Source organism: Arachis stenosperma, chromosome 9 (assembly GCF_014773155.1).
Source record: "Arachis stenosperma cultivar V10309 chromosome 9, arast.V10309.gnm1.PFL2, whole genome shotgun sequence".
In the NCBI taxonomy this organism is placed as follows: domain Eukaryota; kingdom Viridiplantae; phylum Streptophyta; class Magnoliopsida; order Fabales; family Fabaceae; genus Arachis; species Arachis stenosperma.
The window spans coordinates 24,148,287-24,220,375 of NC_080385.1; the positions used below are offsets into that span (position 1 = coordinate 24,148,287).

At 33.7% G+C, this 72,089-nt stretch overlaps 2 protein-coding genes across 2 annotated transcripts; one reads left to right on the forward strand and one right to left on the reverse strand.

Annotated features, from left to right (window-relative positions):
• The first annotated feature begins 19,658 nt into the window (after positions 1-19,658).
• On the forward strand, positions 19,659-26,184 carry LOC130950667 (gibberellin 2-beta-dioxygenase 2). Its single transcript, XM_057879224.1, has 3 exons — positions 19,659-20,175; positions 23,623-23,992; positions 25,559-26,184. The coding sequence occupies exons 1-3, from the start codon at positions 19,796-19,798 to the stop codon at positions 25,835-25,837; spliced, it is 1,029 nt and encodes a 342-aa protein (XP_057735207.1). The 5' UTR covers positions 19,659-19,795; the 3' UTR covers positions 25,838-26,184.
• Positions 26,185-29,475: 3,291 nt separating this feature from the next.
• LOC130951979 (probable pectinesterase 53) lies at positions 29,476-38,340 on the reverse strand. The gene is made up of 5 exons (XM_057880739.1): positions 38,028-38,340; positions 35,717-35,906; positions 30,380-30,583; positions 30,050-30,285; positions 29,476-29,758 (listed from the first exon to the last, which is right to left on the reverse strand). The coding sequence occupies exons 1-5, from the start codon at positions 38,294-38,296 to the stop codon at positions 29,608-29,610; spliced, it is 1,050 nt and encodes a 349-aa protein (XP_057736722.1). The 5' UTR covers positions 38,297-38,340; the 3' UTR covers positions 29,476-29,607.
• Positions 38,341-72,089: the final 33,749 nt, after the last annotated feature.

Below are 72,089 nucleotides of genomic sequence, written 5' to 3' on the forward strand. Positions count from 1 at the left end.
AAGTGAACGGAAGAGAAAAAAATAATGGAGAGAATCCCTTTTTTAATTTTGAGGAAGAAGAGAAAAAATTGAAAACAGAGAATGGAGAGATCCCCTTTTTTAATTTTGAATTTGAATTCAAAATTAAAAAACTAAAATTTCAGGGAAGTATGTAAATGTGAAGCAAGCTTAAAAATAGGAAAGAAAAACTTGATAAGGTCATGAAATGTAAAGTATGATGAAAATAGTTTAATATAGGAGTGGTATGGTAATAAGGGTCATGATAAGTGAAAAATAAAATTGATATTTTGATAGAAACTTAGAGTGAATATAAAGGATGACACGTTAAAATTTCACTACAAGAATAGCCTTCTTTTCAATGTATGTTATAGGCAGGGACGGATCCAAGAATCTAAAAGTGGAGGGGCCAAAAATTAAAATATTGTATAATCAAATATAATGCTATATATTAAATAATAGATATAATTATAATTAACTTTTTTAATTAAAAAAATTAATAAATACTTATCAAATAAAAGAATTATCTCAGTTTTTATAATTTTTTTATAATTTTTTATGGTTTTACATCTAATAAAATATAAAATTATATATTTTTAAATATTTTGTTAATTAATTTACTTTATTAAATATTTATGTGATAGTAAGTTATTTTTATGTTTTATATCATTAAAAATATGTTTAATTACTCTGTTAATTCCTATAGTTTTGCAAAATTTTTAATTAGGTCCATGTATTTTTTTCTCTTTAATTGAGTCCTGGAACCAATTTTTTTATTTGGGTCCCTACACTTTTTTTTTTCTTTTATTTAGGTTCCTACACCAATTTTTTTTAGTTAGATCCCTATAAAATTAAGCCAATTACTGTCAAGAGGGACCTAATTGAAAAAAAATTGGTACAAGGACCCAATTAAAAGAAAAAAGGTATAGGGACTTAATTAAAAATTTCGCAAAACTATAGGGTTCAATATAGTAATTAAACCTAAAAAATATAACATACAATAATATAAGTTAATTGCACTAACAATTTTGTTACGTGAATTTAAAATATATTAAAATATTTTTATATAATAATAGGGGTAAAAATTAATTAAAAAATAATAAAAAAAACAACTAAATAAGATTAGAAAAAAATAATATTATCATAATAATATTAAAATATTTTTTATATAATTATAAATGTTAAAATTAATCTTAAAAGAATGTAAAAAAATTTTAAATTAAATAAAAAATACAAATAATATAAATATATGTAAAAAAATTTAAATTCTAATACATAAAGAATAATAATTTTTTTTATTATTACTACACTATTAAATTTTACTCTATATAATACATCTATTATAATAATATATGAATTTTTAAAATTTGTTAGGAGAGCCAAAGTCACTACTTACCCCTCTTGAGTCCGTCCCTGGTTATAGGATTGCAACAAAGACCATTACCAATAATGGATAATTAATTCTCCAGGAGATGAACTCATAATAGAAAATGGACTAGTGGCTTCTGAGATTTTTCTTTTCATGAGAGAGGTTAAAAAGGTGAAATAAATAAAGGTTATGTGGTCATGAAACTTGATATGACAACGACATACGACAAAATAGAACGATAATAATCTGTTTCTAATTGTTGTTTGACTGTTTCTAATTGTTGTTTGAGATCTATAGGATCCTCAAAACATTATTATTAGATTTACTTTAATTTTGAGATGCATAAGCACAATTTCGCTCTCAATCCTACATTATTCCTACTAAATGGGTATCATCCAAACTTTTCAAGCCAACAATAGAGGAATAATTGCATAAACTAATAATTGCACCATTGTTATTGTTGTTATTTTTGCTGCTACTGTTGATACTACTTTTGTTGATGCTGTGACTGTCATCGTCATCTTTAACATGGTATATAATTTTTTTTTTTGAGTTTTTTCATAATATTTTTTAGTTTAATAAATTAAAGATTAATCTGTTGTAAATATAAATTCGATTTAAAAATTTGTTATTGGCGAATGAATTACATTATACATAAGACGAAATTAGAATTTTTAACAATTATTTAAACGGACTAATTATTTTATCACTAGAACGATCCATGTTAGTAAAAAATATAATAAAATAGACAAATTCTAACTAAAAAATATGAATTCTAACATGTTATTTATTGTAATGAAAAATTTAAAGATCGATCTTTACTATTAATCTTATAATGTCTTAACCTTTACTTTTACAAAATTTAGCCTTTCAAAATTTAACCAAACCAGTATTTTAGTTTTTTCTTTTTAAATTGAAGTATCTAATTTATAATATAATCAACAACCTTAATTCTAAAAAAATCTCTGTTTTGTCTTTTGGTAATGAAAAATTTAAAGATCGATCTTTACTATTAATCTTATAATGTCTTAACCTTTACTTTTACAAAATTTAGCCTTTCAAAATTTAACCAAACCAGTATTTTAGTTTTTTCTTTTTAAATTGAAGTATCTAATTTATAATATAATCAACAACCTTAATTCTAAAAAAATCTCTGTTTTTGTCTTTTTGAAATTAACTAAAATGGTATTCTATTTTTTTAAATAAATTCAAATTTATAATTAATAATACAATCAAACAATATTAAGTACTTTTATAATGACATATATATATTTTGTCTTTTCAAAAGTAATCATAAAATATTGTTTTAGTATTTTAAAAATTAATTATATGGATATTATAGTCCTCTTCAAAAATATTCACTGTTTTATTTTTAATACATTCAAACAATCTTAAATTAATCCTTTGAGAATCTTTTACCATTTTCAAAAGTAATGCTAAGAATGTATTTTTTGCGTTTTATAATTTAGCTATAAGAGTATTTTAGTCTTTTAAAATCTATTATGTATCTCTAATTTTATAATTAAAATGTGCCACGTGTTACTTTTTATTGTAATTAGAATCAAATTTTTTTTTTTAAAATTAAAGAATTCTCCTCTCTTCCTTACTAATTTTACAACCAAAATGTACCACATGTTACTTTTTCATTATAATTGAAATTAAATATTTTCCTCCAAAATTAAACAACTATTTCCTCATCCTTACTAATTTTACAACCAAAATATGCCACATGTCACTCCCTCAATGCAATTGAAATCAAATCTTTCCCTCCAAAATTACATAGTTCTCGTCTTCTCCCTCTTCCTTTTTCTATTTCTCTCATTCCTTCAACCACTCTATCTATTTATATATCATTATCAATATCAATGACTAATTACTAATTTGACAATCAAAATATGTAACATGACATTCTTTAATTATATTAAAATTGAAATATACCTATATATATTATGTATCATATATTACTATCTAATTCAATAATCATATGTGTCACATGATACTCTCTTATTAAATTGAGAGAAAATATTTTTTTAAATTAATAAACTCTCTTCCTAAATTCTCTCATCTACCTCTCTCCATTTTTCTATTTTTCTGTACTATTTTTATTCTATATATAATTTATATTTTATATTAGTAATTTGACAAATCAAAATATGTCATCCGATAATTTTTTGCAATCAAAATAAATTTTTTTCTTCCAAAATTAACAAATTGTCACTCTCACTCACATTCTTCATCTTTATATTTCTCTCTCTTTTCTTTTATTCTCTATTTTTTTTATCTTTCTGTTTTACAGAAAATAAAATTAATAAAATAATATCATTCAAATAAAAATTATTATTATTATTATTATTATTATTATTATTATTATTATTATTATTATTATTATTATTATATGTAACAGCCCAGACCACCCGCTAGAACGATATTGTTCTCTTTGGCACACAATGTCTCACGGTTTTGCCTTTGACGATAGGCATGATAGCCGAACGGAAAAATCAAGTTGTAACCCTATGAATTCGACTTTCCAAGGTAGGGGTGCTTTTATTAAAACTTATTTTTATTCTTAAGAGTTGTTATAAATTGATATTTAGGCAAGTAAATACTTGGTAATTATGGAGTCTTATGATGAGTTGAACTGAACTACCTTGAATGAATGTGATTGCTTACTTGTCTATGGCTAATTCTGAATATTGAGTTGATATTGAGATAGTGAATGAAAGATTAATTTGAAAATCTGATTCGAATGTTTATCAAGTATAATTTGAGAATTGGAAAATGATTTGATGTTAGAATTAGTTTCACTTCAAAAAACGATTTGAGATTTGTGAATGACTTGGGTTTAAAAATGTTGGAAAATGTTTGAGAAAATGTTAGTTGACTTTGTTGGAAATGAATTAGAATCTGGAAAGGATTATAATATTGGAAATGAGCTTGATTTGTAGAAAAATGAATTTAATTTGAAAATGGTTTGAGATATTGAAATTGTTCTGATTTTGAAATTGAGTTGAAAGGAGTTTGAGAAATGGTTTTGTTGGGATCCAGAAAGGGTGGCAGAGTCCGAGTTTTAGAGGAGATGCTGACAAAATTTTATAAAATTGGAAGTTTCATTTGAAACAATTATTTAAAAAGATTTATTTTTAAACATTATATGTTTTAAGATTGGTTTATAAAGTGTAACAGCCCAGACGACCCGCTAGCACGATATTGTCCGTTTTGGCACACAAGACCTCACGGTTTTTCCTTTGACGATAGGGATGATAGCCAAAGCCCCCACACTCACTTATCAAAACGGGTCATGCTAGGGAGAGATATCCACATCCTTATAAGGCATGCTTCGTTTCCCTCCCCAACCGATGTGGGACCTTACATCAACCCCCCTAAGGGAGCCCAGCGCCCTCGCTGGCACATCGATCCAGCTTCCGACTCTGATACCATCTGTAACAGCCCAGACCACCTACTAGCACGATATTGTCCGTTTTGGCACACAAGGCCTCACGGTTTTGTCTTTGACGATAGGGATGATAGCCAAAACCCCCCACACTCACTCGTTGTAAAGCCCGCATCGGTTGGAGAGGGAAACGAAGCATGCCTTATAAGGGTGTGGATACCTCTTCCTAGCATGACGCGTTTTGACGAGTGAGTGTTGGGGGTTTTGGCCATCATCCCTATCGTCAAAGGCAAAACCGTGAGGTCTTGTGTGTCAAAGATTTGTTTTTAAACATTATATGTTTTAAGATTGGTTTATAAAGTGTAACAGCCCAGACGACCCGCTAGCACGATATTGTCCGTTTTGGCACACAAGACCTCACGATTTTGCCTTTGACGATAGGATGAAAGTCGAAGCCCCCCACACTCACTCGTCAAAATGCGTCATGTTAGGGAGAGGTATCCACACCCTTATAAGACATGCTTTGTTCCCCTCCCCAACTGATGTGGGACCTTACAATATACAGAATTTTTTAGTTTTTTATTTAGTTTAAAATTTTTACCGCTTATCTTTTTAATCTATATTTTCATTTATCTTCTTTCAAATATTTATTATATATAATTTAGAGACATTACAACAATATAGACTATTTTTTAGGATTATTATGTGTCAAAAAAATAAATTTTGACACTATTTTATCTATGAAAATATGTTAATAAAAGTTTTGTCAAAAATAGTATTTTTAACATATAAGTAATTGTAAAAAAAGTTTAAATCTTATTTTGATAAATATTAGCCGTAAAAAATAATTTGTTAGAAAAAATTTGAGAATATATTTTTTGTAATATTTATTAACTGCCAAAAATACTATTTATTTTGACACTTATTGACCATAAAAAATTTTCAACAAAAATTTTTAACAAAGAATGAGATGAGATCTTGAAACTGAAGAATAAACTGAGATTTTGAAAATGAGAAATGAGTAGTATGATCCCAAACTGAGAGCAGTGTGATGCCAAAATTAACGGAGCTCAACGAAGAAAAAGAATAAAAGAGTAAGTTGAAAACAAATGAGTGTGTGTGATGCCAAAATTAACGGAGCTCAACGAAGAAAAGAAATAAAAGAGTAAGTTGAAAACAAATGGTGTCAAAATTGAGGGAGTAATTTCTACAATCAAATTATTCAAAAAAAATATAGAGAATTTGACATTTGTGATATTTGTCAAAAGATATTTTTTACACTTAAATATGGCTGTTAAAAAAAATCATGTTAAAAAGCTCTCTTTCTTGTAGTGAGAGAATAAATTATTTTTATATACATAAAGAGAAAAATATTATTTTTAAATAAAAATTATAAAAATTAATTATTTCTATTTGTGTAACAGACTTAACATCTAATTAAATGTAAAATTATACATGTTAAATTATTTTAAATTTTAGATAACAAATGTTAAAATTAATTATTAATAAAAAATTAGATTTTTTCATATAAAAATAATAACTAAAAATTTTATTATTTGATTTTTTATCCATAGATACCTTGGTCTTTTTAGTTAGAGACTTTTGTTAAGTTACGACTTTTATTGTAAAAATAGTTTGATTTTATAAATCTTTTGTGCCATACATAATCTATACTCTCGGAACAAAATGGACCATAATTTTAAAAAAATTATATTCTCATAATATTATTACAGATAAAAATACTAGTTAATACTAAAAATAAACTTTAATCACTTAAAATGAATTCTATTTGGTATGGTAATCTTTTTAAAATCAAACTCAAATGTTGATGCTTAAAATAATTAAAAATTTTAAACTAAAAAATATTTTAATCTTTTTAAAATTTAATTTAAAAGGTTGTTTTTGTCAAAATATTTAAAAAATAATTAAATATTTTATAAAATTAATAAAAGTATATTTTAGTATTTTTATAACTAATCAAAAAAGTATTTAAATATAAAATAATATATCATATATTTTTAAAAATAAAAATATGAAAATAAATTGCTTGCATGTTATGCCATTTCCTCATCAAGCCGCTTTTCTATCATATTGATACATATTTATTTTTTATTGTATCCGAATAAACACCTAATTAATTTTGTCGGTGAAGTTATATAAAATAAAATCTCTGTATAAATCATTGTTGATTGGGAACACAAGTCTGAATGGAACCAACCAATATAATGGACTACGAACATGGTCCAAACTCCAAACCTGACAGGCCACCACCTCCTCCAAATAAAATTTAAAATTAATTAATTTTAGTTTTTTTAATAGTTAATTCACTAGTTTTATTAAATAACTTTTGAAAGTTTAAATTCTAACATGTATATGGAATAATTTATTAATTAATAATAAAATTTTAAATAAAATTTAAGTCTATAATAAACTAATTTTTGACCTGTTGAATAAAGAGATTCCCTTCACCCGACCTTGGCCAACATAACTAGGGCAAGTAGGCAACAACCGCTGTGTGTCTCAACTCTCATATGTATCATTGTTTGTTGGGAGCATAAATAATTTATTATCGTTCTATTTAATTTATCTCTAAGTTTTTAAAATAAAATGGAAAAGAAAAACTGAGAGTACAATCAAGTGTGGCTTTGACATGTTTCAACAGAAATAGCCTGAGGGAAAAAGGAAAATCCGACAACGTGTGCTGCAAATTCCAGAAATAGCAGAATCTTAGATCTTAGTACCCAACATCATCCATGCACAATTTGACGCGTTACCATCGTTATTGCTGTATTCTGCCAATGCTATGTATATACTCCCAAAAAATATTAGATAAACAAATATTTTATTGTATGTAATTAATTTTTTATCCTTCTTAAAATTTAAATTGACACTTTTTATTTTTGATATTAGATTGATAATCACATTTTTTAAATTATAGATAATTGTTGTTTTAATCTCAGATGTGACGTTATTTAATTTAGAATAAAATTGAATCGTTTAATTTGTAAGAGATATAAAATTTAGATGATTCAATTTTTAGATTATAAAAATCAAACTTTTTAATTTTTTAAATTAAATTGTTTGATTTCTGTTTGAAAAAAATTTAAAAATTTGAAGTACAGAAATTAAGCTATTTAATTGTTTAATTTGTGTATCTTTTATAATTTTAAAAAATATAAAAAATTATAATATTTAAATATATTACTCATCTCATTTTTATTAACAAAAAAAATTAACCTCAAATTAATTGTGCTTCAGATTAAGCATTCACGTTCCAGTAAAATAAGAATAGTAATAAAATAAAAATTAAAAATAAAGATAGTAAAACTTTTATGGTAATTCACATAGTTAAATTAAATTATCTCCATTATTATATGAATGTCTCAAAACAAAAAATGTTACATATATGTCTCTATTAATATATTTATATAAATCGAATTAGATAATTTGAATTATACTTTCTAATAGTAAATCGAAATAACCTAATTCAAATTAGCTAATATAGTAGTAAATCGAAACATTGAATTATTATGGATTCATGTAAATCAAAATAAGGAGTTTCAATTTACTATGGAAAGCACATGGTTTAGTAAACCCATAATAAATTGATACAGCCTTGTTTGAGTTATTCAATGGTTTTTCTATATAGTAATTCGAATTAGGTAAATTTAAATTATACTACTAAATTGATACACCTTGATTTGATTTACTAATATTCGTGCTTCAATGCAAATCTATACAACCTCATTCAATTTACATATAAACTCTTATATATAGAATTCGAATTCACTTAATTCGAATTATATTTCACCACACTATACCCCACTAAAACAAAAAAAAAATCCAAAGAAAATAAGGTAACTTATACTAAAATATTGATACTGAAAAAATAGAAGACGACCCAAATTAAATATATCGGTTGAACGGAGTCATCCACATTGCTGGTAGTGTGCATGAAGAAGTTAGTAAATAATTTTTTTTTTAAGAAAGAAAAAATTGTTAGTGATGTTAAGTTTCTTAGAACTTGATTATCAGAATTATTAGAATCTTTAAACTTCAAAAAGTAGTTAGAGTATTAATTTAAGGATAGTAGTGTGTTAGCAAATTGAAATCACAAATGCATGTTGGATGAACGGTAACTAAGGATGTTGAACTGCAGTTTCGAAGGGTTTAAAAAGAGTTTGTAAGTTTTTGTTGTTAGAAATTTAACGAAATTAGAAATTTTGTTTGAGTTTCATTTAATTTAATTTAAATTAATTTAGATTTCAAATGTTGGATTAACTAGGTAGTAGAATATTAGAAAAAATTTAGATCGATTTAATTTATTTAAAAAATTTAATTATCAAATGTTAGATTAGGTGGCACTATAACGTTAGAATTTAATTAATTTTGGTTAAAGTATTTTTAATTAAAATTATTCGTTACAGGTGAATTTTTAAAAAGTGTTATGGTTATAAAAAAATTATTTCATTGTCTTGCAGCCCCATCAATGTATCACGAGCATGAGGAGATAGCATGGTATGCTGTTAGACGATAGGATCATGTCGTACCTGCAGATGGCTGGCCTGACCCATCTCGCAAGGCTCATCAACCACTAGTTTAGGTTGGATAAACCACTAGTGAGTGCATTGTTGAGAGATGGCGTCTGAAGACGCATACATTTCACCTGCCATTCAGGGAGTGCACGATTACGCTACAGGATGTGGCGTACCAACTTGGGCTCCCGAAGACGGATAGTATGTCAGGGGATGTCTCGCAGAGTTCGAGCGGTACATCGACGACGGTCGTCCAGCATGGGTTTGGTTCGAGAAGTTATTGGGTATGATGCAGCCAGTGGACTGCATCGACAAGTTCACTGTGAAGTGAACTTGGATGTAGAAGACATTCGGTGACCTTCCCGAGGGCACAGACAAGGAGACAATCAGGAGGTACACGAGAGCGTACATCATGATGCTTTTGTCGACGCAGCTCTTCGGTTACAAGTTTGGTACATGCATGCATATCAGGTGGCTACCGTACATAGCGAGGTTGGAGAACATGGGCAGATATAGCTAGGGATCTACCATTCTGTCGTGGTTATACCAGTGCCTCTGCCGTGTGGCCAACAAGCACGTGGTTAGGCTGACCAGTTCACTACAGCTTCTCTAGTCATGAATCTTCTGGCGATTTCTGGGTTTTAGACCTGATGGATTTGATGCCTTTCACTAACCCTTGGCGACGATGTACTAAATATTATTATTTTCTTTATGTGTTGCTATTTTTACAGTTTATGGTAGTTGTTGATAAAATTTCTTGGGTCGCAGGTAGTCTGGTTATCAATCAACATCAAGCGAGAAGGGACCGTGAGTTGCACACTGCAGACTGAGGATAGATTTACTTCGAGTTGGGGATGTGAGTTTCAAACATTTCAATCTTTTTGTTGTTCTGCTCTTTTGTTTCATTACCAGTGACGAACTCTTGTTTTGGGACCTATTTCTCTTTAAAGTTTGTGTGGATGCCATACAACTCACCTGATGTCATACAGGTAGTGCATCCCGAGATACTAGAGTCATGACATACAGCGATATGGAGGTCCATAACGGTATTGATCTACTTTGCTGTCATAGAGTGGCATCAGGTGGATCAGGTGCTAGCACAGTTTGGTAGAGTACAGCATTGGCCGTTCGCCGAACTCAACATCAACTTCCTGATGTCGAAGTATGGCAGAGGTAGTGATCGATGGTTTCCGTCCACCTTACAGCACTAGCATACTCATCGGACTAACAGGGCACAACACGTGTTACGATTTGATGTTGTTCCAGATCCAAGACCGTTGTATGCGTACTTAGAGTGATGGCATCAATATGGTAGGCAATTCTCATCGCCTGAGCTATTCCTCAGAGACCCCAGAGCAGACGTAATTCTGACTAAGGCATTGCAGAGAGGTCTAAGACATGCGCTGCACATGGATCAGGTGCCGGAAGGCCTCGATACACGGTAGAAATGTCCATAATAGTCGATGGAATTAAGTTGATGAGTTATCAACTTTCCCACCATCTTGCACTGAACTCGTCCTCAGTACTGCAATACTATCTGGCATCATGATCTGCACACCAAGTACCCATCGCGGCAACTTATTATATGACTTCTCTCAATTTCCGTATATCTGTGCCACGACCTTCTGCTTAGCCAACCATACCCTCCTGTAAGTCGGTCTAAACCTCAAATGCTATAAGTATTCACGCTTAATATGCCTTCTCCTTATCTTGAAACTACTGGACGACTTGGAACTCAGCCAACGCTTCTATATCCTGTAGATTTTTGGTCCCAAATCCGGATGGTACTCTCTATAAAGGCATCTATATCATGGCATCCAAGTTTAAAGTTGAAAAGTAAGAGGGGTACTGTTGAGTATCTTAACTAAATGCTCCACCACCTCTAGTTGGAATACTCCTCGCGATGTCGTCATCACTATCATCAGCAATTGTGGCGAGCTCTACATCATCATCATTGTCATCTCGCAGTACATCCTCCACACCATCTAGTGCTCCAACCCCAGGACCATAACAGGAGTACCGGTCATGGCAATAACAAGATCACTAAAGGGTCGATTATCACTTACTTCTCCATCACAATTGCGGTTGAGATCAGCTGCGAAGAACGGAGATGCAACCAAAATGATCTCAGGTGCAATCACAGACATAAATAATGAGGCATCAAGAGGTCTCAAACTGGAGGCGGCTGGGTTTGTCGCCGAATGAGGATTCCGGTTCAAACCTCCTAAACCACCGACCATATCTACAAGATTGGCCAATAGTTCAGGGGTCCTCACCTCGGGAAACTGGCAATGACAATGGAACAGAACTTGTAAATCTATGTCACTGTCTATGATAAACAAATCATACTTCACACCGTTGTGCAACACCGAAATTGAAATTCTATAGAATAACTTCTCAACCCGTTTCAGGCCATTCAGCCCAAATTTTTTTATTATAATGTTCTGAAACTCACTAAAACTCGTTGATGGTTTAAAAAAAAAAAAACACTCAGCGAATTCTTACTAGTAAATTTTAACCCAGATCGTGTTTTTTTTTTAATCGACCATCTATAGTGCACTAAAACTAAGAAACTATCATCACTAGCCATTATGAACCTCATTATAATGAGAAAAAGACGTTCAGCTCCTTTTTATACATGTTACTATTCTAGTAAATCGAATTAGTTAAGGTCAATTAATTCATATAGTTGATTTAAGTACATACATCACAAAATTCATTCATAATCTGTGGTACTCTATAGTGATTTTTGTACTTCAGTTCTTATGCATAATCTTCTTTAAGCTACAACAGTTTACTTTTACAGTGTACACACGTAATAATTTGTGACAGAGTATGGCGATTTACATGAAAATTTTAAAATTTCTGTAACTTATAACGGTTTACATAAATTAAAGTTAGAACTGAAATATAAACTATTTGAGAAAATTACATCTATGTAAATTTAAACTCTAATTGTTTTAATTGTATAAATTGCCCCGAATAAAAATGTATAGAATAATAATGGATGATTGTTGATTAATTTCTGGTATGTAAAGTTTTATTATTCTATTATAAAAATTGTAATTATTATATTATAATTTATTATATTGTTAAAAAAATTTAATTATTTTAGAAATTATTTACTTTTGTTGAGAAATCATTAAAATACATATAAATATATATAAATACTGTGGTTAATTTGCTAGATTATTGTATTTTTAATTTGTATTAATAAATCATTTTTTTATGTATGAACCACTTCCCAATTACTTAATTAAGCTTGGAAATAATAAGATCTATTATCTATTTAAGTGAACGGCAAAAGTATATTACTGCATCTCTTTTTTATTTTCTTTTTCAAGGGTATGTAGTATGCTACAATAATACATGTTTGAGGAATAAAGATTATAGTTTGCGATAAAAAAGAACTTTGAATTTGTAATAAATATACAAGTTCAAAAGTGTTTGATTTATGATGAAATATTTTCTAAAAGTTTAACATGTTAAATAGAGGTACACTCAATAGCTTTTGTTTTTAGGCTTGAAAATATCATGCATGGATTTATTTTGTCTTATGATAAATTTTGTCTGTAACTATTTTTTGCTAAATATTTAAATTATTAGATAAAGCCAGATGAATAATTATATATCTATATATCATGATTGTCACATACATTTTTAAATAATAAAAATATTATATATGTACAAAAAATTAAGAATAAAATATTGTTTTTGTTTCTAATATTTAAGTAGGTTTATATATATATATATATATATATATATATATATATATATATATATATATATATATATATATATATATAAATTATATTTTTTTGTTTCTAATATACTGAATTTTTTAAGTTTAATTCAATTAAATTTTATTTTTAATTTTTTAATAAATTTTAATCTTTTCTTCAATAATTTTAATTTTTTGACAAATAATTACTTAATTTATTTTTTAGTTTTGCTCTTAATAAAAAATAAATCACTTAGAAAAAAAATAATGTGATTAAGAGTAAAATTAAAAAATAATTGAATAATTATCTACCATAAAAATTTAATATTATTAGAGGATAAAATTAAAATTTATTTTAAAATTAAAAAAAATAGTTTAACTAAACTAAACATTAAAAAATTTCGATACATTAGATATAAAAGGTACAATATATACTTTATTATATATGTATCATGTTCTTTTTTTTCTTTTCCGCAAGTTTATGTACTAGTTATTCTATATACATTTAATGATGAGTAAAAATCTTTAAGAATAAAATTATAAAAAGTAAATTTATTCAAAATGAAATTAATGTGATTAAGTGCAATTTACTTATATGTGATTAAAAAATAATTGAATAACTATGTACAGTAAAAAAATTGATATTATTGAAAGATAAAATTAAAATTTATTTCTATGTATTGTTTTTATCTTCAACATTTTCGTCCTATTTAAGTCTCTAATGTTTTAAAATCATTTTAATTTTGTCCTCCAGTCAATTCTATTAACAGATCCCTAACGACCAACATTGAACTAATTTTATAATGTTAAGGACTTAAATAAGATGATTTAAATGTTAGGGATAATTTTAAAACTTATCCTAAATATTAAAGACAAAATTAATACTTTACTCAAAAATTAATTACTGAATAAATTATTATATTTATATACATGTATAGATATTATATATTTTAAACATTTTTAATATATATTCTATACTTCAATTTATATTATATACGGCTATGTACCTAATTTTTTATGTGCATACTACATGGTTGTTTAAATAAATTGTCTTATCATGCAAATATTAATTATTAATAGTCTATATTTTAACAAGTATTATTAATAGTCTACATTTTAGCAAGTATTTGAAATAAATTATCTTATCGTGCAAATTGTTTTTTGTAAAATATATTTTTATTCGGTATAAATAAAGATGGATTATTTAACTTGAATCTCTTTCAAACTTGTATTTTTTCGATTTTACTTTCCTCTTTTATAATTATTCCATATTTTGTATAAAAAGAATATAAAATTTGTGTATCATTTATTATTTGGCTGTGAGTTTATGTGATAAGTATGTGATGTTTTTGATTGATGTGTACTGATAGAACTTGGACTATTCTAGAAACTATTAAAAAGTTTTTTGAGAATTTAATTTGAGTGTCTGATCATAATTTTGAGCAGAAAAATGATTGATAGTGTTCTTTGTGATTATTTAAAACATCTGATTGAAATAAAATAGCAGTTAGCAGAATATTCCAAAATTCAGAGATATGTGTTGATAATATTAAGAATAGATCATTTTTGAATTATACAGAATAATATAATGTTGATTCATTTATTGATAACAATATCAGAAATAACAACGAATTATACTTTTTTTTTTTGGTTTTATATTGTGTTTTTAGTCCTTTCGTATTCTATTTAATTGTGTTGAGTTTTCTTTGTTAAAAAAAAATTACTCCATATTTAGTATTGTTAGTTTGTTAAGACACGATTCTCAAATTGGGTCTAAAAATAACAATACTAAATAGTAAACAAGATGAGTCAAATCCCTTGTTATTTATTAGAACAAAAAACAATTCACCCAGATATACAATTTTACCATAATTCTAACCTCTTGGTAGTTAAAATCTCTTATTGATACATCTCATCATTATTTCATCTTATCTTTGTTAATTAAAAATTTATTTTCTCAATCACGAGAGTTAACACAGTTAAAATCCAGATTAGCAGCTCCTCAAAATAAGTTCCAAGCAACACAAAAATATTGATGCAATGTAAATTGAAAAATAAATTATATTTTTTTAAAAAACAAATATAAATATCTTTATTATTGAAAAGTTAAATTGGACTAAAATATCTACAAGAGAAAAAAATACAACACAACAAAGGGAAAAACAAATACATGATAGTGGACATAAAACTCCAAATGCCTAAAAGATTCCAACAATATAAAAATAGAAGACACCGCATCATAAACAATGAGAGAAAAGAAAAAGTGTTTAGATTTAATCTTAAATTGTGAATTTTTCACAGCGACTTATTATGATTCAGAAAATATCTATTACTAAAGCAAAAAAGAAATTCAATATTTTAAAGATTATAATAAACACATTCATTTTCTAAAGAAGTTGTTGTAAGAAGCAAAATTTAAATTGACGATGGGATTAATTAGTTTGATGCTATCTATCAAACTTAAGTATATACGTCCAAGTACGTAACTTGAGGATACATTCTTTCCTTTTTTTTCCCTCACACGTAATCTAGACACTTTGAATTGCTAATATATCAAAATCAAATTGATTTAAGTTTTTCAATCATATTAAGAATACATAAACAAATTTAATTATGTTAGATATATATTAAAATTAATAATTAAAATCAATGATTAATATAAAATACGTAATTGATTTAATGCACACATAGTATTTTAATTTTACAAAACATTAATAATTAAATAATTATTTTTATTAAATATATGTTAAAACACAAAATATATTTATTTATATAATTAATAGTTAATTTTTAGTATGTATATAATATTTTTGTAAATTTTTTATATATATCTAATAATATTAAAATTGATATAAAAACAAAAAATAAAAAAATTTTAACTCATAAAAAATCCAGTGTAAAAAATAAATTCTTTAATTATAATAAGAATTTTATTAATAATTAAAAAAAAAAAGAAGGAAGAGCTGTAAAGTTCCAGGTCAGTGGCTGAGTCAAACTTTGGAGCAGTCAACATATACGCGTAAATGCATCGTTGCATAGAAGAAAGTCCAAGCAAAGAGCACTTTTAGACCACACGGTACAGAAAAAGCGTGGATTGCCACGTCGTCGTCGTAATAATAATAATAATTCAACTCTAATTTTTAATAATGTTCTCATATGATTTTTTGGTATTGTATATTAATATATTAGATTTTTGTCTTAGTTTTACCAGAATATGGAACCGAAGGTAAATAGAAAATTGCTGAAATGATTTTTGATATTAAAAAAATTTGGAAAAAGAAAAATTTTCTGTAAAATTTAGAATTTTATCTTTTAAAAATAAATAATAAAAATCAGTGGGTGCAATTTTTTTTAAAGAAAATTAAAGAATAAAAATTACTGCGTACGATTTCTGCACTCTACCATACACACGCCACGGGATGAAAAAATTTGATGGCAGTAATTTCTAACACCCGCATTTGAATAATTTACAGCATTATATTATATTTTTATAATACACGTATTCATGCATCAAATTAAAATAATTTGTGAATATTAAGATATCAATATTTTTAATATTAAAAAAGAAATAATTAATATTGTTACAAATTTCAAATAAAATAAAAATATTAGCTCTTAAAATTTCTTTAATATTAACAATAACAAAGAAGGATAAAAAAAAGTGTCCGTCCACATGCCAACTATTTTGATCCATTAATCAGGTGTATTGGTTAGAATTTTATAAACGGAAAATAAAAATATTATCAGGAGATCTAGTAATACTGCTCCTAAAATTTTTATGAATTTATTAATTTAGTCAAATTCTTAACGATAAAATTTAACAAAGTAAAAAAAAAAAAAATTATACATGTCCAGGTAAGGTGACAAACAACAGCTACCAGATGGCTCCCAAGTGGCCAAGTCCCTAACTTTTCTTTCGCCTACCTAATGTGGCCACTTCCTACCTTAAAAGTTAAAATCTTACTTTAATTTTAATTTTTTAGATGTAATAGTTTTATGTAGAAGTAGAGTACCAGCCAATTAATCGTTAATGATATAAATAAAACCCCGCTATTTACTTCAATTCATCTTCGTATTTGATTCACTCTTTTATAATCTTGAATTGTTATCTATGAAATATAAATATTCTGATATACATATTAAATGTAACATAAAAAATTTATTTTTTTTAAGACACAAAAATATGGTGTATATATATAAAATAAAAAAAATTATTAAATATTTTATTGTCTTTTTTATTTATATAAAATATTTAAAATAATTTTTTATTTTAATAAATAATAATATATATTATTTTAAAATTCATTTTAAAAATATAAAAATAAGATTGAATATATCGATACGTAATGATATTTACATACGTTTAAAGGTGTTTGAAAAAATATTTTTTATTTTTATTAAAAAATAATTAAACTTAGAAAATACGTATGTTAGACAAATATTATTGAATGAATATTGTATCTACAATCAATTCTGTTAGGTAACGAATTAGAGTACTAGTCAATTTGGACAATTTTTCAAAATCATTAAAAAAAATTAAATTATAAATTTTGAAAATAGGATTTTAAATAATTAGGATTATCACCGCCAAATTAAAATTAGCAAAACTTAATCCCTTCCTTAATGTGAAATCCCATCTCATTCTTTCTCATCACGTCATTGGTACCCCGTCTTCAACCATTTGTTGCACTACTGTTGCAACTTCTCTATGCGCTAAGCGGAGACGGCCTGCATTGAACAAAAGAAACATCCCGAATTTAAGAAAAAGAAACATCTAAAATTTAACAAAAAAAAATCTCAAATTTAACAATAGAAACATTCTAAGTTTTATAAAAGAAACATCGTAAATGTAACAAAAAATTCCAAATTTAATAAAAGAAACGTCCAAGTTAAATAGAAAAAACATCTCAGAGTTAGTTTAATAAAAGAAACATCCAAATTTTAACAAAAGAAACATCCCACATCTACTTTTTCAGGGCATCTGTTTACAATCGGTGGCAAGAGAGTTTTTTGGAGAGTCCAGTCGCGTCACAAAACATACCGCACGCCATGCTACACATGCGGTGATGATGTCCATCTGTAGGGAGAACGTCGGTGCGAAAAAGCACCTACGCTGGCAACTTAGGGTGAACGAGACTCACAGACGAAGTTCGACGCAAAGAAACCAACCGCGTTGCAGAAGACGCTGCATGTAGATCGTGCATTGTGACGAAGAGGATCACTAGTATCGTGCATATATCAGATGTGATGAAGAACGCGGCAAGGTCAACACCGTTTGCGGAGTCAGTGCAACGTCGTAAGTAGAACACTGTCAGTTAGAGTGGGAGGAGAAGACGAGGTGTGCGATTTTTTTTACAGTGAATAATAGTGAAAAATCAAATTAAAATTAAATTTGAGTGATGTTGTAGAATTTTTTTCATGTTATTAAACTTTTTTGTTACGACTCACGTTGTAATTGATAGAATTAACTAGTATTTTAATTAGCGAAAGAATGGATAAAAGTACACATAAATTTTTATACTGTAGATAGACATATACTTTAATTTTTTAATGAGTCATCTGTACACATTAATATTAAGTTTTGTTGTCATTTTTACTCTTTTGTTGCCGGGGTAGTAGTTGCCAGATGACTTTGTGCATTGTATGACGTGACCCTTTTGATAATACAATAGAAACTAAATAATAAATTATTGAATTTATTAAATTTAAATTATTGAATTTATTAAATTTAAATAAAAAAATTTATAAGTGACTTAGAATCTTTATCTTCTTCCTTTCTTCTCCAAAAAATGAATGTGGATCAAGGACTGCAAGTTAAAAATAGCTGCTAGGATTTTGTTTAAAGTAAAATTTGGAAAAATAAAAAAGAGAATGGAGATTTTAAGTCACTTGTAAAATTTTTTATTTAAATTTAATAAATTCAATCATTTATCATTTAGTTTTTACTGTGTCGTTAAAATGGTCACGTCACACAATGCACAAAGTCATTATTATTATCAAAAAAATTACTCAAACAACAAAAAGATAAAAAATGACCATAAAAATTAATATTAGTGTGTATAGATGACTTATTAAAAAATTAAAATATAAATCTGCCAACTGTATAAAAATTTATGTGTATTTTTATCCATTCTTTTTTAATTAGCTTTCCAAATTTTTTTATTTACAATATATTTTATAAGCGAACATGATATTTGAGCGAGACATGGTGATTCATAAGTTGTTATTAGTTAGTTACTACATGGTACATTATGATATTACATTAATTTTCCTTCTTTGGAGGAGGAATTTTCAATATCCATTTTTTCAGATTCCTTTTCTTCTATCAAGTCATCATTTACCAAAGATTTTGAATCCCTTCTTTTTAACTCTTTTCGAAATTGATTTTCCTTTTTTAGCCTTTTCACCTATCCTTGGACTGTCTTGTCTACAGAGTCCAAAGTCCAGGCGCCCCCGTCTTAAACAATCACAACAATTACTCAATTTGCAATAATTAATAATGATATAACCAAATTAAGAAATTAATGTTATATATTATTCAGTGACCATATACATACCCCACATCTTGGTCTTTCACATAATAATTTAACTAACTAGAATATTAAAAAAAAAAGAAAAAACAGAAATTCAATCATAACCACCCTCTTTCCTCTCTCCCATCCCATATATGTCATGTATAAATAGATCATATATGATACCACCTTTCTCCAACCAAGAGCTACATAAATTTATATACATACTCTGCAATTTACACATACATTTATTTATTTATTGAGCTCTCAATGGTGGTGGCTTCTTCGATGATGATAAGGACGAAGAAAACAAAGGCGGTTGGGATTCCAACAATTGACCTCTCAATGGAGAAGGCAGAGTTGTCAAAGCAAGTGGTGAAGGCTTGTGAGGAATATGGATTCTTCAAAGTGGTGAATCATAGTGTGGGTAAAGAGGTCATTTCGACATTGGAAGAGCAAGGGGCTGAGTTTTTCGCCAAAACCGCCGCTGAAAAACACCGTGCCGGCCCTGCCACCCCCTTTGGCTACGGCTGCAGAAATATTGGTCCTAATGGCGACATGGGTGACCTTGAGTACCTTCTTCTCCACACAAATCCTCTCACCATCTCTGACAGATCCAAAACCATTTCCACTGACCCTATCAAATTCAGGTACTAAACCAATTCATCTAATTAACCAATATATTAACAATTCTTCTATTTATTATTATTATTATTATTATTATTTTTTGAGTTTGGAAGGAGGGACCTAATAAGTAATATCCTTCTTATATGCATAATAAGATAGGGTGTTTCAGTTTTATTTGTTGTGTCTCTTTCTTTAATTTAATACCCATTAAATATCTTTGTGTTCCTCGGTGTCAATATATTTTGTGTCTCTATAACCGTAACCGAACCAAACCTTAACAACTTCAACGTGTAAAAATTTCCAACTAAGTAACTGAACCTTCTAAGTTCTAATTTTAAAAAATTTAAACTGAGAAAAAAATATATAAAATATTTATATTTAAATTAGATTATTATATTAAAGTATTTTGAAGACTTTGGTAAATTTACTAAAATTGTAAAATAAGAGATAAAAATAATGAATGAATGCATTGAAATGAGAAAAGAAAGAGAGGGGAAGCAGGGACCAAGGCGTTATCTGTCTATGTTTCTTGAGTGCCAAGCAGGATGTGGTGGGGACTTTTGCTGAGTCCTTTGTGACTCTGACGACTTTGGCATTATTTTGATTTATTACTAATTGCGGTAACATTCCAATGAGGTGTCATGAAAAAAGGAAATAATTGATTCTGGCTTAGTGAAAGTAGTTGTACCCCTTGTTCAATTTATGTATAGTAATTTTGGTTTAGTATTATTGGTGCTTTGTATCCTAGACAGGGACATCATTCCTTTATTCTAGAAATTCGAAATTAATATTTCTACTACATTTTACAATTTCTTTCATATTCAATAACATTTCACACTCATAAACAAACTGAAATAAGGGCATATTCCAACGTTCAATCATCTGGATTGCTAAAAATTTCTTCTTTTCATTTTCCTTGTTCATTGTCTTTTCTAAAATACATCGTATAATTTATTTATAAAGTCAAATATGCAATTATTCATTTTATGTGAATTTCTATAAAAAAAATTCTTTTATAAAAAATATCATTAACTTATCGTCAGTGAATAGAATAATACACATTAGTCTTCATAATACATATTATAATTTTAAACTGACCAAATCCTTTCTAATAATGATCAGTGCATGTATGTAGTTGTTTTCATGTGGTTGATTCGGCTATTTGATAATGACATAGACTTTTAAATTATTATTTGGAGACTATTCTTAACTATTGATTAGGCCTTCACTTCAATGACAGTTTCTATATTCATCATCATCATCCTCAACATTTTTCCTTTCATTAATTAATACCTATATAGGTACTCTATCTACCATTGATTAATATATTGCATTTATCTAATTATGGTGCCTCATTTTAAGCATTTTCTATCATTTGAAAATGAATTTAAGAGTTGAAAAGGCATATAACAACACGTGCACTAACAGAACAAGGGCTACACCAAACGACCATGATTGATTTGTAGGTCTCAACATTTTCAATACAATGGACACAGTTCTAAACTTCATTATAGTTGCTGCATATTATATGCAACAAACAACCATAATGAAATTTCAATCATTGAAGATTATTCTTTACTTTTGAAGTGCATTGGCATTCTTAGATATATTTTAGTCCTTAAATTTTGACAATGTTCAATTTAATTAGCACTACTATTATTGATACTATATTTTATAATCTAATTTGGTTTTTTTTTTCAAAGTTAAAAGTGAGACTCAAATCCGCAACCTCTAAATGAGTACGTAGAAACTATGCTATTTGAGTTATAACTAGTTAGTCTCTTTACGATCTTAGAAGAAAATCCATTAAATTAAATAACAAAGTGTAATTCTGAACTTTTTTTAAACATTGGAGTGTTACTTGTTACTTAATAATTTGGTAGGCCCAGCATACACAACATAATGCATTTGCTGTTATATCATTAGCTCTTAAAATAACTAATTTTCTTGAAGAAATAATTCATAATTCATATGGATAACTTTTTATTTAATTTGAAATTTCACAATGATGGCTATTAGAACGAGATTTCTTATCTGTAGGAAGAAATGGAGCCAAAGGTTAAAGATGTTTGGCCAAAAATGGTGACAAGTACACGAACCTTGTGAATCATTGGGAGGAAAGTCCAAAATCAATTATCAACCTTTAGGTTATTAATTATTTTGTGGCAACTAACATTTTAACTGATTTTTATCACGTTGCTCTGTAATTTCTTACAGAACCGTCAGGACTACTTGTCCTAATAAGTCCTAACATATATTCGTACTAATTCAGTGACAATATCATCATTTAGGTTGAAGAAATTAAAATACACCAAATACTATTGGGATGTTAAAGTCAGCAAAAAATCAATAACTTACACAGATATTCTTTTATTTTTTTGAACAAAAAAAAATCATAAAGTTGTGAAATGTGTTAAATCATATGACCCTCCATGTGTCTTTGCCTGCTAATTTTTGGAAACGTAAGAAAAATAAAATGCTTGTCTAACCGAAAATAATGGTAGCTCTGATCTTTCCACGTACTAGAGATGGAGTGACATGAATTAAAGCACCACAAAAATATAAAAGAGAATTTACTTTACCCCAATTTCTCGTACGCGGTATCAAATTTGGATTATTGAGTTAATTAGTTGTGTTTGATTTTGCTTTTATAAAATTGATTCTAGGTGAAATCAATGCTGTATAATTGATTTATGTTAGAACTAATTTTAAAGTTCAATAAAACGTTTTTAATTTACTTATTTTGTATTGTAGAGGCCATAATTTATTTGGTAGAAATTTATATACGGTAGTAGTTTTTATGTAAAGTTAATAATTAAAAATTATTAGATGATAATTTAATTAAATATATTAAATTATTTAATAATTTTTAATTATAACTTCACATAAAATAGCTATCATAAAAATTTTTAAATTATTTTTTCTTTTTTTATCGTGTTTCTAAATACATTATTTTAGTATTTTATCCGTGTTCTTCATTCTTTTAGTAATTTTATGATATAGTATAAGAATTTTTATAATAAATTTTTTTTTAAAAAATAAAAATAACATGAAACGAAAAAATTTTATAAAAAAATTTAAACAAATTTAAAAGAGTTCTTACTTAAAAAAATATGTTAGAGATAAATTATTGATGCGTATTTTTATATCAACTTAAATGGTTAGAAATAGAGATTTTTTAACGCTCTTAAACGTCTATAATTTAGTCTTTGGATAGTGTCAGGAAACATAACGACAAAATATTTAATATATATTCAATTGTTTGATTTTAGTGCGACACATACATTGATAGAAAGTAATTTTTGTTTAATAAAAAATAATTTTTAATATAATAATTAACAAATTTTATTCTGAAAAAATGAAAATATATAGATGTATTGTATTTTTGTCTAGTTTTCAAAGGAAAAACCGTCAAAATTATTAAATTTGTGTCTGAAAATATCTTAGCATCTTCTGGCCTTGAATCGCAGTTGCGCAGTAAACGATTACATAGAATCAACGAGGGAGCTAGCATGTGAGATTCTTGATCTAGTGGGTGAAGGTCTACGGCTCCAAGATAAGTACTCACTAAGCAAGCTAATCAGAGACGTTCAAAGTGATTCGCTCCTTCGGATCAACCACTACCCTCAGATGGTGAAACCGAAGTCGTGGGACCCATCATTGATGAAGGGGAACAGCAATAGCAGCATTGGGTTTGGGGAGCATTCTGACCCTCAGATCTTGACGATCCTACGGTCCAACAACGTTGGTGGGCTTCAGATCTCAACTCATGACGGGCTGTGGATCCCTGTTCCCCCGGACTCTAACGAATTCTTCGTTATGGTCGGCGATGCACTCCAGGTTGGTCCCTAATCTACTCACTAATCACACTCACAACCCACTCTTTTCTTTTTCCCATTAATCATATTCACATCACACCTACATTACACTCATTTGCATATTTTTTTTAATCAAAAGATAGAAAGATTCGAACCCGTAATATTTTAGATAAATATAAAAAAATTATATCATTTGAATTATAATTTATTAGTTTTATTTGCATATTCTTTTAGATTATTAAGATGTAATTAATATAAAAATTAATTATTTTTATTAATACGACATTATGTAACTGAATATAGATTTAAAATTACTTAAAATTAAATTTATTCTTTTGTCATCTAATTTTTTATATTTAATTTTTATTTTTTGTGGTTCAATGCTAAAAAAAATTTTGGGTTTAGTAAAATTATCTTTAAATGTCTTTTGGATTAATCTCTTCACATAGTACTTGTATATTATTCAATAAAATATTAACAACGTTCTTTTTTAAATGGAAAAATTTAATTAAAAACATTTGCATTTTCAAAGTTATTATATGCACATTTTTTGTTGAATTCAATTTTTTCTATATCAATTGTAATATATGATATAACATTTTTAATTAATTTTATAAAAATAAACAGCATTAAACATAACTATAAAATAAAAATAATTTCAATATTAGGTGCTTAAAATACGTTTTTTTCCCTTAAAATATCTTAGAAGAAAAAAAATTGAAAATATAACGGTATATAAAAAAGGAACCACTTAGATAAAGACACATAAAACGTCTTTTTTTAAAAATATTATTTAGTAATTAAAATTCAATACATATAATTCAAATTGTGTTATTTTTTTATCAAAATTAAATCAGACAAAATTGATTTGGCCAAAAAATCAGTGAATCAAATTTTGAATCGATCTAAATTAATATTTTTTTATAAAAAATGATTATAATATCTTTATTATAGAAAATGACTAAAATACTTTTATTATATATATATATATATATATATATATATATATATATATATATATATATATATATTGAGAACCCTAAATCCTAATTTTTTTTTCTATGTCATTATAGGATTAAGATTTAAAATTTTTTAATAATAATAATAATAATAATAATAATAATAATAATATTTTAATTAATTTTTATAAATAAAGATATTATAGTTATTTTTTATAAAAAAGAATATTAATTTAGACTGATTTTAGATTATCAATTTTTTAATTAAATCAATTTATTTGATCTAATTATAATAAAAATAATATAATTTAATTAATTATATAAATTAAATTTTAATTATTAAAAAATATATTTACAGAAAAACAGTTTAAATATCTTTATTCAAGTGGTTCTCATATCAAAATTAGAAAGGTGCTGTTGTCACTGATTTTCCAATAATGGCACTCCTATCTAAAGTGCTTGAGAGAATGTTACAAACTTACAATCATTTGATCATATTTCTTTTGCCAATTATATCCTTAATTCTTTATTTATAACCATACCTTTAAAAAAACATCCAATAATGGTATATTATAAGTAAATCTTATAAATCGCCATAAACATATTTTTAATGTTATGTTTTGTTTCAGGTATTGACAAATGGAAGGTTTACAAGCGTGAGACACAGAGCATTGACAAACCCGTTGAAGTCAAGAATGTCAATGATGTATTTTGCAGCACCACCGCTGAATTGGTGGATCACACCACTGCCTAAGATGGTGACACCTCACAATCCAACCCTTTATAAGCCTTTCACTTGGGCCCAATACAAACAAGCTGCTTACTCTTTGAGATTGGGTGCCTCTCGCCTTGACCTCTTCAAGCTCCACCAACAACAAGATTCCAATCTTGCCCCTCCTTCACCCTAATAAACTTTCTAAGACTCCCCAAACTACCTCACATAAATCTCATTTATGAAAAAACAAAACTTTCCCATATCATACTCACTCATTGTTCATAGTCTTGCACTACTTATAGTCAGTAGTTAGAATTTTCATAGGCTTTTTTTTGGCAATATTTTTTTTTCCTGCCCTTTATTTGATAGAAGTGTTTTAAGCTCAGATGTCACTATATAGGCTTTTTTTTTTGAGTGATGTATTTTGAGACCGAAAGTAGGTCCAATTATTTGTTACTGTTTTAAAATATAGGTCATCCTTGCAGTCTTGTCAAGGTGATTTATAGTCAATTACTAATGAGATCATCATCCTTGAAGTCCTATGCTTTCTTTTTTATTTATTTAAATAAAAAGTTCCTTATTTTCACATTTAATTAAAAAATAAAAGAAATTACGATTTTGTGTATTGTTTCGTAGTTTTGTTGTCAACTTAATTTTATTAGCTTAATCAGTGAAATTAAAGTCTGCGTTTGAAAAAGAGAATGAAATTGAAAAACAAATATTAAATTAAAATTTTAAATTATGTTTGATATAAAATATACATAATTAAGTTATGTCTTAATATCATATTTGATTTAAGATAAATATAGATATAAAATAAGAATATTTATTAAAATATATTTAGTTATTACAAAAAATATTATTAAAATTTTAGGAGTAAAGTATCGTTTTTGTCCCCAACGTTTGGGGTAAGTCTCAAAGTTGTCCCTAACGTTTCAATCGTCCTATTTAAGTCCCCAACGTTTCAAAATTGACTCAATGTTGTCCTACCGTTAGGGATCCGTTAATAAAATTGACGGCGGGACAAAATTGAAACGATTTTAAAACGTTAGGGACTTAAATAGGACGAAAATGTTGGGGACAAAAATGATACATAGAAATAAATTTTAATTTTATTCTTCAATAATAATAATTTTTTACTATACATAGTATTCAATTATTTTTAATCACATTTACACTTAATCACATCACTTTTATTCTAAATAATTTTTTTTTATTTTATACTTAAAGTAATGTATTTTTTTATAAATAAATAAATTTTACACTTTTATTCTAAATAAATAATGTAATATGAATAGAATGAAAGTGTAAAATTATAAAAAAAAATATAAGTAATGTGATTGAGTAATGAAAGTAAAATTACATTATTTAGAATGAAAGAGTAAAAGTATAAAAAAATTAATTTATTTTGAATGAAAGTGTAAAATTATAAAAAAAAAATATAAGTAATGTGATTAAGTAATGAAAGTAAAATTACATTATTTAGAATGAAAGTATAAAATTTATTTATTTATAAAAGAATTACAATACTTAAGCATAAAATTATAAAAAATTTATTTATTTAGAATGAAAGTGTAAAATTAAAAAAAAATATAAGTAATGTGATTAAGTAATGAAAGTAAAATTATATTATTTAGAATGAAAGTGTAAAAATTATTTATTTATAAAAAAAAATTACATTACTTTAAATGTAAAATTATAAAAAAATTAATTTATTTAGAATGAAAGTGTAAAATTATTAAAAAAATTATAAGTAATGTGATTAAATAATGAAAGTAAAATTACATTATTTAGAATGAAAGTGTAAAATTTATTTATTTATAAAAAAATTACATTACTTTAAGAATAAAATTATAACAAAATTAATTTATTTAAAATAAAAGTAATGTGATTAACTGTAATTTAAAAAACGATTGAATATTATGTACAGTAAAAATTAATATTATTGAAGGATAAAATTAAAATTTATTTCTATGTATTGTTTTTGTCCCCAACGTTTTAAAATTGTCTCAATTTTGTCCCGCCGTTAATTCTATTAACGGATCCCTAACGGCAGGACAACATTAAGTCAATTTTGAAACGTTAGGGACTTAAATAGGACGATTGAAACGTTAGGGACAACTTTGGGACTTACCCCAAACGTTAGGGACAAAAACGATACTTTACTCAAATTTTAGTTTCTGTCTTTAGAAATTTTAATTTTTTGTATATCTACTTTCTGGAGGTATTGAAGGGATTGAAATTTATATTTTGAGACTGAAACTTTAGTTTTAATCTCTAACTACTAAATATAATACTGAGTTTTAGTCTCCTAATCTCAGTTCTAGTTTCTAGAAATAAATACTACCTTAAGCTGCGTTTGTTTTTGAGAACAGGACAAGACATTGAGAATAGGAGGACAAGATATTGATGGACAGAGACATAATTTTGTGTTCTTGTATTCTGTTTGGTGATAAACTAGAACAAATTATGAAAATCTAATTTATTCTCATTTTTTCATTCAAAAAATTTGAGATGAAAAATATAATAATAAAAAAATATAATTATAAAAAATTAACAAAAATAATGAAAAAAGAATGAAAAATAAGTTGTGTCCTTTATTAGTGTTTCTGTGTCCTTCCTGTCAGGATAGACACAAAATACACTAATTCAGCAAAATTACTAACAAATATTTTCTCTCACAATTTCAAATTCGTGATACGGAAAGTTGGAAAGAAATATATCCTGGATATGCAATTTATGTTGATTGAGAAGATGGTTAGTGTTAGGTTGTTATTTATTAGTTAGTCATAGTTTACAAGTGAATAAAATTTTCTCTATTGTAGTATTGTCTAGACCAACAACTACACCCACCTCTTATATATATATATATATATATATATATATATATATATCTTATATATATATATATATATATATATATATATATATATATATATATCACATATACAATACAATAATGTAATTGAGAATTTATTCCAATTCTTTCACTGTTCTTAGATTCAGTATGGTATCAGACGCTATCATTTTTCTCCATCTTCCGCTTTCTTCCTCCTTCAAAGGCCCTCAACGCTAAGCGCAAGCTTGGATTCATCAATGATTCGGTATCGCGTGCAGATTTTATAAGTGAATAAAATTTCCTGCATTATAGTGTTACCTAAACCAACAACTACACCCACCTCTTTTATATATATATTCCAATTCTTTCGCTGTTCTTAGATTCAATAAAGACTCTAAATTCAAATGAGTTTAACTACTAATAGAGCAATATAATTGTAAATGCAAAAGTTAAAGTTTGATTTTTTGTTTTGTATATTAGATGTCTAGTGAAGGAGAATCTTAGAGTAACAATTTAATTATCTACATATGACTTTTAAAGTCATGAGTTCAAATCATAGAAATAACTACTAATGTAATATCATGTTAGACTGTGTATATTATGCTTTTTGGACATAACATTTTCTGACTCCTATGTTAATAGTTAATACGAGATGCTTGTGCATCGAATTATTCTTATATCGTATGTACTAGTTTAAATGTGTAATCTGAAATGTCAAAGAGATACAGATTTTTCTAGATGAAGGGCAAGTGTACAAAAGTCCTTGGAATACCTCAAAATTCACTTGGAGTGTGCTTGAAGCATGTATAAACTGGCATACTTTGTTAACACAAGAGGCAAATTCATGTCTTGTAATACTAACATATTGAAGGCTCCACACTATGAATATGCATAGACTGGAACTGTGAAAGGTCAATTATGTAGATATTTATAAAACAAGAACCATTGCAAAACACATAAAAATCCAAACGGGATTGGATTCTCTACTCATGTTTAATTTTCATTTATAACTTAATTTAAAAGTCTCAACATTCTTCCATTCTCATAATTTTGCTTGATAATAGTAAAAAAATTAAACGGGTTGACCCCAATGAGTGAAAGAGTTGAAGATTGTATTTATAAGGTCAGGGGCTGATGAGCCAAGAATCTCCTTCAATAAATTGAATTCCAGTGAAGGGCTTGGCCTCTTCATCTGTAAGCATCCTTGCCCATGGAACTCTTCCAGTCAAATTAGCCCCAGGGCCACTACACTTGTATTCTCCATAATATACTCTCCTGAAACACACGTAAGCCAAGACCAATTAAAACCAAACTCTACATCGTTGATTTAAATGTCACTATTTGCATAAACGAATATATATTAAAATAATTTATTTTTGATGCACTGTTTTATTTTACTTTTACATATATATTTAATAATGTAATGTTATATCAGTAAAAATAACTAATTTTTATATTGATAAAACGAATAATTATAAAAAAATAAATATAATTAGACTACGATGTATTAAAATTAAATTTATATTAAAAAAAGAAAAGATTCCAAATAAGGTAATTTGCACGGACAAGTCGCGCTTTTGATCACCCCAGTCACTCCATCCTTGTGAAAGGACAACTTTGTCCATGAAGGTGTAAGAGAAAACAACCGTTGAATAATCGCCCCATGCTCGTCCAAGAAAAACTTGGCCACTCCCTGTGACTGTGCAGTTTTTGAACGAAAATCCACTCTCCATTGATGAATTTGTTCGCTTTTGAGCTGTGATGGAAGCCACCTTCCTTGTTGTGGAATTTAGATAGCAGTTCTTTATGTAATTCAAATATAAGAATGTATTAGGAAAGGGATGAAGCATATGTAATTAAATTGAGTTTGTAGAAAGTAATAAAAAGAGTGCAGACCTCGTAAAGGGACCTGCCAGAGCCGAAGATGAAATCAACAGAACCTTGAATGAGGCAATTGTTGAAGTAATGAAGGCCTTTGTGATCATATAGTGTGTCCTGAGCGCCATAGAATGTGCAATTGTAAAATGCAGCTTTGGTCCCTGAAATTCGAAGCGCCACTCCTTGTTCCCCTCTCCTTCCAATCCAGTGTGCAGCTGTGTTCTGTTTTAACAATCTTACAACATTTTCATTTCACAAACGTGATAGCATATATATATATATATATATATATATATATATATATATATATATGATTTAATTACTTTATTGGTCCTGTAGTTTTACTAAATTTACTATTAGATTTTTATATTTTTTTAATTAAGTTCTTACATTGTCTTTAATTTTGTAATTAAGTTCTTTTTATGTAAAAAATCTTAAAATTATTAGAATATTTTTTTCAAAAAGCACGTGATCAAAGATTAAATTAAGTTCTTAATTGTGAATACCTTCGATTTGCAGAGATCAGAGAAATATTTAGTTAGGGGCTTGCTACACATACAAGTCTTTTTGACTTACAAGTTTTACAAGTTGCTACACATTAGAGTCTTTTAATGCGTTATTTAATTTCCAAAGCGCTACACTCACCGTGAATTATGAACGACTCCTCTTCCTCTTCCTCTTCCTCTTCCTCTTCCTCTTCTTCACTCATCGTGAATTATGAACAACTCATCTTCATCTTCCTTTTCCTCTTCCTCTTCCTCTTCTTCTTCTTCTTCTTCTTCTTCACTCACCGTGGATTATGAACAACTCATCTTCCTCTTCCTCTTCCTCTTCCTCTTCTTCTCCTTCTTCTTCTTCTTCCTCCTCCTCCATGTATTTCTTCGTTATTCTCTTTGCCTTTTCATTAGTTGTTTTATTTGCGTTTATTACTGGTATTCTTGCTTCGTTTTTTTTTCGATTTTCATGGTTTCTGAAATCAAGCTTTGAAATCGTTTTGAAGATAATGAAACTTCAGAAATACACCCAAACGATTATAGAAAATACACCCAAACGATATTTCTTCGTTATTCTCTTTGCCTTTTCATTAGTTGTTTTACTTGCATTTATTACTGGTATTCTTGCTTCTTTTTTTTCGATTTTCATGGTTTCTGAAATCAAACTTTGAAATCGTTTTGAAAATAATAGAACTTCAGAAATACACCCAAACGATTATAGAAAATACACCCAAACGATATTTCTTCGTTATTCTCTTTGCCTTTTCATTAGTTGTTTTACTCGTTTATTACTGGTATTCTTACTTCTTTTTTTTCGATTTTCATGGTTTCTGAAATCAAGCTTTGAAATCATTTTGAAAATAATGAAACTTCAGAAATACACCCAAACGATTACAGAAAATACACCCAAACGATTATAGAAAATACACCCAAAGGACACTTTATGCATAATTCAGAACTCTTTCTCTTTCTCCTCCTCATATTCTGCTGCTTCTTCTTCTTCAAAAATGATTTCAGAGCTTGATATCAAAAAATAATGGAAATCAAGAATAACGAAAAAAGAAAACAAAGAGAAAAGCACGTAAATGAAGAAGGAGAAAGAGAAGGCAAAAAACGAAAGAAAAGAAGAAGAAGAAGAGGAGGAAGAGGAAGAAGAATGTGCAGCAAGAAGAAGAAGACGATGCAGTGAAATTGTGCAGTAACGGTTGAAGAAGGAGAAAGAGAAAGTAAGAAACGAAAGAAAAAAAGAAGAAGAGGAAGAGCAAGAAGAACGTGCAGTAACGTTCAAGCGCGTTAATATAATAACTTGTAAAGACTTGTATAAAAAAATGCTTGTATATGGAGAATTTTTCATTTAGTTAATTCTAACATTTTTTACACTAGAAAAGATTAAAAGAGTAACTAAATCTATATATAATTCATCTTTTAAAACATTATTGCCGCGTCAGTGTAAACCCCGCTAAAATCAGTAAATAATTAGCCAATAAATTAAATTTTAATAAGAAAAATTAGAAATAAAAATCTTATATTAAAATAGGATAGAGCTCTTTAAAACAAAAATTTTGACACTAATTTTAAAAAATTTGGTCCAAAATTTGGCCAAACGAGTCGAACTGATTGAACTGGATTCAAACCGAGCCCGTAAACCCAACCGGACCCATCATTTAAATGAGCTAAAACTCATCTTCCTCCTCAATTCAGCAAGAAGCACACTGAAACACAAGGAGGGGAAGAAAAAGGTTCCAAACCCTTGCTCCAATTTCTATCCACTATAACTTCTTCATCTGAGCTCCGATCGTCGCACCGTTTGCAGCCACGCGTCCATCGCGTCGAGCTCTACAATTCTATCAGATCAATTTCATAGGTAAGCTTCAATTTCACCCAGCCTCTCTATCCCTCAATTTTCGAAATTAAAGAAAATTCATGTTGAGATTTTGTTTAATTTGGTACTCTAGGTTCAATTTAACTTGTGGAGCTTGACGGATTTAGTTCATCTAGTCCGTGGACACGGTAAGAGTCCTAAACCCTAGCTACTTCTTGTTTATATTACGTTGGATATTGAATTGTTGGGTATATGTATGTATATATATATATATATGTGTTAGGTGTATGAATGCATGATATGGAGACCTTGGAATCATTGGAAGCTTGATTTGAGAGTTTGGTGGGTGTTAGAGTTGAATTTTGGTGATTGAAGCATTGTCCCTTTTGCCTTGTGGATTGCCTTGGTTAATACGTTGAAATTGGCCAAGGTATGATTTAGGTTTCATGTATATAATATGTAATGTCGTGTGAAAACTTAGGCTAGAGAACCATATGATAAGCTAGAATGATTATGTGTATTGGATGTTTAGTAATAATGATATGATTTGAACATGTGTGGTGTTCACTTGGTTTTGTTGGTATTGGAATGATGAATGATGATGTGAGGATGTTTGAAGAACTTGTGACCATGGCAATATGTATATATAGGTTGGTATGTTGATGTTTGTTGATAAACTTGTGAAGTTTAGATTGAAGTGAGATGTTATTGAATTGAGAAATGGTAGAATTGTAGAGATTATTGTGATATTGTCAAAAGTTTGTTATATTGATGATTATAGGTATGATGAGTTAGGTTGGAAATAGTTTTAAAAAGAAAATAAGGTTTTGAGGTTTTTTGTGAAATTTGGTTTTTGGTCGAACTTCGGCAACTCATAAATTAGCTTCCGGACCTTCAAATGATTTCAAACTTATTTCGTAGAAAAATTGGGTTCGTGAAGTTTATGCCGTTCGAAGAACGGAGGAAAAATGATTTAAAACAAAAAAGTTATGCGCGTCGGAAGTTGGGATTAAAAGGGTTAAATTCTGCAGCTTTTTTGACTTATGCAAATTTTTGGAAAAATATACGCTCACGCGTACGCCTGACCCGGCATATGCGTACACGTCCAGCTGCTCGCGACGCAACCAACCCTTTCGGGTTGGGATTCACGCATACGCAAGCAGGGAGCTTGCGTGCACGAGTAAGGACTTTTTTACGCCGACGCGTACGCGTCCAGTCACTCGCGACGCTACCAACCCTTTCGGGTTGGGATCCACGCGTACGCGAGCAAGTTTTTTTACACGTCCACGCCTATGCGTGGCCCCTATTTTTTGCAAAACTGGATTTTGTATTTTTAAATCAGATTTCAGACTTCTAAATCTCTATTTTTATCCTTTTAGTTGTAAAATGTAATACTAAACCTAGTAGTTAGTTGAAGCTAGGAAATTGAGATAACTTGGGGATGAAGTAAAATAGAAAAAGTGGTGAAGTAAATATAGAAATGAGTATAATTGGAGTATATATGATATTATGGCATGTATGATATGATTTTGCAAAGATTACAATGGTTATGAATATTATTTTGGCATTATATACTCAATTGATCTGAAATACGCGTTTTTCTGGGTAAAGTACTGTGGCTTGTCAACACGTGTTCCAGGTCGACACTGGATACTCTATTGACCCTACGACGTAAGATGTGACCGGACACTCTAAATTCCTGGGAAGGTTGACCCCCATTGAGCAATTTTATATATATTTGAGAAAAAGTTATGCATAGACTCTTGGGATGCACGTCGGGGGACAGTCCATGGTTTAGAAAACCGGACTTGTCGGGTTGGCTTGATAACTGACAGATGAGCCTCATCAGCCATAGAGAAGGCATGCATCATGTGCATATTGCTTGAATTACTTGTTTGTGCATTAACTGGGTATGCCTAAATGTACTTGCTATGCTAAATGTATAATTGTTAACTGCAAAACTTTTACTCTACTTGTGCTTGTTTTTATCTGCTTGACTATCTATGAAATATCATTGGAAATGGAGGAACGGAGGAAAGGTGAAAAAGTTTAGTGTTAAGGTTAAATTTAAGTTAAGTTTAGAATTCCCTAGACATCTACCCTTTTTATGGTTTCTGTTTAATAAATTAAGTTTTATAATTTGAGTGTCGGCATTCTATAGGATTGCCTCTGGCATTCTCAGGACCTTATATATTATATGCGTGGCACCTTTACCATACTGAGAACCTCTGGTTCTCACCCCATACTGTGTTGTTGTTTTCAGATGCAGGTCGAGAGACTCCTTGCTAGGCATCTGGACTTTTGTTCCTCTTGGAGGTTTAAAGAGAGTTAGGGTTTCAGCTATGTATCTTGGGTTTTCGGAATATGTATATATATGTAAATATTCTTCGGCCAGCCTTAGTTTTGCAAGCTGAGTTAGGAACTTGTTATTCTGTACTTTTGACCCTCCATTCCCACTTTCTACTTAGTTACACCTATGATCTCTAGGTTTCTTAGCACACAAGTAATTTCGTTTCTTGAGCGTTGCGCTTTTTATTTTGCGATTTTATTTTAACCGTTTTTCAAGGTTCTTCGTATATTACTCTTTTTCATAATAGAGCTTGTAATACCACAACCTCTGTTTTACAGCTTAAACGTAAAGTTTTGGGTAGTAGGGTATTACAGTTGGATTTGGATCCTCTAAAGTTTGAATTTCACTTTAGAGAGTAAAGTGTGATATCTCACAATTGATTTCATAGGTGGGACCAATAATAAATATGAAAGAGAAATTATTCAAGGGTAAAAGATCACACTTTACTCTCTAAAGTGAAATTCAAACTTTAGAGGATCCAAATCCATTACAGTTAGCATCTTCTTTGACTAGGTATAATTGAAATATATTTAAAATATTATGAATAAATTTAAAACAAATTGAATATTAAAAATATTTTTAAATACTTAAGTAACAAAATGTATATTTTTCTCCAAAACTATTTGATTTGTTTGCTTTCATTTTAAGAGTTAAGTTGTAATCCTACAGAAAAGGGTTTTTGAGTGTACCTCAAATTTGATGTTGATGGCAAGAAAATAGTTAGCGTCGACGGCAACTGTCGCACTCTGGAAAGTGCCAATTGGTTTTCCATTTCTTCCAACGATAGAAGCTGTATCATTCCCTGTAATTGTTGGTGGATCACTAGCATCCCCTAAGAATGTAACAAAAGGAAGCGTTCTTGGGATCATTATCTTCTCCCTAACACCATTGAATAATTAATCATAACACAAGTTATTAGTAGTCTCCAACTTTACCAACTTTAATGCTACTAAGTTCCAGATTGAGAAAATAACTTAATTAATCTCTTTTTTTTAAAAATAGTTTAAATAATAAATAATTATATTAAAAATAACTTATAAATAAATTATTTTGTATTTGAGATTTTAGTTCTAAAAGTGCTTATTTTAAAAGAAATGTGATAAAAAGTAATAGTATTATGAAAGAAGTTATTTTTTTTTAACTTTTCTATAAGCTCCTAAATAGCTTCTTAGAAAGCTGCAATTTGATTTTAAAAATTGCACCGACATTAATACTACTACTTTTCATAAGTCAAAAATAGAACTCAAAAGCTCAAAAAAGTTACTTTTAATAGTCAAACAAATTAAAATTTTTGCTTTTAGTACTCTCTAATAATATAAAGAAAAGAAACATCAATTATGATGGTATTTTTTTTTAAAATATACTTCAATAATTGTTACAATACCACTTATTCTAAAAGTTTAATTAAGTATATATCTAATACACCCTTTGTCTAGGGAAATTTTTTTTCATAAATTTTGATTGTTTTCACCTTTTTATTTATTTTAGGTTGAATTGGTTTTATAAATAACAATGATACCAAACTTTATATTTTTAGGTAATTGAAATTTTGATACAATATCATGATACTACTTATTCTAAAAATTTAAACTAATAAAAGGATATACATAAATAGTTATATCTCTAATATTAATTTAGAGATAAAAATTAAAATAATTTATATATTTTTAAATATTAATGGTGTGCTTAGAAGAACTGTCAAATTATATTTATTTAGGATCTGTTTGGATAGGACTATAAGTAATTTCTTTTTAACTTTTAATTTATAAAAATTTATAACATTAATGTTTGATGCAATTTTCAAAATTAAATTGTAACTTTTTAAAAAGCTATTTAAGTATTTATGGAAAAGTTAAAAAAATGACTTCTCTTATAATAAATTTTTTTTATCACTCTTCTTTTAAAATAAACACTTTAAAAACTAAAAAACTAAATACAAAATAACTGAAGCTACTTTTAATATAAATATTTATTATTAAACTTTTTTTTTCAATAAGAGTTTAATTAAACTTAAACTGTTTATCCAAATTGGGTCTCAATACTAATTATAATTATTTATCAAATATAATCTATTATTCAGTAATTAATTTATATTTTGATGCTTTAAATAAAAAGGTCACTTTACTGAAATTTTATAAAATATTTTCTTATTATATGACAAAACCATTTAATAAATTTTGAAACAATTTTACATTGTATAGTATTTAATATTCGGGTCAATTTGATAAATAAAAAAAATATATATTCTATTTTTGAAAAGACAAACAAGAGATCATTTAAAAAAATTAAATTGGGATATATAATAAAAAAAGTATTTTATGTTGTTTACAGACCTGCTCTAAACGCATTTTGTTTTCTTTTTTAAAGAAGAATTCATTATTAGAAAGATAATTTGGAGGGTATATAGTTATTAGGGTTTTACTATATAATCCTCCTTACTCCTTATTAGTTAATTAAGGAATCAAGAATTAAATTTTGATAAATAAGAAATTTGAAATTTAGAATATCATATTTATATAGGCAAAAAGGTTTGAATTTTCTCTTCACTTTAATTTTCTTAGCCAGAGCCTCTAAACCCTTTTCATTAGAGGAAGTGCACTTTGAGACATGGTATGTAATTGAAGAGATATTTTATCATTGTCTATAAATATGAAGTTTTAATTCCACATACGATTCCAACTATTTATTCATTCTATATTTTATTTTATTATATTTTCTCTTCTTTAATTATGTTGTGATAATCAATTAATATGGAAGAATAATTAGCCTTCTTCTTTAATATGTGTAAGAAAAAAAAGATTCAAAATTAATTTTTTTTTTTCATTAAAATAGTTCTTTAACTTTGTTACTATGAAACATTTTTTTTGGTGAAAAGCTAAGCTAATGCCCATAGAAAAGAAAAGAATCAAATGAAGGCAGGGAAGTTGACGCAAGAACATATATTACTAATTAAGATCATTAAACATCATATAAAATGGTATAATAATACATTATACATACCTATAAATACCTGGTGCAATGTACAGAATGAATCTCCTATTATTCCATTGAGGGATGCTATTAACAGCTTCTGTAACGGTCTTGAAGTCACCACCACCGTTTTGACTTACCGTTATTCTAACTTTGTTACTCTCAGCATCTCTAAGCCTTAAATCTGGACCACTACCTCCAACAAATTTTAATTTGGTTCCCAAAGTGATGCATAAAGATGAAAGAAAGAACACAGTGATCATCATCATAATCACTTGGAAACGGGTTTTGACAGCCATCACATAAATAATTCTAGATACTATATATGTTGCTATAACTTCATCAATACCACTCTGAACACATTAATATTTAAAATGCATGTAAATGCTGCTTGATGAATTTGAAACCAAGAGAATATTGTTATATAGAGTTATAGACATTACCACTGGGCAGTAGGCACATATGACATAATGGGAATTTCTTAGTAATTGACCAAACTAACCCTCCTTAATTGACATAACGGAATGAAGAGCATATTGTAATGTTCTGACATATGACCAAGGAGTTGGGCTTTTTTTTATTTAAATATGTATAAAAAAATTATTATTTCTCAAAATGCGCATAAATAAAAAATTGAAATAAAATGCGCATTACCATTTTAGAGGTGATACACATCAAATGAAATTATATTTCATTTCAAGAATGGTACACACGAAATGAAACTCTCAATTTACTTGTATTACCTACAAAATGGAACTTTTGTATCTGTCCTGGCTGTAATGATAATTCTATTTCATGAGTGATGCAAGTGAGTTGGGAGTTTCATTTCATATACACCATTGAAGTGTAATTTTATTTTGTATGTGCTGTCCTTCAAATGACTATGCACATTTTATTCCAATTTTTCATCTATGTGCATTATGAGAATTAATTATTTTCTTATACATATTTAAATAAAAAAGGAGTCGAAACAAACTCCTATTCTTTCTTTTCAATTTTAATCTCCTCTTTGAAATTTGAATAGGATGGACCTGCTGTATGTGTAGTGGACAGCAATCAATTAAAGTAGTAGTGATATGTTTGTTCTATGTCTTAAACAAAATATATAACCCAGAGATACGTAAAATTATAATTCTTTTTTATAGTTAGTTTTAGAAAATGCATAAAATTATGAAGCCAATTTATATTATTTCAATAAATATGTGGTTAATAATAATTTCTATATTTTCATAGTGATAATAATTTCTATTTTAGTGTATATTTAGCATCTATCTTCATATCGAGAGCACAAAAAAGAATCAGAAAAAAAGATGGAGGGTGGGAATCTGGGACCCCAACGCCAAATTAAAGAACTATCATCATGATCATTCATCAATGGCTTGATGAATATTGGCGCAGGATGAATAAATTTCTGAACCTCATAGCTGTATTCCATTTTCAAAAGTCTAAATAGGCGTAGTGGTGGTGGTTGCATAGCTTGGCTTTGTTATATTATACAACATATAGAAGAAATAATAATAATAACAATAATAAATAATCTTATTTATACACATTTTGTGTATATATATATTTATGATATAACAAATAAATATTTTATTTTTTCACTTATGAGTTATTTTTAATACAAAAATATAAAATATACAAAAGATATTAAAAAAATGTATAGAATATTATTTTTTTATTGCATCAGGCTTATCAAGCATGATCACAAAATTAAATAAGAATTTCATTATTTGATCCATTAAATAAGGGTGGCAATGCAACCAAACTAATAATAATAAGAGAAAAAGGAGAGAGAGAGAGTCGATGAACAACAAATTAAGATTACAATTACGCGTATTGGATTAATAATTTGAATATCTAATGAGCTTTCATTAGTTCTTCTCCAAATTACTAAATACTAGTGTTCATACACTGGCCCAATAATAAAAGTTCAGGATCAAGCAAAAGACCTAATCTAAAGGGTTGAGCCTCACCAGTACCGATTTTCATCCTACGAAGTCGGTACTCAATACGGCTTGTCCTAAAGAAGTCAGACACGAGGGTTAGCTGGCGAATAAGCACTCATTCAAATGAGTAACTGCCCCTAGAATCTCTCTAACCACTTCCACGAGCCATATCCCAACCTCCCTAAGATAATGGGACGGTTACCACCCTAAAAATATGGCACTACTCCAATGGTGGTTATTGGTTCACCACTATAAATACACTGACATCCCTCAGGTATCTCTAAGTCCAATACTCTCTAGACCTGCTCACACTCTAGCTAACTTAGGCATTGGAGTGTCTTTGCAGGTACCACCCCCATCTCCTCACGCGAACAAGTCGGACGGAGGCCCCCCGAGTTGCAGACCCATTCGGAATCCTCCTCCTTCATACACTTGGGCCAACCAACGCCATCCAGCCCATCAATCTCCGGTTACCCACCGTAACATTGGCGCCGTTGCCGGGGACCCGAGAGATCAACCACTAATGGCGGACAGATTCCCCGAAGAGGGTCATGTGGAGACAGATTCTGAACAAGAGAATCTGGACACAGGCAATAATGATGCAGACTTCACCCTCCACCAGGGAACTAATGATCAACACAGGGAAGGTACCTTCGGAGTAAAAAACCCGAAGGTAAACTCTTCAGAAGGGCCCGAATCAGAGAAAGAGGGACCATCCCATGTAACTGAACTCATGGGATTAGTCCACAGTCGCCTGGAACAGTTAGAACAAGAACGGGAGCGACAAAAGGAAACTGAAAAGAACCTAAAAGAGGAGATGGAACGACGAAAAGAGTTAGAAAGAAAACTCTTAAAGTTGGAATCCTCCCTCAAAGGTTGCAACTCCCGTGACGAACGAGAAGAGCTGCCCTTAGGAGGGGAGGATCCTTTCAGCGAGGACATAATGAGGGCAAAAGTTCCGAGGAACTTCAAAAGCCCCGATATGGACCTCTATGACGGAACCACGGATCCAAAGCATCACCTGAGCAATTTCAAAAGTCGGATGTACCTAGCTGATGCTTCCGACGCTATGCGATGCAAAGCTTTCCTGACCACTCTATCGAAAGCAGCGATGAAGTGGTTCGACAGCCTCCCCCCGAGGTTGGTTACCAGTTTTAAAGACCTCTCAAGGAAGTTTTTGATGAGGTTTTCTATCCAGAAAGACAAAATGAAACATGCACCGAGCCTCCTGGGAATAAAATAGGAGGTCGGAGAACCCTTACGAGCCTATATGGAAAGGTTCAACAAAGTATGTTTAGAGATTCAAGACCTGCCCACAGAGGCAGTCATAATGGGGTTAGTCAATGGACTCAGAGAAGGTCCCTTCTCACAGTCCATATCTAAAAGACACCCCGTTTCTCTAAGTGATGTACAGGAAAGAGCTGAAAAGTACATCAATATGGAGGAAAACGCTAAACTGAGAGACCTGAGTTGGCAACCTGGACTCCCTCCCTCAACAAAAGAGAGGGAAAGGGAAACCAAGAAAAAGGAGGAACTCGGTCTCGAGAGACCAAGAAAATACCACTCTTATACTCCTCTGAAAGTTTCTATAGTGGATGTATACAGAGAGATTTGTAACACTGAAAGACTGCCACCCCCTAGACCCATTAAAAATAAAAAAGGGGGGAGCCGCAACGACTACTGTGAGTACCATAAAATATATGGTCACTCCACAAACGACTGTTACGACCTTAAAAATGTGATAGAAAAGCTGGCTAGAGAAGGTCGGCTTGATAGATATCTCATAGAAAGGTCGGACGGTCATGGAAAGAGAAAGCGAGACGATATGGATAGAAGAGACCCACCGCCGCAGACTCCGGAGAGACATATCCATATGATCTCAGGAGGGTTCGCGAGAGGGGGACTCACCAAATCCTCTCGCAAAAGACATCTCAAAAGAGTCTACAGGTCGGAGAGGAGTCATCCAACCTCCCTACCATTTCATTCACAAAAGAAGATGGGCAAGGAATAATCCTTGGACACGATGATCCAGTAGTAATAACTATGATCCTGGCAAATGCCCATCTCCACAGAACCCTAGTAGACCAAGAAAGCTCAGCGGACATCCTTTTTAAGCCCGCTTTTGACAAACTAGGGTTGGATGAGAAAGAACTAAGAGCCTACCCCGACACCTTGTATGGATTAGGTGACACGCCAATAAAACCACTGGGATTTTTTTCCCTTCACACCACCTTTGGAAAAGGGGAAAAATCAAAGACTCTGAGTATAGACTTCATAGTCATTGATGTGGGGTCAGCATATAACGCTTTAATCGGCAGAGCTACCCTTAATCGACTCGGAGCAGTGGTATCCACTCCCCACCTTTGCATGAAATTCCCGACTTCAGCGGGGATAGCAACGGTAAGGGGAGACCAAAAGTTGGCAAGGAAATGCTACAATGAAAGCCTAAATATGAGAGGAAAGGGCAGAGAAGTTCACACAATAGAGCTCGGCAGTGCAAGGGCCAGAGAAGAGCTGCGACCACAACCGGGAGGAAAAACCGAGGAGATACAGGTCAGCAAAGAGGAAGGGAAAAATACTCATATAGGAGCCAACCTAGGGGAAACCCTAAAACAAGGGTTGACCAAGCTCCTAAGAGATAACTTCGATCTCTTCGCCTGGAAGGCCTCCGACATGCCTGGGATAGACCCCGAGCTCATGTCCCACAAGCTCTCAGTTTATTTGGGATCCCGACCTGTACAACAGAGAAGACGCAAGCTCGGCCCAGAACGAGCCCTAATAGTAGAAGAACAAGTGCAGGCGCTCCTGGAAGCTGGCTTCATCAGAGAAGTCAAGTACCCAACATGGCTAGCCAATGTAGTGTTAGTCAAAAAACAAAATGGCAAATGGAGAATGTGTGTCGACTATACCGACTTAAATAAGGCATGTCCCAAGGACCCTTATCCACTGCCAAGTATTGATACCCTAGTGGACTTCAGCTCGGGGTATCAATACTTATCATTCATGGACGCCTACTCGGGATATAATCAAATCCCAATGTATGAGCCAGACCAGGAGAAGACATCATTCATCACACCCAGAGCCAATTTCTGCTACGTGGTCATGCCATTCTGATTGAAAAATGCAGGAGCCATATATCAAAGGTTGCTGAATAAGGTGTTTGCCTCTCACCTTGGGAGCCTAATGGAAGTATACGTCGACGACATGCTGGTAAAGACCAAGAAAGAAGTCGACCTCTTGTCAGACCTCTCACAAGTCTTTGACACCATAAGGCTGCACGGGATGAGACTAAATCCCGCAAAGTGCGCCTTCGCGGTGGAGGCAGGGAAATTTCTAGGATTTATGCTAACACAAAGAGGGATCGAAGCCAATCCCGATAAGTGTAGAGCCATCCTAGAGATGAAGAGCCCGACTTGTTTGAGAGAGGTCCAGCAGCTGAATGGCCGACTTGCAGCCCTCTCCAGATTTTTGGCAGGATCAGCACTAAAATCCCTTCCACTGTTCTCCTTATTGAGAAAGGGATGTCAGTTTGAATGGACCCCTGAATGCGAGGAGGCGTTCCAGGAGTTCAAAAAGTTCTTAAGCCAACCTCCTATTCTGACCCGACCCGTATCTGGAAAAGACCTCGTCCTATACTTATCTGTAGCAGACAAGGCTGTCTCATCAGCCCTGATAAGAGAAGATGAGGTCGGACAACATCCAGTATATTTCATCAGTAAAGTTCTACAAGGTCCTGAGCTAAGGTACCACAAACTAGAGAAGTTTGCCTACTCCTTAGTAATAGCCTCACGAAGGCTACAACCTTACTTTCAAGCTCACACAATAAGAGTCCGTACGAACCAACCCATGAAGCAAATCCTCCAAAAGACGGATGTTGCAGGGAGAATGGTTCAATGGGCAATAGAGCTTTCTGAGTTCGACTTAAGATACGAAACTTGGACGGCGATTAAAGCCCAATGCCTCACCGATTTCATTGCAGAATACGCAGGGGTGATGAGCGGTTAATTTGTACGCTTTTTGGCATTGTTTTTAGTATGTTTTTAGTATGATTTAGTTAGTTTTTAGTATATTTTTATTAGTTTTTAGTTAAAATTCTCTTTTCTGGACTTTACTATGAGTTTGTGTGTTTTTCTGTGATTTCAGGTATTTTCTGGCTGAAATTGAGGGACCTGAGCAAAAATCTGATTCAGAGACTGAAAAGGACTGCAGATGCTGTTGGATTCTGACCTCCTTGCACTCGAAGTAGATTTTCTGGAGCTACAGAAGCCCAATTGGCGCGCTCTCAACGGCGTTGGAAAGTAGACATCCTGGGCTTTCCAGCAATATATGATAGTTCATACTTTGCCCAAGATTTGATGTCCCAAACCGGCATTCAAAGTCACCTTCAGAATTCCCAGCGTTAAACGCCGGAACTGGCACCAAAATGGGAGTTAAACGCCCAAACTGGCACAAAAGCTGGCGTTTAACTCCAAGAAAAGTCTCTACACGAAAATGCTTCAATGCTCAGCCCAAGCACACACCAAGTGGGCCCGGAAGTGGATTTTTGTGTCATTTACTCATCTTTGTAATTCTTAAGCTACTAGTTCCCTATAAATAGGACCTTTTACTAGTGTATTTTCATCTTTTGATCATGTTTTGATGATTGAACCCTCTTTGGGAGGCTGGCCTCACGGCCATGTCTAGACCTTGTTCTTATGTATTTTCAACGGTGGAGTTTCTACACACCATAGATTAAGGTGTGGAGCTCTGCTGTACCTCGAGTATTAATGCAATTACTATTGTTCTTCTATTTAATTCCGCTTGTTCTTGTTCCAAGATATCACTTGTTCTTCAACTTGATGAATGTGATGATCCGTGACACTCATCATCATTCTCACCTATGAACGTGTGACTGACAACCACCTCCGTTCTACCTTAGATTGGGTGAATATCTCTTGGATTCCTGATACACGATGCATGGTTGATCGCCTGACAACCGAGCGCTCGCCTGACAACCGAGCCAGCCATTCCGTGAAATCAGAGTCTTCGTGGTATAGGCTAGAACTGATGGCGGCATTCAAGAGAATCCGGAAGGTCTAACCTTGTCTGTGGTATTCTGAGTAGGATTCAATGATTGAATGACTGTGACGTGCTTCAAACTCGCGATTGTGGGGCGTTAGTGACAGACGCAAAAGAATCACTGGATTCTATTCCGACATGATCGAGAACCGACAGCTGGATAGCCGTGCCGTGACAGGGTGCGTTGAACATTTCCACTGAGAGGATGGGAGGTAGCCACTGACAACGGTGAAACCCTTGCATAAGCTTGCCATGGAAAGGAGTAAGAAAGATTGGATGAAGACAGTAGGAAAGCAGAGAGACGGAAGGGACAAAGCATCTCCATTCGCTTATCTGAAGTTCTCACCAATGAATTGCATAAGTATCACTATCTTTATCTTTATGTTTTATTCATCATCTATACCCATCTGAGTCTGCCTGACTAAGACTTACAAGGTGACCATAGCTTGCTTCATACCAACAATCTCCGTGGGATCGACCCTTACTCGCGTAAGGTTTATTACTTGGACGACCCAGTGCACTTGCTGGTTAGTTGTGCGAAGTTGTGTTTATGCCATGGTATTGAGCACCAAGTCTTTAGAGCCATTACTAGGGATTATTTGAGTTGTGAAAAGTAGTGATCACAATTTCGTGCACCAAGTTTTTGGCGCCGTTGCCGGGGATTGTTTCGAGTATGGACAACTGATGGTTCATCTTGTTGCTTAGATTAGGTATTTTTCAGAGTTCTTAAGAATAAATTCTAGTGTTTCAAGGTGATGTTCTTATCATCACCAAAGCTGATTGATTATCATCAATTTAGCTCTTGAATGCAATGTCCTGCTGAAGCTTGGCTATCCATGTCTAAATCCTTTAGACTAAAAGCTTTAGACTAACATTGCATGATTCCTGGAATTCTCATTAAGAATTTTGATACCTTTACTTTCTTTTCCACTTAATTTTCGAAAAATCCAAAAAAAAATTACAAAATAAAAAAAAAACCAAAAATATTTTATGTTTCTTGTTTGAGTCTAGTGTCTTATTTTAAATTTGGTGTCTTGCATGCATTGTTTATTTGATCTTGGTTCTATTTTCAAGTCAATAATACAGAGAATTGAAGATTCAGTACATGCAGCAGAGGAATTATACAGAAAAAGCTGGGCGTTCAAAACGCCCAGTGAAGAAGGCAGACTGGCGTTTAAACGCCAGCCAGGGTGCCTGGCTGGGCGTTTAACGCCCAAAAAGGTGGTGCATTGGGCGTTAAACGCCAGAATGTGTACCATTCTGGGCGTTTAACGCCAGGATGGCACAAGAGGGAGGATTTTGTTTTCAAATCAATTTTTTTCCAAGTTTTCAAAATTTTTTAAAATCAAATCTTTTTTTTTCAATCAAATCTTTTTCAAAATCAATTTCTTTCCTTTTTCAAAGATACTTGCTAACAATTAATGATTTGATTCAACATTTCAAGTATGTTACCTTTTCTGTTGAGGAAGGTTTAATGTTTGAATCATATCTTTTCTTGTTAGGCAAGTCATTAATTTTTAAAATCAAATCTTTTTAAAATTGTTTTCAAATCATATCATTTCAATCATATCTTTTTAAAAGCATAACTTTTCAATCAAATCTTTTTAATCACATCTTTTTCAAAATAGTTTTCAATCATATCTTTTTAAATTCTAGTTTCAAGATCTTTTTCAAAAATTACTTGATTTCTTTCCCACTCTTGGTTTTCGAAAATCAATTAAAGTTTTTCAAAATGTTTTTAAAATCTTTTTAATTTAATTTTCGAAATTTCTTCCCCTCTTCTCGCATCCTTCTATTTATGGAGTACCACTCCTCCTCAATGCACAATTCGAACTCTATCTGACTAAGTTCAAATTCTTCTACCTCTTCCTTCTAATTTTCTTTTTCTCTGACACCTCAAGGAATCTCTATACTGTGACATAGAGGATTCCATATTTTCTTGTTCTCTTCTCTTTCATATGAGCAGGAACAAAGACAAAGGCATTCTTGTTGAAGCTGACCCTGAACCTGAAAGGACCTTGAAGCGAAAGCTAAGAGAAGCTAAGGCACAACTCTCTGTAGAGGACCTAACAGAAATCTTCAAAGAAGAAGAACCCATGGCAGCCGAAAATAACAACAATGCCAACAATGCAAGGAAGATGCTGGGTGACTTTACTGCACATACTCCCGACTTCTATGGGAGAAGCATCTCTATCCCTGCCATTGGAGCAAACAACTTTGAGCTTAAGCCTCAATTAGTTTCTCTAATGCAACAGAATTGCAAGTTCCATGGACTTCCATTGGAAGATCCTCATCAGTTCTTAGCTGAATTCTTGCAAATCTGTGACACTGTCAAGACTAATGGGGTTGACCCTGAGGTCTACAGACTTATGCTATTCCCTTTTGCTGTAAGAGACAGAGCTAGGATATGGTTGGACTCACAACCTAAAGAAAGCCTGAACTCTTGGGAAAAGCTAGTCAATGCCTTCTTGGCAAAGTTCTTTCCACCTCAAAAATTGAGTAAGCTTAGAGTGGAAGTCCAAACCTTCAGACAGAAGGAAGGAGAATCCCTCTATGAAGCTTTGGGAAAGATACAAACAATTGATCAGAAAATGTCCTTCTGACATGCTTTCTAAATGGAGCATCATAGGTATTTTCTATGATGGTCTATCTGAACTGTCCAAGATGTCTTTGGATAGCTCTACTGGAGGATCTCTTCATCTGAAGAAGACGCCTACAGAAGCTCAAGAGCTAATTGAAATGGTTGCAAATAACCAATTCATGTACACTTCTGAAAGGAATCCTGTGAACAATGGGACAAATCAGAAGAAAGGAGTTCTTGAGATTGATACTCTGAATGCCATATTGGCTCAGAATAAAATATTGACTCAGCAAGTCAATTTGATTTCTTAAAGTCTGTCTGGAATGCAAAATGCGCCAGGCAGTACTAAGGATGCTTCATCTGAAGAAGAAGCTTATGATCCTGAGAACCCTTCAATGGAAGAGGTGAATTACATAGGAGAACCCTATGGAAACACCTATAATTCTTCATGGAGAAATCATCCAAATCTCTCATGGAAGGATCAACAGAGACCTCAACAAGGTTTCAACAATAATAATGGTGGAAGAAACAGGTTTAGCAATGGCAAGCCTTTTCCATCATCTTCTCAGCAACAGACAGAGAATTCTAAGCAGAACCACTCTGACTTAGCAACCATGGTCTCTGATCTAATCAAAACCACTCAAAGTTTCATGAATGAAACAAAGTCCTCCATTAGAAACTTGGAGGCACAAGTGGGACAGCTGAGCAAGAAAGTTACTGAACTCCCTCCTAGTACTCTTCCAAGCAATACAGAAGAAAATCCAAAAGGAGAGTGCAAGGCCATCAATATGGCCGAATTTGGAGAGGAAGAAGAGGAAGTGAACGCCACTAAGGAAGACCTCAGTGGACATCCACTGGCCTCCAATGAGTTGCTCAATGAGGAACCATGGGAATCTAAGGCTCAAAATGAGACCATAGAGATTCCATTGGATTTACTTCTGCCATTCATGAGCTCTGATGAGTATTCTTCCTCTGAAGAGGATGAGTATGTCACTGAAGAGCAAGTTGCTCAATACCTTGGAGCAATCATGAAGCTAAATGACAAGTTATTTGAAAATGAGACTTGGGAGAACAAACCTCCTTTGCTCACCAAAAAACTGGAAGACTTGTCCAGGCAGAGATTACCTCAAAAGAGACAAGATCCTGGGAAGTTTTTAATACCTTGTACCATAGGCACCATGACCTTCAAGAAGGCTCTGTGTGACTTAGGGTCAAGTGTAAACCTCATGCCTCTCTCTGTAATGGAGAAGCTAGGGATCTTTGAGGTACAAGCTGCAAGAATCTCACTAGAGATGGCAGACAATTCAAAGAAACAAGCTTATGGACTTGTAGAGGATGTTCTGGTAAAGGTTGAAGTCCATTACATCCCTGCTGATTTCATAGTCCTAGAGACTGGGAAGTGCATGGATGAATCCATCATCCTTGGCAGACCCTTCCTAGCCACAGCTAAGGCTGTGATTGATGTTGATAGAGGTGAATTGATCATTCAAGTGAATGAAGAACCCTTTGTGTTTAAGGCTCAAGGATATCCCTCTGTCACCATGGAGAGGAAGCATGAAGAGCTTCTCTCAAAGCAGAGTCAAACAGAGCCCCCACAGTCAAACTCTAAGTTTGGTGTTGGGAGGCCACAACCAAACTCTAAGTTTGGTGTTGAACCCCCACATTCAAACTCTAAGTTTGGTGTTGGGAGGTTCCAACATTGCTCTGAGTATCTGTGAGGCTCCATGAGAGCCCTCTGTCAAGCTACTGACATTAAAGAAGCGCTTGTTGGGAGGCAACCCAATGTTATATTTTATCTATTTTCCTTTGTTATTTTATGTTTTCTGTAGGTTGATGATCATGAGAAGTCACAAAATCAATTGAAAAAGCAAAAACAAAATGAAAAACAGGAAGAAAAACAGCACACCCTGGAGGAAGAACCTACTGGCGTTTAAACGCCAGTTAGGCTAGCAGATGGGCGTTTAACGCCCAGTCTGGCACCATTCTGGGCGTTTAACGCCAGAAAGGAGCACCAGACTGGCGTTAAACGCCAGAAAAGGGCAAGCACTTGGCGTTAAACACCAGAAATAGGCACCAGCCCAGCGTTTAACGCTAGAATTGGCTCAAAACGCATTTTTGCATGCCATTCGGTGCAGGGATGACTTTTCCTTGACACCTCAGGATCTGTGGACCCCACAGGATCCCCACCAACCCCACCACCCTCTTTCTTCTTCACCCATTCACCAATTACCTCAATACCTCTTCCCCAAAAACCCTTCACCTATCCAATCCCATCTTTCTCTTCACCACTCACATCCATCCTTCATAAAACCCCACCTACCTCACCATTCAAATTCAAACCACTTTCCCTCCCAAACCCACCCATAATGGCCGAACCCTACCCCTCCCCTCACCCCTATATAAACCCATCTTCACTCCTTCATTTTCACACACCCTAAATACTACTTCTCCCCCTTTGGCCGAAGCCTAAGCCTCCTCCATCTCCTCCATTTTCTTCTTCTTCTACTCTATTCTTTCTTCTTTTGCTCGAGGACGAGCAAACCTTTTAAGTTTGGTGTGGTAAAAGCATTGCTTTTTGTTTTTCCATAACCATTTATGGCATCCAAGGCCGGAGAAACCTCTAGAAAGAGGAAAGGGAAGGCAAAAGCCTCCTCCTCTGAGTCATGGGAGATGGAGAGATTCATCTCAAGGGTGCATCAAGACCACTTCTATGAAGTTGTGGCCTTGAAGAAGGTGATCCCCGAGGTCCCTTTCAAACTCAAAAAGAGTGAATATCCGGAGATCCGACATGAGATCCGAAGAAGAGGTTGGGAAGTTCTTACAAACCCCATTCAACAAGTCGGAATCTTAATGGTTCAAGAGTTCTATGCCAATGCATGGATCACCAAGAACCATGATCAAAGTGTGAACCCGGACCCAAAGAATTGGCTTACAATGGTTCGGGGGAAATACTTAGATTTTAGTCCGGAAAATGTGAGGTTGGCATTCAACTTGCCCATGATGCAAGGAGATGAACATCCTTACACAAGAAGGGTCAACTTTGATCAAAGGTTGGACCAAGTCTTCACAGTCATTTGTGAAGAGGGCGCCCAATGGAAGAGAGATTCAAGAGGGAAGCCGGTTCAATTGAGAAGGCATGACCTCAAGCCCGTGGCTAGGGGATGGTTGGAGTTTATCCAACGCTCAATCATTCCCACTAGCAACCGGTCCGAAGTTACTCTAGACCGGGCCATCATGATCCATAGCATCATGATTGGAGAAGAAGTAGAAGTTCATGAGGTTATAGCCCAAGAACTCTATAAGGTGGCGGACAAGTCCTCTACCTTGGCAAGGTTAGCCTTTCCTCATCTCATTTGTCACCTATGTTATTCAGTAGGAGTTGACATAGAAGGAGACATCCTCATTGATGAGGACAAGCCCATCACTAAGAAAAGGATGGAGCAAACAAGAGACCCCACTCATCATGAAATCCCTGAAATGCCTCAAGGGATGCACTTTCCTCCACAAAACTATTGGGAGCAACTAAATACCTCCCTAGGAGAATTGAGTTCCAACATGGGACAACTAAGGGTGGAGCACCAAGAATATTCCATCCTCCTCCATGAAATTAGAGAAGATCAAAGAATCATGAGAGAGGAGCAACAAAGGCAAGGAAGAGATATTGAGGAGCTCAAGCACTCCATAAGACCTTCAAAAGGAAGAACAAGCCGCCATCACTAAGGTGGACCCGTTCTTTAATCTCCTTGTTCTTTATTTTTCTGTTCTTCGAATTTCTAAGCTTATGTTTATCTATGTTTGTGTCTTATGATCATTAGTGTCTTAGTGTCTATGCCTTAAAGTTATGAATGTCCTATGAATCCATCACCTTTCTTAAAATGAAAAAAGTTCTTAATTGAAAAAGAGAAGAATTGCATGAATTTTGAATTTTATAACAGATTAATTATTTTGATGTAGTGGCAATACTTTTGTTTTCTGAATGTATGCTTAAACAGTGCATATGTCTTTTGAATTTGTGGTTCATGAATGTTAAAGTTGTTGGCTCTTGAAAGAATGATGAAAAAGGAGACATGTTACTGAGGATCTGAAAAATCATAAAAATGATTCTTGAAGCAAGAAAAAGCAGTGAATACAAAAAAAAAGAAGCGAAAAAAAAAAGAGAAAAAAAAAACGAAAAAAAGAAAAAAAGAAAGAAAGAGAAAAAGAAAGAAAAAGAAAGAAATAAAGTTGTGATCCAAGGCAAAAAGAGTGTGCTTAAGAACCCTGGACACCTCTAATTGGGGACTCTAGCAAAGCTGAGTCACAATCTAAAAAGGTTCACCCAATTATGTGTCTGTGGCATGTATGTATCCGGTGGTAATACTGGAAGACAGAGTGCTTTGGGCCACGGCCAAGACTCATTAAGTAGCTGTGTTCAAGAATCATCATACTTAACTAGGAGAATCAATAACACTATCAGGATTCTGAGTTCCTAAAGAAGCCAATCATTCTGAATTTCAAAGGATAAAGTGAGATGCCAAAACTGTTCAGAGGCAAAAAGCTAAAAGCCCCGCTCATCTAATTAATACTGATCTTCATAGATGTTTTTGGAGTTCATTGCATATTCTCTTCTTTTTATCTTATTTGATTTTCAGTTGCTTGGGGACAAGCAACAATTTAAGTTTGGTGTTGTGATGAGCGGATAATTTGTACGCTTTTTGGCATTGTTTTTAGTATGTTTTTAGTATGATTTAGTTAGTTTTTAGTATATTTTTATTAGTTTTTAGTTAAAATTCACTTTTCTGGACTTTACTATGAGTTTGTGTGTTTTTCTGTGATTTCAGGTATTTTCTGGCTGAAATTGAGGGACCTGAGCAAAAATCTGATTCAGAGACTGAAAAGGACTGCAGATGCTGTTGGATTCTGACCTCTTTGCACTCGAGGTGGATTTTCTGGAGCTACAGAAGCTCAATTGGCTCGCTCTCAACGGCGTTGGAAAGTAGACATCCTGGGCTTTCCAGCAATATATGATAGTCCATACTTTGCCCAAGATTTGATGTCCCAAACCGGCGTTCAAAGTCACCTTCAGAATTCCCAGCGTTAAACGCCGGAACTGGCACCAAAATGGGAGTTAAACGCCCAAACTGGCACAAAAGCTGGCGTTTAACTCCAAGAAAAGTCTCTACACGAAAATGCTTCAATGCTCAGCCCAAGCACACACCAAGTGGGCCCGGAAGTGGATTTTTATGTCATTTACTCATCTTTGTAATTCTTAAGCTACTAGTTTCCTATAAATAGGACCTTTTACTAGTGTATTTTCATCTTTTGATCATGTTTTGATGATTGAACCCTCTTTGGGAGGCTGGCCTCACGGCCATGCCTAGACCTTGTTCTTATGTATTTTCAACGGTGGAGTTTCTACACACCATAGATTAAGGTGTGGAGCTCTGCTGTACCTCGAGTATTAATGCAATTACTATTGTTCTTCTATTCAATTCCGCTTGTTCTTGTTCCAAGATATCACTTGTTCTTCAACTTGATAAATGTGATGATCCGTGACACTCATCATCATTCTCACCTATGAACGTGTGACTGACAACCACCTCCGTTCTACCTTAGATTGGGTGAATATCTCTTGGATTCCTGATACACGATGCATGGTTGATCGCCTGACAACCGAGCGCTCGCCTGACAACCGAGCCAGCCATTCCGTGAAATCAGAGTCTTCGTGGTATAGGCTAGAACTGATGGCGGCATTCAAGAGAATCCGGAAGGTCTAACCTTGTCTGTGGTATTCTGAGTAGGATTCAATGATTGAATGACTGTGACGTGCTTCAAACTCGCGATTGTGGGGCGTTAGTGACAGACGCAAAAGAATCACTGGATTCTATTCCGACATGATCGAGAACCGACAGCTGGATAGCCGTGCCGCGACAGGGTGCGTTGAACATTTCCACTGAGAGGATGGGAGGTAGCCACTGACAACGGTGAAACCCTTGCATAAGCTTGCCATGGAAAGGAATAAGAAAGATTGGATGAAGACAGTAGGAAAGCAGAGAGACGGAAGGGACAAAGCATCTCCATTCGCTTATCTGAAGTTCTCACCAATGAATTGCATAAGTATCTCTATCTTTATCTTTATGTTTTATTCATCATCTATACCCATCTGAGTCTGCCTGACTAAGACTTACAAGGTGACCATAGCTTGCTTCATACCAACAATCTCCGTGGGATCGACCCTTACTCGCGTAAGGTTTATTACTTGGACGACCCAGTGCACTTGCTGGTTAGTTGTGCGAAGTTGTGTTTATGCCATGGTATTGAGCACCAAGTCTTTGGAGCCATTACTAGGGATTATTTGAGTTGTAAAAAGTAGTGATCACAATTTCGTGCACCAAGGGGATCAGGAGGAAAAACCAACTACATGGGAACTCTATGTAGATGGATCCTCCAACAAAACAGGAAGCGGTGCAGGCATAATATTGGTAGATGAAAGAGGAACCCAGATAGAGGTTTCCCTAAAATTTGAATTCCCAGCTTCAAATAATCAGGCAGAGTATGAAGCCTTGATTGCTGGATTAAAGCTAGCAGAAGAAGTCGGTGCTACAAAGGTGATGATATACAGCGACTCACAAGTGGTGACCTCCCAGATAAGCGGAGAGTATCAGGCAAAGGACCCAAATATGAAGAGGTACTTGGAGAAAACTCTGGAGCACCTTGGGCGCTTTGCAGACACCGAGGTTAAACACATAACTCGAGATCTAAACAGCAGAGCGGACGCCCTATCCAAGTTAGCAGGTACCAAACCAGGAGGGAACAACAGAAGCCTAATCCAAGAAACCCTCCAGGAACCCTCAGTGGTAAAAATAGAATACAAACAAGAAGTCCTTGAGGTAGTCGGTTTAAACCTCGGATGGATGAACCCCTTGGTCGAATACATAAAATTTGACATCCTTCCAAAAGAGGAAAAAGAGGCTAGGAAAACCCGGAGGGAAGCACAACATTACACTTTGGTGAGAAATACTCTCTACAGAAGGGGGATATCAACACCATTGTTAAAGCGCGTACCGACCTCAAGAACCACCGAGGTGTTAGAGGAAATCCACAGTGGAATCTGCGGAAATCATCTCGGAGCAAGGTCACTAGCCAGGAAAGTAATCCGAGCTGGATTTTACTGGCCGGCCTTGCAGAAAGATGCCACAGAATTTGTGAAAAAGTGCCAACCATGTCAGATGCATGCAAATTTCCACGTGGCTCCCCCAGAGGAGCTCATCAGTATCACTTCTCCATGGCCCTTTGCAAAATGGGGAATGGATTTGTTAGGTCCTTTTCCCCAAGCGCCAGGACAAGTCAAATACCTGATCGTGGGAATAGATTACTTCACAAAGTGGATAGAAGCAGAACCATTGGCCACCATCACTGCTCAAAGAAGTCGGAGGTTCCTCTACAAAAATATCATCACAAGATAAGGGATACCTTATTCCATTACTACAGACAATGGAACCCAATTCACCGATTCTACCTTCAGAAGCCTAGTAGCCAGTATGAAAATAAAACACCAGTTTACCTCAGTGGAGCACCCGCAAGCCAATGGGCAAGCCGAGGCAGCCAACAAAGTCATACTGACAGGGCTAAAGAGAAGATTACAAGAGGCAAAAGGAGCCTGGGCTGAAGAACTCCCCCAAGTGTTATGGGCTTACAGGACAACGCTCTAATCCGCCACTGGAGAAACGCCCTTCCGACTAGTCTATGGCGTAGAAGCAATGATACCAATAGAAATCAATGAACAAAGCCCAAGGGTAATTCTCCATGACGAGGTCGGGAATATACAGGGGCACAAAGAGGAGCTTGACTTGCTCCCCGAAGTCCGAGAAGAAGCCCAGATAAGAGAAGCAGCGTTGAAGCAAAGGATGACTACAAGATACAACAAAAAAGTCATTCGAAGAACATTTGCCCCGAATGAATTGGTCTTGATCAGAAACGACATTGGAGTCAATAAGTCAGGGGAAGGAAAACTCGCTGCTAATTGGAAGGGACCATACAAAGTCAATGAGGTCTTAGGAAAAGGTTATTATAAAGTGACCGACCTGAACGGCACCGAGTTATAGAGGTCGTGGCATGCTTGTAATATGAAAAGGTACTACAGCTAAAAGCAAACTCTACTCCCTGATGTACTCTTTTCCCAACTTGCATGATTTTTTCCCAAAATCAAAGGGTTTTTTCTGAAGGAGGGTTTTTAACGAGGCATCATAGTAGAGGCTAAGGGAAAATAGGCTATTAAAACCCTTAGTAGCAAGAAGGTACCTCCCCAATTAATAAAGATCTTTTTTCATTTACAATATCTCTTATAAACTCCTTTCTATTTTCTAAGTCTTTCTACGAAACGCACCGACTTAAGCTCGACAAAACGTGAAAATCCCATGAACCAACCTAGATGGTCGTCAGGATAAAATGACGAGGTACAAGTCGGTGTAATGAGGTTATAAAAGTTGATCGTAAAAAACTCGGAGACATCCCGACTCATAAGTCGAAAGGAAAAGCCGAGTAGAAAAGAAAACGAGTCACAAAAATAACCTAAGTCATAAAGAACTCAATAAAACAAAGTTGAGTAATAACAAAAAAGAGATCGAAAAAACCTAGGAAAAAGCTTAAAGGCTGTCCTAAAGTCCTTAAACAAAAAGGCTCAGAAAAACAGACAAGCCAAAGGGAAAGGTTTTCAGAAAAAGATCAAGGGGATTTCGAAAAATCAAAATCTGAAAGGCATGCACGCACAAGGTAACTTAAACCCTTATCCAAAAAAAGGGTATTTATTTTGTTAATTTAAAACCCTTATTAAAAAAGGGTATTTTTAAATATTTTGTTTATGGCCTTAAAAGGCCAAAAGAAATTGTTCAAACAAACACCACCAACAAGCAAATATAATGAGTTTAAAAAAGGGGGGACCCACAGGCCGAGCCCCCATATAGCCATATAAAATTATTTTTGCAGAGGAGTAGACGGATCACCACCACCAGAGTCAGGAGGAGCGCCACCAGGACCGGGAAGAGAGACGTCCGCAGGAGATGAAGAGGAAGTCGGAGGAACAACAGAAGAGCTCGGAGCGTCCTTAGAACGAGGAGGGGACTCAATAATCCTCTGCCCCCGAGTCTTCAATTCTGACTCGGAAACGATTACGGGGGCAGAAGGATCCACAATGGCGCCATCAATGACGACTTTATCCGGATCTAAAGGAGAAAGGTCCAAGTCAGGGGCAATAACTCCGACCTGCTCCTTGAAAATCCTCTAAGCCTCCTCGGCGCCATCAGCAATAGAGTTCTCCAACTCGGTATAGGCCTTCTGAGAATTCAGCAGATCATTCTTCACAGGCACAAGATCTTCAAATAAACTTTGATAGCTGGCCTGCGCTGTCTTCCTCAAGTCCATCTCCATGTTGCATCGGGCTTGCAACTTCCTCTCCTTCTCCCGGAGGTTATCTCTCTCCCCCTTCAACTTGGCGACTTCCTCCTTCAACTCCCTCTCATGCTCTTGAAACATAAGAAGCCTCCCTTTCAGCTCTTCGACCTTCGAGGTCATTCCCAAAGAGCTGAGGGGAACCTTCTCAAAAATGTCTAAGAGTTTGCCGCAAACTCTCGCCGCCTTAAGACTCTCCTCGACCAGAGTGGTAAGGTGGCTCCGAACAGAAACATCATCCATGTTTATGCGAACATGGGGGTAGATGTTCTTTCGGACGAATACAAGAGCATCTGCCTTAACCTCGGAAGAACCAGATTCTAAAGTCTTGCACTTCTTCTTCTCTGGCTCAGGAGAAGGTCGGGCGGAGGGGGGCGGCTGAGAGGAAACCGAAGAAGAAATCACAATGGGCTGGGAAGGAGTCCCAACGTTCCGAGGAGGAGGAGGAGGAGGAGAGATAACCGCCTTAGCACCACCAATCCTGGCACGAGACCTTGCTCTAGCCTCCTGGATCCTCTGATAAGACTCCTGAGCATTTGTCTTCGCCATCTCTGAAAAAAATAATAGATGATAGATTAAGCCTAGTCGGAAACTTAACAAACAAATGAAAGCTACCTAGCTGCGCCTGAACAAAGGTCGGAGACCCCTGGAGAAACTTTTTAGTGTCCAAATATGGGGCCCTCCCCCACGCTTCTCGGAGGAACCCCACAATGGCTGCTTCTACCTCATCCAGGTCGTCCAGACCATATTTCTCACAGGGAGAGGCCTCCAGCCAGTATAAAGGAAAGCGGGGAGAAGAATTATCATCCAAAAAAAAGGGGTGGTGACCCTCTACAGCTTGCACTTTGAAAAAATAATTTTTGAAGTCATGGAAAGATTCATCAAAAAGGGTGAAAACTCTCCGACCTTGTATGGCTCGGAAAGACACCCACTGTTGCTTATTGTTTAGCCCACTAAAGGGTTTTGTCATATGAAAAAGATAGAAAAAAATCTTCAAAGAGGTCGGAAACTCCAAAGCATGGCTAATAAATTGATAAATTTTCAAAAAACCCCAAGAGTTGGGGTGAAGCTGAGTAGGGACAACTCGACAGTGATGCAAAACAGACATCTCAAAATCTGAAAAAGGAAGAAAAACACCCAAACGGGTGATCATACACTCATACATAAGATGAGTGATAAACTCGGTATCGACCAAAGGTTCCTCCCCTAGGACCGTGACATCAACCCACAGAGAAAGAACATCTACGGAAGTCATTTCTTTTCTTAAAAAGGGTGACAAAAACCTACAAAGGAAAAGAAAAGAAAAATCAAAAACACGGTCTCTAAAGGGAGGGAATACGGAACTAAAGTCCACAAACCAACCTATCTATCTACAAATAAAAGCATGCAAATATAAGGCATGTTACGAAAGAAGAAAAGCTAACCTTTATCCAAAAATGAAGGTTGGAAGAAGCAGAAGTCTCCGAAACACAAGAGCGCAGCACGAACGAAGGAAGAGAAAATTTGAAAAATTGCAGAAACGAAAAAATGAAAGAGAGGGAAAGTATTTATAAACATGCTAAGGGGCATAATGGTAAAAGTGGGGCAGCCATTAATGAGAATGCACCGTTACCAAAACCATCAATCCCTACGCACATCCCTAACGGACACGACGCTTGATTAGACGTAACTGTCAGAACCAAAAGGACACGGAAAGTCACGTCGGTTCTAGACCATCACGTCGGTCCTCCAACAAGTCGGCTATGGCCCCGAGTAGAATACTCGAACCCAAATCTTGAAAAAATTGGGCTCGAGTAGGGGCACTGTTCATACCCTGGCCCAATAATAAAGGCCCAGGATCAAGCAAAAGACCTAATCCAAAGGGTTGGGCCTCACCAGTACCGTTCTTCATCCTACGAAGTCGGTACTCAATACGACTTGTCCTAAAGAAGTTGGACACGAGGGTTAGCTGACGGATAAGCACTCATTCAAATGAGTAACTGCCCCTAGAATCTCTCTAACCACTTCCACGAGCCATATCCCAACCTCCCTAAGATAATGGGACGGTTACCACCCTAAAAATATGGCACTACTCCAACGGTGGTTATTGGTTCACCACTATAAATACACTGACACCCCTCAGGTATCTCTAAGTCCAATACTCTCTAGACCTGCTCACACTCTAGCTAACTTAGGCATCGGAGTGTCTTTGTAGGTACCACCCCCATCTCCTCACGCGAACAAGTCGGACGGAGGCCCCCGAGTTGCAGACCCATTCGGAATCCTCTTCCTTCATACACTTGGGCCAACCAACGCCATCCAACCCATCAATCTCCAGTTACCCACCGTAACAACTAGTATTTTTACTCGTAATAATATTACGAGAATATCAATCTTTTAAAATTATATTGATATTATAAATTATGACAAAAAATATTTATAAAATTAAATTATTTTTTAAAAAAATTGTTAAAGATGTAACACTCTACTATACAGAGTCTTATGCTTAAGTCATAATTCAGAGATGGCAAGGTATTACGACCTCTAAAAAAAATATTTAGTACGTATAGTAGTATGAATGATTGATTATAACTAGGAGCCTTTGTAGAAAAAGGGGTAAACAAAAATCGCAACTCGAAAGCGCAACACTCCGATCGATAACGTAACGAACAAGGATAACCAACGCGAGATTATACAAAGGAGTGTCAAAAACAGGAATATCAAGACTCAAAATCCGGCTGCGAAGATAACCGGTCCGAGCATAGCAATATATACATATGATAAAATAAGGAAAACCCCAAAGGAAACCCAAAGGGACACAAATACAGAAACATATTCTCCAAAATCTCCCATAAGAGGAGTCATCACAGTTTGTATTATTTAACGGAGATAAAAGTATCTAAGCAAAACATATAAACTAAAACAAAGTCCCAAGAACAAAGGATCTTCGCTAATCCAGAAGTCTCCAGCAGGCCTGATGAGCGGATAATTTATACGCTTTTTGGCATTATTTTTAGTATGTTTTTAGTATGTTTTAGTTAGTTTTTAGTATATTTTTATTAGTTTTTAGTTAAAATTCACTTTTCTGGACTTTACTATGAGTTTGTGTGCTTTTTTGTGATTTCAGGTATTTTCTGGCTGAAATTGAGGGACCTGAGCAAAAATCTGATTCAGAGACTGAAAAGGACTGCAGATGCTGTTGGATTCCGACCTCCCTGCACTTGAAGTGAATTTTCTGGAGCTACAGAAGCCCAATTGGCGCGCTCTTAATGGCGTTGGAAATTAGACATCCTGGGCTTTTCAGCAATATATGATAGTCCATACTTTGTTCAAGATTTGATGGCCCAAACCGGCGTTCAAAGTCACCTTCAGAATTCCCAGCGTTAAACGCCGGAACTGGCACCAAAGTGGGAGTTAAACGCCCAAACTGGCACAAAAGCTGGCGTTTAACTCCAAGAAGAGTCTCTACACGAAAATGCTTCAATGCTCAGCCCAAGAACACACCAAGTGGGCCCGAAAGTGGATTTTTATGTCATTTACTCATCTTTGTAATTCTTAAGCTACTAGTTCCCTATAAATAGGACCTTTTACTATTGTATTTGGAGAAATCTATTTGGGTAGCTATCTTTAGTCTTATGCTATCTTAGATCATGGGGCTGGCCTCACGGCCATGCCTAGACCTTGTTCTTATGTATTTTCAACGGTGGAGTTTCTACACACCATAGATTAAGGTGTGGAGCTCTGCTGTACCTCGAGTATTAATGCAATTACTATTGTTCTTCTATTTAATTCAGCTTGTTCTTATTCCAAGATATCACTTGTTCTTCAACTTGATGAATGTGATGATCCGTGACACTCATCATCATTCTCACCTATGAACGTGTGCCTGACAACCACTTTCGTTCTACCTTAGATTGGGTGGATATCTCTTGGATTTCTGATACATGACGCATGGTTGCTGCTCGCCTAACAACCGAGCGCTCGCCTGACAACCGAGCCAGCCATTCCATGAGATCAGAGTCTTCGTGGTATAAGCCAGAATTGATGGCGGCATTCAAGAGAATCCGAAAGGTCTAAACCTTGTCTGTGGTATTCTGAGTAGGATTCAATGATTGAATGACTGTGACGTGCTTCAAACTCGCGATTGTGGGGCGTTAGTGACAGACGCAAAAGAATCAATGGATTCTATTCCGACATGATCGAGAACCGACAGCTGGATAGCCGTGCCGTGACAGGGTGCGTTGAACATTTCCACTGAGAGGACGGGAGGTAGCCACAGACAACGGTGAAACCCTACATACAGCTTGCCATGGAAAGGAGTAAGAAGGATTGGATGAAGACAGTAGGAAAGCAGAGAGACGGAAGGGACAAAGCATCTCCATTCGCTTATCTGAAGTTCTTACCAATGAATTACATAAGTATATCTATCTTTATCTTTATGTTTTATTCATATATCATCCATAACCATTTGAGTCTGCCTGACTGAGATTTACAAGGTGACCATAGCTTGCTTCATACCAACAATTTCCGTGGGATCGACCCTTACTCGCGTAAGGTTTATTACTTGGATGACCCAGTGCACTTGCTGGTTAGTTGTGCGAAGTTGTGTTTATGCCATGGTATTGAGCACCAAGTTTTTGGATTCATTACCGGGGATTATTTGAGTTGTGAAAAGTAGTGATCACAATTTTGCGCACCAAGGCCTCAGCGAGAAACCTCACGTCCTGCATCTGAAAACCACAAAATTAGCATGGGTGAGAACCAGAGGTCCCCAACATGGAAACAGCTTCCACATATATAATGCATAATAATAGAGGAAAGCCGAAGGCAATCCTAGAACTTCCTCCAGATAATTCAAAGCTTATAAACAAGCTAAACCATAAAATGCATCTGACTAGAGATCCTTCAGTCTAACTAATACTTTCCTTTCCAATTCCTTCAAACCTCCCAACCACCAGCAGGAGTATAATATAGCAAACACAGTTATATCAGACAAGAGATATACAAATAGGAACAAGTAAGGCATTTAGACAAATAGCAAGTAATATGCAGTCAAATAGGCAATCTCAATCAATCCACATAGTATGCATATGATGAATGCCTGTCCCTAGTGGCTGATGATATCATCTGTCGGTTATAGAGCCAACCCGACAAGTCCTGGTAGCTAACCATTGGACTGTCCCTCTGTCGCGCATCCCCAACTCGAGTTATACTATCATAAACTTGATCATAATCATGATCTATATCCATCACCTTCACTGGTGAATATTTACGGGGGCGAGCCCATCCGGGGCTTTCACAGTGCCTGGCCACCCTTATGACATAGGGTCGAAAGAGCTTCGAGTCTCAACCTGGAGCACGTGGTGGCTAGCCACTGCTTCCTCCCAGGGAAACTCTCATCTCCAACAGTGAAAGTGCAACATTCACAATTCATTCAACAACATATATGCATTTATACATAGCCATAATCATGGCTCCGCCGTAACACGACAATAATCTAGCCATCCGACTCACGGTTAAATCCATAACCAGCCAATTCATTAACAATTACGGCCCTTCGGCCCATGGCATAACAAGCACTTCCACCGCCATCCTCCGTATCTCACATAATCATCTTTGATCCTCATTGATCATTCATTTTTCCCTTGCTTCACTCGCAAGTTACCACATCCCCTAGCTCCATTTCTCATTGCTAGGCGTATCATAATGATTTAAGACATAAATGGTGAGATCGGAGGCTTAGAAGTATGAGATTTGACTTTTAAAACTCAAAAATTAACTTTGGGATGAAAACAGGGCCACGCGTACGCGCACTCTACGTGCACGTGTGGATGGCCACAAAACTCATCGACGTGTATGCGCCATGTATGCTAACGCGTGGATTGAAAAATAGCCAAGCGACGCGCACGCGTCAGCCACGCATACGCGTGGGTGCTCTCGTGCCCCAAGCACAAATCTGGCATAGTTCTGGCACAACTTTCTGGAAAATGGCTGGGCATTGGGTGCAGCACATCGGCGCGCCCGCGCACACCACGCGCATGTGTGGATGGCGCTTTTCTAGAAGAACGGCGCGTACGCAATATTCCGACGGACATAACTTTCTCATTTTAAATCGTTTTTCACCCGTTCTTCGAACGGCATGGACATCCCGGATCCAATTTCATTTCTAAACAGATTTGGCACAAAACAGAGATCCGTGGTCCAAATTATGTCCCACCAAAGTATGCCCAAAACCATATTTTTCATACAAAACCACAAAATGCCATTTTCAAAACAAGCCATTTTCAACTCTTTTCAAAATCAATCAAAACATGCCAATTTCATCCCTTTTCTTTGAAATCAATCAAAATATATTAAATGCAACATCAAGCCTCCTCAACTCACACATTGACACTTTACCACAATTCACCAAAATCACTATCCCATCATTTTAACCCACTTCACCCAAGTGGCTCAAACTCAAACACATTGACATATCATATACTCTTCCTCATGCCAATTTTCAACAATACCAATTCCAATAAATCATCATTGTACACAATCAATATCATACTCACCATCAACATGGTTCCACCCACAATTTAACCATAATCAATCATCAAACATATATCACAACATGCATATTTTCATACATCATACCATTAAGGCATCAATAATCATCATCACATATATGACCACATCATATATTTCTACCATTCAACAACATCAACAATTCAATGCCTATCTTAGGGCCTCTAGCCTAAGTATTTCCTACCACATTACATATTAGATACGGGAAACCGAGACCATACCTTAGCCGATTTCCCAAGCTCAACCGGAGCACTTCCAAACCACTTTTTCCTCAAGCTCTCAAGGTCTCAACACCTTCAAGAACAGATTTTTCACCACCAAACCCTTTTCAAGCTTTTCAATATCACCAATCAAGCTCCAATATTCACACATACACAACCTAAGCCACAATCATCATACCCATACACAACATCTCAATACCCAAACATCAGAGAATAACAAATTATATCAGGGTTGAGAATTGTACCACACCCAAGGTCCAAGGAGACAAGATTAACCTTCTCCTTCAAGAGAGTTGGGTCCTATAACATCAAAGAGCCCAAAGTCTCAACATTTTTGCTCATGAAACTCGAAATCAAAGCTGGAAATTCGAAGAGAAAAACATGGCTTACCTCAAGATTAATTGTATGGATTTTATAGAGCTCTCCGCGGTGAATGCGTGGCCGCAAACGGCACGGCAATCGGAGCTCTAGATCAAAAGTTATGGTGGTTTGAAGATCAAAGGAGAGATAGAATTTGAGAGTGTTCTTCCCCCCTCTCTTTAATTTTCAGCGTGTATTAGCGTTGTGTGAGGAGAGAGAGTGCTGAAAACTAGGGTTTTGGTTTAGTTATGTTGGGCCAAGGGCCCACTTTGGGTCCGGTTGGCCCGGTTTGGCCCGTTCGGTCCAATCTTGGTTCGAATTCTATAAATTGGTACCAAAATTCTCGTCTCAATCTCCTCTATCATATTTAGCCATAAAAATCACATTTTGGACTTTCTAGAATAAATTTTTATTTATGGGTTAATTAGCCGTTAATTAACCAGGTTTTACAAAAGACAAATATTTTCATTAATTAAAAAATCAGGGTCTCTATAAATAAAAAATTAAATAATAAATTTTTAAATTATTATTTTTACGTGAAAGAGTTTAATTTTTTACTTATAATTAACTTTAATATTTATTATTTAAAATTTAAAAGTATTTAATGTGTATACTTTTATATTTAATTAGATATTAAGTTTATCGTATAAATAAAAATAATTAATTTTTATACCTCTTATTCAAAAATAATATTTTTTCTCTCTATTTAAAAATATAATTAGATTTTTAATATAAAAAATTATATTGATAGCAAAATTAACTCGAAATCAATTTTTTAAACAATTAAATCTTAATTCTAATTAATTAATTATTAATTACAATGTTAATATTCTTTCTAAATTATATATAATAAATATTTTAAGGAAGAGATGTGAACATATATATTAAAAAGATAAGTAGTAAAATTTAAAACTAAACAAAAAAACTAAAAAAATATGAATATAATAATAATAACAACAACAACATATTTTGTATGTAAATAATATTATAGAATTATTTTTTAATTATATTTAATTATAAATTTAATGTATTTTTTTATAATTTTATGAATTTATTTGAATAATATTATTTTATTAATTTTATTTTTTATAGAATAGAAATGTAAAAAGAAATAAAAAATAAGAAAGAAAAGAGAAAAATATAAAAAAGAAGAAGAGAGAGTTTGTTAATTTTAAAAAAAATATTTTATTTTAATTATAATGAAAGAATATCTCATCAAGTAGTAAGAAGGACAGGAGGTAGCCACTGACAACGGTGAAACCCTACATACAGCTTGCCATGGAAAGGAGTAAGAAGGATTGGATGAAGACCGTAGGAAAGCAGAGAGACGGAAGGGACAAAGCATCTCTATTCGCTTATCTGAAGTTCTTACCAATGAATTACATAAGTATATCTATCTTTATCTTTATGTTTTATTCATATATCATCCATAACCATTTGAGTCTGCCTAACTGAGATTTACAAGGTGACCATAGCTTGCTTCATACCAACAATCTCCGTGGGATCGACCCTTACTCGCGTAAGGTTTATTACTTGGACGACCCAGTACACTTGCTGGTTAGTTGTGCGAAGTTGTGTTTATGCCATGGTATTGAGCACCAAGTTTTTGGATTCATTACCGGGGATTATTTGAGTTGTGAAAAGTAGTGATCACAATTTCGTGCACCAAGTTTTTGGGGCCGTTGCCGGGGATTGTTTCGAGTATGGACAACTGACGGTTCATCTTGTTGCTTAGATTAGGTATTTTTCAGAGTTCTTAAGAATGAGTTCTAGAGTTTCATGATGATCTGTTGAAGTCTGGCTGGCTGTGAAGCCATGTCTAATCTTATTGGACCGAGGTTTCAACTTATCATCACAAGAGCTTGTTGATTTCTATCAATCTTACTGTTGGAGCAATGATCTGCTAAGGCTTGGCTGGCCATTGGCCATGTCTAGTGTTTTGGACCGAAGCTTTCTTTGAAAGCTTGGCTGGCTGTGAAGCCATGTCTAATTCCTGGACCGAAGTCTTAGACTAGCATTGCAATGATTCCTGGAATTCTCATTAAGAATTTTGATATCTTTATTTTCTTTTTCACTTAATTTTCGAAAAAAACAAAAAAATTTACAAAATCATAAAAAACCAAAAATATTTTATGTTTCTTGTTGAGTCTAGTGTCTAATTTTAAGTTTGGTGTCTTGCATGCATTGTTTATTTGATCTTAGTTCCATTTTCAAGTTAATAACACAGGGAATTGAAGATTCAGTACATGCAGCAGAGCAATTGTACAGAAAAAGCTGGGCGTTCAAAACGCCCAGTAAAGAAGGAAAAACTGGCGTTTAAACGCCAGCCAGGATACCTGGCTGGGCGTTTAACGCCCAAAAGGGTAATGCTTTGGGCGTTAAACGCCTGAATGTGCACCATTCTGGGCGTTTAACGCCAGGATGGCACAAGAGAAAAGATTTTGATTTTAATGCAAATTTTTTTCAAGTTTTCAAAGTTTTTCAAAATCAAATCTTTTTCAAATCATATCTTTTCAATCAAATCTTTTTCAAATCAATTTTTTTCCTTTTTCAAAGATACTTGCTATCAATTAATGATTTGATTCAACATTTCAAGTATGTTGCCTTTTCTGTTGAGAAAGGTTTAATGTTTGAATCATATCTTTTCTTGTTAGCCAAGTCATTAATTTTTAAAATCAAATCTTTTTAAATTGTTTTTTTTCCAAATCATATTTTCTCAATCACATCTTTTTAAAACCATAACTTTTAAATCACATCTTTTTCAAAAAAAAATTTCAATCATATCTTCTTCAAAATCTTTTTCAAAATGATTTTTAAAATCTTTTTAATTAATTTTCGAAAAAAATCCCTTCCCTTCTTCTCACATCCTTCTATTTATGGAGTACCACTCATCTTCAATGCACAATTCGAACTCTATCTCACTAAGTTCGAATTCTTCTACCTCTTCCTTCTATTTTTCTGTTCCTCTGACACCTCAAGGAATCTCTATACTGTGACATAGAGGATTCCATATTTTCTTGTTCTCTTCTCTTTCATATGAGCAGGAGCAAAGACAAAAGCATTCTTGTTGAGGCTGACCCTGAACCTGAAAGGACCTTGAAGCGAAAGCTGAGAGAAGCTAAGGCACAACTCTCTGTAGAGGACCTAACAATTACCTTAATAATAAGTAATTTACATATTTATTTTTGTCTTACTAAAGTCTATATATAGCATTTTTCTGTGGTACATGAATCTAAATTTGAGAGTCTACTCATAGTTTTATATTTATTATTTTTTTACTACTTCATAGAATAAGAATGTATTCTTCGTTTTTTATTGAAATTGATCCTTTTAAGGTACAATTTATAATTTTTTATATACTCATTCTATTATATTATTCTTTTGATAATTTATTAATTGTTGTTACTCTAAGTTATTCTTATCGTCTAATATTCCAGTTGTAATACCCGGTCTAACCGAAATTAGTTAAATAATAAGTTAAATAGGAGCGAATATGGTTGGAAGATTTGGCAATTGGAATTTGATGATTTAAATATGATATTTGGATTCAGTGAATTTTTTCGAGTCAGAAAACATAGTTTTCTGCGTAAAATCACGCAGTGGAATTTTGACCGGAAGTACTGGCTGAGATCTGTCTGGTACTGCAGCTGAGAAAATTGATTATGAGTAAATAAGATTAAGAAATGAAGAATTATAATTAGGGGAGGTAGAAATAGTTGAAGTGCGATTTAGAGCGCTAATCTTAAAGGTTTTGGTCCAAAATTGGGCCAACGGACAAAAATAAGTGAACTGGGCCTAAGTGGGCCCAAGACCCAACATATATAAACATTAGTTATGAGCATTTCAGCTCATTTTGCCCTAAAGAAGGGGTGTTGGGCGCTGAAATTGGGAGAGAGAAGAGAAGAGAGAAAACCTAACTCTCTTTGATATTCAAATCACCATAACTTGAGCTACGGAGCTCCGATTGACGAGCCGTTTGCAACCACGCGTCGCTCTTCTCATCCTCTACAATTCTATCTAATTTTTGTGGTGAGTATTCCATTCATCTCTGCCCAGTTTTTGAAATTCCCCACTGTTACACGTTTTTGGAAAGTTAGTGTTGAAATCTTGTGATTTTGGGTGTTTAGGGATACTCCAACATGGATTCTAAGTGAGTTCTATCCCTAATTCATATGGGCTGAGGTAAGAAGTGCTCAAACCCTTGTGATTTGTCATTTTTATGAGCCCTAGGTTGATGTATGTATGTGATATTGGTTATGTTAGTGTATTTGATGATCTTGGTGCACAATTGGGAGATTGGTGTTGCTTGAGGAGCTTTGGTGAGGCTTAGGGCTAAGGTTGGTGGAGACTTCTAAAGAAGAGGCTCAATTGATTTGGCTACAAGAGGTACGGTTTAAGTTTCATTTAAGTACCGTGTGGTGTGATGAGAATTCCTAGGCTAGATGCCCCCAGGATTAAGTTTGGATTGTGTAAATGGTTGATGTTAATATGCATAGTTGGTATGTAATGTGAATTGATGATTGGGTTGAGAATTGTGTGGCCTTGTATGCTTGGTGTATTGGAAATTTGATGTATTGGGTAATGAGTATTAATTTGTGGTTTATGCATTTAAATTGTGGAATTGGGCCGGAGGCCGTATATTTTGGGCCGGAGGCCGGAAAGAGGTAAGGGAGGTAAGTTGATGTGTGCATTGTATGATGACACAAGTGATTGGATGAATTTCATATAATGAATATATGAATGATTGGGTTGGTTATTGAATAATGAGGTTTGAGGAGTTGAAGTGTGGAATTTGGTAATTGTGGGTGAAATTGTATAGATGAAGTATGTTTGATTTTGGTTGATATATATATTATGTGGTCATATATGTGAGTATGATTATTGATGCCTTGATGGTATGATAATGCATGAGAGATATGTATGTCGTGATATATGTTTGTGGAATGATTAAGGTTGATTTGGGGGTGAAACCACGTGATAGTGAGTATGATATTGGTTATGTATAATGATGGTTGATTGGAAATAGTATTGTTGGAAATTGGAATGAGGAAGGATGTATGACATGTTGATATGTTTGTAATTTAGCCATTTGTTTGAAATGGGTAAAGATGGTTATATGGCGGTTTTGTGAATCGTGGTAAAGTGTTAATGTATGAGTTGAGGAGGCTTGATGTTGATTTTGGTATATTTTGATTGGTTTCAAAAAGGGTTGAAATTGGCATGTTTTGGTTGATTTTGAAAAGAGTTGAAAATGGCTTGTTTGAAAATGGCACTTTGTGGTTTTATATGAAAAACATGGTTTTTGGGCATACTTTGACGGGACATAACTTGGACTACGGATCTCTGTTTTGTACCAAATCTATTTAGAAATGAAATTGGATCCGGGATGTCCCTGCCGTTCGAAGAACGGGTGAAAAACGATTTAAAATGAGGAAGTTATGTCCGTCAGAAGATTGGGAGTTGAATTTGTGAATTCTGCAGCTTTTAACTTAGAAAATTTTTTAGCAGAATGACCCTCCACGCGTAGGCGCACTTGGTGCGTACGCGTCGTTCTTCAAAAAGGCACCATCCACGCGTGCGCGTGGTGTGTGCATGCGCGTCGATGCGCTGCACCCAATGCCCAGCCATTTTCCCGAGAGTTGTGCCAGAGTTGTGCCAGTTTTGTGCCTGGGGCGCAAATGCACCCACGCGTACGCGTGGCTGACGCTTACGCGTCGTCTGGCTGTGTTTCGATCCGCGCGTCCGCGTGTATGACGCATACGCGTCGAGAAGCTTTGTGGGCATCCACGCGTGCGCGTGGAGTACGCGTACGCGTGGCCCTGTTTTCATGCCAAAGTTGATATTTGAGTTTTAAAAGCCAAATCTCATACTTCTAAGCCTCCGATCTCACCCCTTATGTATTAAATCATTATGATATGCCTAGCAATGAGAAAGGAGCTAGGGGATGTGGTAACTTGCAAGCGAAGCAAGGGAAAAAGTTATGATCAATGATGATCAACGATGATTATATGAGATATGGAGGATGACGGTGGGAGTACCGTGTATGCCATGAGCCGAAGGGCTGTATTTATTGATAAATGGCTGGTTCTTGATTGGACCATGAGCCGGATGGCTGAGTTATTGCCAGGTCACGGCAAAGCCATTATTGATTATGGCTGAGAATAATTGCATATATGATTAATGAATGAATGTGTTAAATGGATAATAATGGAAGATGTTGAAATGTGATGTGTAACCCCGGGTAGTAGGCAGTGGCGTTGTCCACTTGCTCCGGGTGTGAGACGGAAAAGGATGTTTATGATAAATGAGTTTAATTATGGAGTTTTGAATGAACGTATTTGTGATACCTGGGTAGTAGTAAGGGTTGTGGTTCGTCCCACTTGCTCCAGGTTAATGTTTGAGATTTGATAACAATGAGGATTGATAATATGAATTGAGATTGAATGAATATATGTTTGAGATACCTGGGCAGTAGCAAGGGTTGTGGTTCGTCCCACTTGCTCCGGGTTAATGCTTAAGATACCTGGGCAGTAGCAAGGGTTGTGGTTCGTCCCACTTGCTCCAGGTCAGAGATTGTGATGCCTGGGTAGTAGCCGCAGTAGTGGTTGTTCCACTGGCTCCAGGTTGAGCTGTTAAACACCCGCCTGGGTAGTAGCCGCAGTAGTGGTTGTTCCACTGGCTCTGGGCTAAGCGGGTAGTAGCAAGGGGGTTGTAGCTCAAACCTACTTGCTCCGCAAGGGGTGTTTCTGTCCATGGTTAGCTACCAGGACGTGTCAGGTTGGCTATATAACCGACAGATGATATCATCAGCCATAGGGCAGGCATACATCATTTGCATATGTTTGAATTGTTTGGGTTTGCCTATTTGTTTTGGATTTCTATATCATACATGCTATGTTACCTGATTGAGACAGTAAGATTGAGGTAATTGCAATAATCAGTCTTAAAGGACAGTGCGTGATTTTATAATACCGCCTGTACAGTAAAACTGGGAATGTCGAGCTTAATATTAGACTGAGAAGTAAACCGGATGGTCCGAGTAAGGAATTGCCTTAATACAAATGGATGAGTGCCTGTGATGTAAATGATTTTCTGTTGAAAATGATGTGTTGTGTTTGTTATATAGTTGGTTAATTTCTGGATTTTTGGTGAAACGGATTGAACCCATGACTTTTAGTTCCTTTGATTTAAATAGATAAGAAATGGTCCTAAATGATGGGTTTGGAAACGTTGATTTGAAATGCCAGTCATGCTAAGTTGTGGTTGGGTACTTGAGGAAATAAGTGATGGAGCTAATACTTGACGAGAAATCAAAGTGGCATAGCGGAAGCTCGCTAAAAGCGTTAGCATAGTATGGTAATAATAAGGAAAAGTGGGGTATGATTAGAAATGCTTTATGCTTTGAGTACTTAAAAGTTTAGTGAGCTTATACAGATACTGATTCTCGATAATTGGAATTAATTGCGGCTGTGAGCCTTAACGGTTCTGAAACGGATGAGGAAATTATCATTGATGCGTAGTCGGATTTAGATGATGATTGAGTGCAAGTTGTTGTGTTCGAGAGATGAGTGCTATGATGTTTGGTCATGGTGACCTTGGATTTAGATCAAGATTTGTAATGATCTGTTTCAGAGAAATCGTTTGGAAACCTTTAAATTGCAATGCTGATGTGGTACTGAGATTGGTTTGAGGAAACCCGTGACGGGTGGTAAACTCCAATTTTTAGGGAGGTGCTGTTGAAAATTCTCCCAAGAATTTGAAGGAGTGTTGGTTATATTTTTGAAAATGATTTTTGATCTGAGTAACTTCAACAAAAGAGATATGCCTCGAAAGCTTTTATAGATTATTAAAGAAAAGCGGATTCTTAAGAGTTTGTCAGCTTGTTAGTACAAACTCATTGGATTCTGAAAACGAAGAAAGCTTTGATTGATTATAGTGATGTGGGATG

Coding starts and splice junctions, on each gene's coding strand:
- LOC130951979 (XM_057880739.1), bottom strand. CDS start 38,296: ATGGCTGTCAAAACCCGTTTCCAAGTGATTATGATGATGATCACTGTG. Junction 30,286..30,379: donor CTGGCAGGTCCCTTTACGAG/GTCTGCACTCTT, acceptor AATTACATAAAG/AACTGCTATCTAAATTCCAC. Junction 29,759..30,049: donor GGTGATCAAAAGCGCGACTT/GTCCGTGCAAAT, acceptor CGTGTGTTTCAG/GAGAGTATATTATGGAGAAT.
- LOC130950667 (XM_057879224.1), top strand. CDS start 19,796: ATGGTGGTGGCTTCTTCGATGATGATAAGGACGAAGAAAACAAAGGCG. Junction 20,176..23,622: donor ACTGACCCTATCAAATTCAG/GTACTAAACCAA, acceptor CTTGAATCGCAG/TTGCGCAGTAAACGATTACA. Junction 23,993..25,558: donor TGGTCGGCGATGCACTCCAG/GTTGGTCCCTAA, acceptor GTTTTGTTTCAG/GTATTGACAAATGGAAGGTT.